Raw genomic sequence first — 72,089 nt, forward strand, 5'->3', positions numbered from 1 at the left:
ATGTAGTTGTGATGAAAGAATAACACTTTTTGCAGAAGAAATGCTCCATATTTATGATAAATATTCTCAGCAAAAATTGTCAGTAGAGCTACAAAAGGCCCTTTGGAAGGGGCACTTGAAAACTCGGCTCAGTAACTTTCTTTTCCACCTTGAAGCATCCCCTTCAAAAGAATTCCCAACCAGATGATGTTTGATGTTCCTGACCGAGCTCGCAGCATGATGAAAAAAAAGATCATGGGTTTTGAAGTAGGTTAGTGCAGACGCCTACTCTTCGGGTTATTTCTCAGCCTGAGCGCGTTTCCTGGCTTGTAAATTGCATGTAGGAATCCTTTCCTATATCCACATCCACAATAGTTTCCCTTATTATGGGTCTTGGTGCATCTTATACCTTTCATTATCATAGTTTCACTTTCCATTTAAGTATCTAATAACGTCAGCTTCCTATGGTGGATTGTAAGCTCCACGAGGCCAAGGACCACGAGAATTCACTGTACTCTTGTATCCCCAGGCTAAATCATCACTGTACACCCAAGAGTCTAGCACAGTGCTAGCACACAGTAGACAGCAAGTGAATGACAAAGGAGCAGTTGACAGTGGCCCGAGCTCCGTCGCTGGGGCGTGGAGAGAGTCGCCCCAGCCCGCAGTTCCCACCCTGGCACTGGGATAACTTCTCCCGCGGATGCCCAGCGCCGCCCTGGCCAGACCCTCTGTGCCCCAAAACCAGTCCGGCCAGGAGCCACAGCCGCACGCAGCGCCTCGCCCCTTGACGTCACTCGGGGCGGGACTTCCGGCCGCCGAAGTTTAACAGTCCAGGCGGGAGCCGGAAGCCCAGCGCCGAGCGGGCCGCGGCAGCCTGTTGTGTTGCTGCGGAGAGGTGAGGTTCCGGAGGCCCTGAGGTCAGCGGGGCCCCGCCCGCCGCGTCCGTGCACCCTATGTATCCTAAGACCCCCTCCGTCCCCCTCAGAGGGCGGGGCGGAGGTCCCTGGGCTTCGCGCGCCCGGAGCGGTTGCCGGGCAGGGGCGCGGCGGCGCGTTGGGCTGGGAAGTGTCTGGGGAGCCGCGGGCCGGGGTCGCACACCTCCCCGAGGGGCGGCCCAGGTCAACTAGGGTAGGTTGGTGGCGGCCCTGGTGGCTGTGCTGCCCCGGAAAAGTTTGCCTCGTCTCCACAAGTCTGTCTTCTTTTTTGTCAATCTCAAGTACTTCTCTTTTGCCAGGTACTCGGATGCATTTTACAGGGTAGCCTCAGTTGAGCGGTTGTCCTGCAAGTAAAGTGCAGTTTCGGTGATTGAAAGTTGGAGAACTTCATTTCAGCTGAGTAGTGTAGTTGAATTGGTTCCTGTAGCAGCTATCCCTGAACCCAGGCCGACGTTACCGCCTTCTGTCCTGACTGCTCGCTTTCGATGGGACCCTCTTTGTGGGACTGATGTAAAGTCTCTCCCTTAAATGTGCTCAGTTCTTAGAAGACCGGAGTAGGTGGGCAGATAGTCCTCTTCCCCGCCCCGCTTTAAGAGCGGGAAACAAACATTAAATCACTCGGCGAATTATGTCTCCTAAGTTGGAGCGGGTCTTTCGAACCCAGTTTTTCAGAGCCCTGGCCTCAGTGATCTACCCACTACACCCCGCAGCTCAATAGGCCTGGTGTAAGATGCAGGTAGACACAGCTTGCAGTTGTGTTTACAGGGCTTAGAGATCGCTTTTCCAGCAATTCGTTCGGGGCACGTGTTACACATGTTTAAGGCTCCAAATCCAAACACTGTGTTACATTTCGACAGGTGACATTAATGGCTTTTCGTAGCACTGTGTCAGATGAATGGAGCATAAGGAAGCACATGAGTGAATTACCTTAACTTTTTGTCTCGAGAATGAAACGTTTCTATAATTATGTCTTTAACTTGTCCTCTGAAATGGCTTATACTAGACGTAGGTGTGCTGTTGTATTGGTGACTCGGGGACCTGTCTGTGACATCACTAATGCTGTGTAGTAGTCTTGCACTTTCCATACTAGGAAGGTGTGGGAGGTATAATTCTGTGAACTCTCGCTTTCCTTTTCTGCCATGTACTTTTAAGCCTCCCTTTTCTCACCTATCAGTTCATTGCTACCTGTTGCTCTTTAAGGTGCCTACCTAGAGCAGCTTCCTTGCCTTCTGTTTTCTAGACTTCCTTGGTTTGTGAAATCACCTTGTTAGAATTACATGTTTCAACTGTATACTCTGAATAAATCATTGAAGGTGGCCGGGCGCGGTGGCTCAAGCCTGTAATCCCAGCACTTTGGGAGGCCGAGACGGGCGGATCACGAGGTCAGGAGATCGAGATCATCCTGGCTAACACGGTGAAACCCCGTCTCTACTAAAAAATACAAAAAACTAGCTGGGCGCAGTGGCGGGCGCCTGTAGTCCCAGCTACTCGGGAGGCTGAGGCAGGAGAATGGCGCGAACCCGGGAGGCGGAGCTTGCAGTGAGCTGAGATCCGGCCACTGCACTCCAGCCTGGGCGGCAGAGCGAGACTCCGTCTCAAAAAAAAAAAAAAAAAAAAAAAAAAATCATTGAAGGTATTGTAGTCCAAGAATTGGTATGGGGACTTAGTGGCATCTCATTTGACCATATTGCTGATTTTAGGGTTTTGGAAAATGGTGTGAATGGATTCTGACCTGCAGAAATGCTACTTTATCATATGTTTTTTTAAAAAATTAGGAAGTTACTTATTAATAGTTATTTGTTGAGAAACTGTTTTGTGCCAGGAATGTTTCAAGACTCTGGTGTGGGGAGACAGACATTATTATGAAAACAAATAAAAATTTCAGATAGTGGCTGGGCGCGGTGGCTCATGCCTGTGGTCCTAACACCTTGGGAGGCTGAGGCGGACAGATCACCTGAGGTCGGGAGTTCGAGACCAGCCCGACCAACATGGAGAAACCCCGCCTCTACTAAAAAATACAGAATTAGCCAGGCGTGGTGGTGCATGCCGGTAATCCCAGCTACGCAGGAGGCTGAGGCAGGAGAATCGCTTGGACCTGGGAGGTGGAGGTTGCAGTGAGCCGAGATCGCGCCCTGGCACTCCAGCCTGGGCAACAAGAGTGAAACTCCGTCTCAAAAAAAAAAAAAAATTCAGATAGTAGGAAGTGCTATGAAAAATATGAAATCAGGTATTGGGATATAGAGTAAACTGGTAAGTCCCTTACCAGGTAAGGAAGGGGCTGCATTAGCCAGGGTGGTCAGGAAAGGCCTTTCATAGGAGGAAACATTTGAGTTAAGACCTGAATGATGAGAAGGAGAGGACCATGGGAATCTGGGGATAGCATCTTAGGCACACGGAGCAGCAAATGAAGAGACACTGAGGTGAGAATAAACTTGCCTTTGCATGAGGCAGAGAGAAGACCAGTGAAAAGAAAGAGGAGAGTTACCTGGGGGCCAGGACATGTAAGGCAGGCTAAGGAAGCTCAATTTCATTATCATTACTGTGAGGAGCCATTGGAATGGTCAGCTGAGAGAATGTGATCTGGCTTTTGTTTTAGGAAGATCACTTCAACTACTTTGGTGAGTGCACTGTTTGGAACAAAAATGGATGAGTTAGAGCCACTTGTTTTAGATTAGATTTTGACCTTTTTTTGAGTATGTCTGTTCTTAAATGTTTTAAAAATATATTGTTTTAAACTATTTGTAGGCGCAGTCATGCAGGAAAACCTCAGATTTGCTTCATCAGGAGATGATATCAAAATATGGGATGCTTCATCTATGACATTGGTGGATAAATTCAACCCACACACATCACCACATGGAATCAGCTCAGTATGTTGGAGCAGCAATAGTATCCTTTAAAAAACACACACACACAAACCACTTATTAGGTTAAACAACCACTGTCAATGAAACTTTTGCATGTGACTCATACTGAGTAATGTATTTTGCATTGCTACCAAGGATAGATAACATAAAATAGTAATTTACAAAACAATGTATCATATGAATGCACTCTGATTTTATGTGTTGGGTTCATTTAAAAAAAATTTAGTTGCAACTCACTTCATTTGAAAACATTGCTATTAAAAAAAGTATATTCTGTCTACACCATAGAATTAGTTATGAAAAGTTTCTTAATGAACCAAATGGAATAAGGTTGGTAATTGTGGAAATAATTCCAAAAGGTTTTGGAATGAGTTTTTGCATCTACATTTGGGTATTTGTGGATCTGAACTGAAAATTAAAGACAGAACATGAAGGTGGAAGCAAGTTTGGGAGGAGATAAAAAATTCTCCAATATCTCCATCTTACTGATGTACTCTCCATATCTTCCTTCCTCTCTGTGTGTGATGAAAACTACCTTTTTCCTAAACAGACATAGTAAAGTTATCTAGATTGAATTTTTCTAAGCTTTTTATGTTTCTGATTGACACCTCCCCTGTCTTGGTGAGCTCCTAAATGTGGATAAAATAAAATGAGGGAGTGAAGACTGTAAACTAGGGTTTTTGAACCCTGCGCTATTGACTTTTTGGGGCAGAAAATTTGTTGTGGATCTTTCCTGTATGTTGTACCATGTGGAGAAGGTTTATTGGTCTTCTCCCCTTAGGTACTAATAGCTTCTAGTTGTCACAACCAAAAATGTTTCCAGAATCGCCCGAATCACTCCCAGTAGAGAACCACTGCTGTAACCACAGTTCTCCTATCACCTTTTATATGGAAATGTTTTATATAATTGGTCTGTTAGAGATTTTCTTTTGTGAAACTCATATGCAATTTCTTAACAAATTTTTAACATTTGTCTGATTTTTATCAACACCGAAGTATTAAATTCTGCTTTCTGGTGAAAGGAAAAAAATCAAAGCTTTAAAATATGACTGGTTCAGGAACAAAAATATTAAAAGTTTTATATGAGCCTTACTATTCTTGCTTGTCTATAACAAGAAGGACAAATTTTCTTACTGAATTAAATTTACCTCCTTATCATTCCTATATTTTGTATTAAAGCAGTACAACAAATTATTTTGGTACTCTGTTAATCAAACTCATGGTGAAATGACTACATTTTTGAAGGACTTTCCAGATATTTAGTAGGGAAAATATTTTAAAGAGAGCGACAAGTATATGAAGTTGCTGTTCTCTATTTTTAGATTTTCATTATGTTTAGAGCTTAATTTTCCCTCTTATTATATAAAAGTAGCAATTTGTAGTAAGATTTTTTTTGGTTGACTTTTGTTTTAAGGAGTTTTACTAGGAGTTGGCATTTACTAATGCGCTACTTAATAGTCTAACAACAAAACTGATGTAGCTATGAGATAGTGTTGTATGACTTTTGGAAATTGGTCTTATCGTTTTCTTGCGTGAGCAGATGTGCACTGAAAGCCTTCATACAGTCTTACTCTTAATAAGGCTTTGATCACTTCCATGGAGGTTAATTACTGAAGATCAAAGAGTTCCCAGCCTTAGCAACTTGGGGTCCACATAGCATAGATTCCAAGAATGGGGTTAATGTGAGACGCCAGAGAGATTAGTTTTTTGTTTTTTGTCGTTTAGCTTATGTTCCTCACTTTCTCATGATTTCTAAAACTACAAGAGAAATACAAAAGTAACTAGATTACCCACCCACATTATGTTTCAGTTCTTTTTTTTTTCTATATTCTAAGGAGAAAAGTAGTGGTAAACATAGGAAGAAGTCAAGGAAAGGGAAATGGTTTTTCTCACTATGGTAATATCTAGGTAGAAATGATTTGATTTGCATCATGTATCGTAATAAAATTACAGTCTATGCTCTGTTTACAAAATACCTGAAAGTTATGCAGAACATTCAAAAGTTAATGCAGTTAGGGATTCTGAGTGTCTAATTAACCTTTCTCCATTGTTTTTACTCACATTTTAATTGCTAAAAAGCACAGATTTAAACTTCTGATATTTTAATTTGTTATGACTCTCAAAATCAGACTCTTATTCTTAGTTATATTGTTGTATTTAATCATTTTAGTTTTAAAATACTTACTGTTTTGTGTTTACTGATTGTTCCACTTATGATTCATGTAAAAGAAGGTAAATAAAATTTTAAATTAAGATTCAATTAAATTTTATTTAAAAATTAAAACTCATGACACAAACAATTCCTATTTAACCATACATATTTGTAAAATGTTTGCAGGTTACTATAATATTCATTCTTAATTTAAAATTGGAACATTCTATCACAAAAATTCATGTTCTGGGAAAATATCAGGTCTTTTTTTTAAAAAATAGAAAAATAGGGGACTAGTGTGGATGTTTGCTTCCTAGTTTAGATTGGTACCAAGCACTAGGTTAATAAATATCTTGAACAGTTTCTGTAGATGAAAAGGTTGATTGATATTTGCTGATGCTGCTTTTATCGTGCTCTCATTCTTGAAGGATAAAATTAGCCCTTCTGGCCTACTCTTTGAAAACAGAGTAGTATTTCACATGGGTTAAATAGCTTTTGAGTGATAGCAGAGCCAGAAGGAAGGCTAGTTCTTCCCTGCAGTAGTAGCAAAGAGAATTAGTCTTAGTAATTATTAATAGTAATGTGAGCTATTTTTGAAAGCTACTCTATAAGCTTTACTCATTCATTGTCTTCTTAGTGTGTTTGCTTTTATAATTGGAATTCTTATAATAGTCTCTAGTGCTATAGATGTTCATGGATTGTTTGATGCTCCATAACTCTTCATTTAGATAACTTTTTAGTAACAGCATCTTCCAGTGGCGACAAAATAGTTGTCTCAAGTTGCAAATGTAAACCTGTTCCACTTTTAGAGCTTGCTGAAGGGGTAAGTGATTTTTTTTTTAAACTGTTAAAAATCTTAGTTTTGCTTGACTGGCAATTGCTTGTTTATTGTGGTGCTTGCAACTAAATATAAAGGTTTTTAAAAGCATCATTTTTAACTTAAGCTCAAAATAATACAGTAACACTTAAAAATGAGATATGTGTACTTACTGAGGTATTTTTAGGTAAAATAGTTTTGAATATTAGGGGAACAATTGAAGACTTGAATTTTGTTAACTAGGCCTTTCATTTCTTCATTTTCCTTCTGTGGGAGAGGATTCCTGTTGCTGCTATTTTAGGACAATGTCCCACACAGGTTACTAGGTTGACCTGAGCAGATGAACTCTAATGACACGGCACTAGTTTACTGATCTTGAGCTCAGGACCATCAGGAACAGATTCATAGCTGATGATAGCCCTCTGCTTCAGATTCTGTCCACCTGTACTGAGGGGCCTGTCTGAGCCTCCCCATGCGCTCCTTAAACAGGTTTTTTTTGTCAAAGTGGGCTTAGGTCCCAGGGCATTTAAATGAAGCTGTCACTGCATACTGTTGCCTTATCCTTTTGTTTTGTTTTGTTTTTTTTTTTTGAGATGGAATCTCACTCTGTTGCCCAGGCTGGAGTGCAATGGCTCAATCTTGGCTCACTGCAACCTCCGCCTCCTGAGTTCAAGCAGTTCTCCTGCCTCAGCCTCCCAAGTAGCAGGGATTATAGGTGCCCACCACCATACCTGGCTAATTTTTGTATTTTTAGTAGAAACGGGGTTTCACCATGTTGGCCAGGCCCGTCATGAACTCCTGACCTTGTGGTCCTCTCGCCTCTGCCTCCCAAAGTGCTGGGATTACAGGCGTGGCTGCCTATCCTTTTGTTTTATAAGTTAATCCCTCTGATTGAGGATAATACTGGCTTCTTCATTTCCAGTCACATTCCTTGAAAGCTATTTCTTTTTTAAATAGAATAAGATTTGAATAAAAAGGTATGAGTAGTTGATAGCTTGTTTTTTGTTTATTTGTTTCAAAGTTTTCATAGCAAATCTTAAATTATTATGGATTGTCATAATTTTACACACTGGGTTAGGTAAGGTAGCCCAATTAGAAAGAAAACAGCAGGACAATTGAATAAAAGCTCAACTAATTTAAAGAGGACTCATGATTTTTATCAATCCTCTCCTAAAGGTATCCAGTGGGATTGACCTGAACTTCAGTTCTAACCCACAGATGTTGGAGACTGGGACAGAGAGAACATCTGCTAACAGTAGAAATGGAGTTTGAGGCACTCTGTTTAACCTGACTTAAGCGAAATCAAGGCATAGAATGTCCCTGGTCGATAAAAGGCAGACTGAAGTCTTCAAGAGCAGGCAAAACATCTTAACCATCTTTGGATCTTTGTATCCTAAGATGTTCAAAAAACACTTGTTAATGTCAACGTCAAAACCACTTTAACTTCTACTCTACCACTATATATATGTACTACTGTTATGCATTATGCCTTAGAATCAGTGAATCGGTGTTTGGGAGCATTATTTTTTAAGTATAAAAATAACAGATGGTATTTACAAGTGTTACATAATTCTAAGAGTTTTGTGAATATTTCAAATTAGTTGCTATGATTCTTAGCCCTCTTTCCCATAGTTAACAAATCATATCATAATGCTGATAAATAAAAGTAAGATTAGTTGAGTTCAAATTTTCAGTCTGTTTTAATTTAGCTATAAAAATATTTGCAAACATTGGTTTTTTAGCTTTTACTAGTAATGTTTAAAGTAACATATTTATGTGCTAATAACCTTTTTGTAACTTCCAAATCCTCTTACTTGTGTATTGTTTGAGGCATTAGGCCTTTTCTACTTGAGAAAATAAATTATGATCCTACTCATTTAAAAATTTTAGAGTGGAACTTTAAGTTCATATTTATTTTCTTTGATTTTGTATTTCACCTCTTTAAAGTAGAATGTACCTTTGCCTTGCACCTTGAGCAGTACAGGATTCCTGTAATAACCACAGAATTTCCATTAATTATTTAAGTTCATTAGTTGCATTAATAATACACTATCATTTAAAAAGACCTATCATCAGGGTTAGCCAGCTCTAAATATAAGTTTTATTTTGAGCCCTTAAGAGTAATTGTAGTTGTTGTGATGATTGGAGTCCCAATACATTGATCTTCAGTGGACACCATCTTTTTCTATTTTATTTAAAGGCTGTTTTGATAGTTCTTAGCAAATTCTCCTGATTTGCAGTGACAACCAGATTTTAAATCTTCTTAGTTTCCCTCCACCAAAGTCAATTCCTAGAATGGTATTTGCAGGAGAATTACAGCAACTGTACTGAAACATTGATGTTGTGTGCATCTTGCTATTTTTATATGTTAGTTGATACTCTTGGTCAAAATTTCAGAGCTAGAAGGAACCCTGGAGTCCACAGAAGTGAACACAAATCTATTTGATTTCCTTGAAGCATTTTTGACCCCCTTAAAAGCTGCTGGATCCATGTGGAAGAAAGACAGTGAGAGAGTGGCTCTTTAGTACAAGATTAGCATGTTTATAGTACTTAAACATGCAATGGGGGAGAAGGGCTAGAGGAAGGGGACCATCTGCACCCTTTAAAGAATCTCTTTTGAGCAGAGGATATTTCTGAGAAGCATAGACTCTCAAAGTAAGAACAGTAGATCTCGTCTTCACCTTTCGTTTCTCAAATGCAGAAACACAGGCTCAGAAAGGTGAGATGATTTTGCCTAAACCTACATAGCTTGCCTTTTAACTTTTAGCGAAGTCATAAAATGTCCCCTTTGAATTTGAAGAATCCAAGGATGCACTGTGGAAGTTACAACTAATGTAGCTTGGTGTAGTGCATCTGAAGGTTACATAGGAAAAAAATGCACCATTGTGTTCTGTGTAGCATAGTTACTGATGGCACCACCAGATTGGTGACACTCAAAGATACTCATTGAGAAGAACTTGATAACATCTGTATTTTAGCCATTCTATAAAGATCGAGCATGGATATAGCTTTGTGCTAGTGAAACTGACATTCTGGCAAGGGACAGGCAGTAAACTAGTAAACAAAAAATACCCAGATATTGATAAGTTATCATGTGGATAACTAAAATAAGTTATTGCAGTAGCAAGTTACATTAAGTAGCCAGTGGAGTTCCCTTGAAGTGTGGTGGCACTTAAGTTGATCTGTTGACCAGAAGGTCTTCCAAACAAGGTTCAGAGAATTTAGCTTTCTAGGCAAGGAGAATAGCTGTGTAAAAGCCTTGAGGCAAATATAGGGTTGCATATTTAAGGAATGGAAGGTCAGTATGGCTGGAGAATTAGTGGATGAGGAAGAAAATTGTAACAGATGGGGTAGGGCCCAGATAATAGGACTTCGAAAGCCAGGTAAATGTTTGGAGTTTATTCGTGGTGTGATTGGAAGCCATTGAAGATTTTTAAATAGGAAGGAGACATGATCTGATTTACATTTGTAAAGTCCACCCTACTTATGAAGAACAGAATATAGGAAAGCAGGAGTGGAAACAGGGAAACCAGTTAGGAAGCTGCTGTTGTAGTTTGGCAAGGTTTGGGTTAGTGTTAGTAGTAGCTATAGATAAAGGGAGCCCATGTGGGATTCATTTTTGGGTTGGAGTTTAGAGAGCTTACTGATAAATTGGAGGGGAGGGAGAACAAGAAATCAAGGGTTATTCTGGGTTTTTGTCTTGAGAAACTGGATGGTGTCTTTACAGAGATGGGGAACAAGTGAGGTTGGACTTTGATGACCTGATGTCTGAGACTTGGTCTCCTTAACAGGGAGATTTGCTGGGAGACTTAGGGCAAGTATCTTGACTTCTTTTAAAAAACTGACCCCATCGGTAAAATGAGGACTCTACACTGGAAATTCTTTAAAGTCTCTTCTATTTTTAGCATTTCTGAGCTGGGGATTGATTTTAATGTAGGATATTCTGTGGAAATACAAGAGCAGGCTTTATCAAGGGGAGATAGGATGGGCAAACAAGCTGTGATGGGAGACCAGGACTGCCAATGTCTCCTAAGCTTCCTGTATTGTCACCGGTCCACAGAAGTGAACGCACATCTATTTGATTTCCTTGAAGCATTTTTGACCCCCTTAAAAGCTGTTGGATCCATGTGGAAGAAAGACAATGAGAGAGTGGCTCTTTAGTACAAGATTAGCATGTTTTTAGTATTTAACAAATATTTATCACATGCTTATTAAGTGTTGGATGAGACCTGAAAGTCAACTCTGAGCTCTGTTAAATTAAGGTAACTTTTATTTTTATTTTTTTTAAATAGCAAAAGCAGACATGTGTCAACTTAAATTCTACATCTATGTATTTGGTAAGCGGAGGCCTAAATAACATTGTTAATATTTGGGATTTAAAATCAAAAAGAATTCATCGATCTCTTAAGGTAAGCAATTTAAAAAAAACTTTACAAAAAAATGGATATCTTAATGCATTTAGAGTACTTACCAAGCTTTTATTTTTGAGCTTTTATGTTAAAAATAAGGGGCTTCAGAATTGTTAGGGAAAATAAAGGTGCTATTTAGCTGGAAACTTGTTTTTATGTCTTTTTTCTTCCATGTATAGAATTAATGCATATGATCAACATTTAAAACTTTTTTCTTGTTTTTTCATTTAGTTCTACTCTTATTTGAATGAACCATTTCACTCATTTTTTTCTAAGCTATGGTTTGTGGTCATCAGGGATCTTTCCTTAGGGCAAGCTGGAAAAAATGAGAGTTGTTTTGGGATGATAGTATTCAATATAGTAATCAGAGTTGGGGGGTCAGCTTTTTAGTTATGTAGTATATTTGGCTGCTCTTGTTTGTGTTATTTTTTTATCTGTTTGTATTTTTAACTTGGTAATATTTTGTAAACTAATTTACTATTTGCAATTAATGTTTCTTTAATAATTAGCTTTTGGTAGTTTCAGAAAATAAAAATATTTAGCACAACATAGTCTCTGGTTATATTTTTGGAATTCTACTTTTCATTATATTGTCTTTTTAATATTTAGAAGTTGACCTTAAATTTAATTTTTGCCTTTTAAAAAGGTTTTAATATGAAAAATATAAACATATATCTAGACACATACACAGAGGAAGAGCTTTCTTTAACCCATCACCCGTGTAAGCTTCGCTTACCCCATCCCTGCATGGCAAAATTTGATTCACTTTTCCGTTTTCAGCTTTCCCAGTTACTCTGGATGGTTTTCTGTCTTTTTGGTGTGAAATTCGTAATGTTTAGCTCCCTCATTCATTCTGTTAATGAATATTTTGACTAATTGTGATAGTGGGAAATCTAATGTTTTACCTTTGAATCTCTACAGTCCTCTCCCTGGTGATTAACACAATCTCTGGCACTTGGTAGGTTCTTAGTAAATGTTTGCTGAATGATGACTTACTTTCCACAGTTGAAATTAGGAAGACACTTGCCTCTTTATAAAGTCATATAAATTACATTGGACCACATGTTCTTAATTTCCCAAATGGGAATGATACCCAAAATGTCTGCTCTTCCTTTTTTCTTTTCATCAAACATTTTTTCCTCAAGATAGCAAGTGTTCCTTGGTTTTAGAAATGGAATAAAAGGTAAAGAAATCTCTGAAAATACTTGAAGGACCACTTGAAAAAGTTGTAAGTGGAATATCATAGCTATTATTCTTGCCATTACATAAATAATTATTAGATACAGGGCTTAGTTTGTTGGTATTATTGAGATATGGCATCTTCCTGTTAAAAACTCTTCTCCCAATTTTGATAACTTTTCTCTGCTCCTGCCAGACATCTCTAATTTGATGTTGGAAAACATAGTCCTTGTGAACTCAGTTTGTTTAAAACCTGAAAGTTTTATTTCCTCAAAGTGTATTCCTAATTGGATTTGAGAGGCAGCCTGGTATAGTGGAAGGAACAGAGGCTTTGGAGTTTGACATGGAGTTGAATCCTGGTCACTTAGCGGTTATGTGAGCTTGCATGGGTTTCTTAACCTCTCTGTGTCTCATGTACTTCGTTTATAAAATGGGCAAAATAACCTTGCCCCTCAGGCTTTTCTAAGCATTAAATAATGTATAAAGCTCCTAGCACTAGTAGGTTCTGAGCAAATGGAAGCAGCTGCTGTTATCTCACAGATGCCTCGCTCATTTGTTCTTCCCACTCCTCCGTTTTGCAATATCTGGTTTCTTTCCCCTTCCCATGATTTTTCTCTTTTCTTTAAGGTTGAACTCCAGCTTTATGTCTTCCATAAAGCTTCCTCTGCCAACTTCATTCACAGTAGCTCTTTCTCTTTCCTCTGACACTTTGCCTCCATCATTCATTTAGCATATTCTCTGCCATTTTGATGTTAAAGCAGGAAATCAAAGTAGTCAACTTGCAATACCTGTTATTTGTCAGAGGAAGTGAATTCTTTAAAGTAGACATAATGCCATGTAGAAAATTACCTTTCCATAATGTCTCTCTCTCTTTTGTAAAGTGCCTGGACCATTTTTATCATTATTGAAAATAATTCTCTGTGTATTTGAGGAAAATGTTAAAGCAAATATTAGATTGATAAGTACATAATATATGGTATTTACAGAAACATGAAAATGGGCTGTTTGAGGGTTATGGGGCAGCGTACTTACTTTCATTTCTCTCTTTCAGGATCATAAAGATGAAGTAACTTGTGTAACATACAATTGGAATGATTGCTACATTGCTTCTGGATCTCTTAGTGGTGAAATTATTTTGCACAGTGTAACCACTAATTTATCTAGTACTCCTTTTGGCCATGGTAGTAACCAGGTACAGTATGAGTTTATTCAGAGTAAAATGGTGAGATAGATTTTGAATTGTATCTTACATAAGGCTGTGAATTTAAGTTTTTGAATTGCTTGATGGAAAAACTTTAGCTATTTTTAAATGGTAGTGTTTTGAAATATTCAGATAGCAAGCTAATTCATACTAGATTATGGTGCTTATATAAATTTGATTATGTAATCAAATAGTCACATCCTTCTAGACTATAACTATATACAGAATAATAAAATACAAATAGTTGTTAATAGGTTAAATGTAAAAAATGGATATTAATCTTTCTGCAGCACTACTGTTATAGAAATGTGTCACATAGCTCAGACTTTGTCAGCTGCAAGACAGATACACTGAGAAATACTGTTCTGTGGACATGGAATGATTGAGTGTTTTAGGCAGAGGGTAATTTAAGTTTTATATTTTTGTTTTTGTAGGTATATGATAAAGTATCAAAGCTTATATAGTTCAGGTTTATATAAGAGTGTTTTGGGAAACTTTTAAAAGGAAAATAAGTCAATTTTTTCCCTTTATGAAAAAGTTTAGAAGAATAAATTCAGTTTTTCAAGGAACCTAACTCTTGGTTAACTTTCCATAAAATTTGCCTTAGAAATTTCCAGTGAGGTGCAAATTCTTTTAATTTTTACTTAATTATAATCTCTTTGGCCATAATTATTATCAGATAAAATATGGGAGATCTTCACTTTTGGCAAGTAGTTTTTAAAATTATTACTTGAATGTATTTAGTGCTTAAAAAATTTAGTGGATATGAAAAGTATACAGGAAAAAGTCTTTTTTAAGTTTTATATATATTGGGGGAATAATACAGATATATAAATGGTATTATGAGTAAGTGATATAAAAGTCTTATAGTGATACAGAACAGTTGAGAGAAGACTATTTCAGAATAAAATAGGGAAAATTGAAAGGGTTGGGAGTTGCAGCTAGGTCTAAGGCTTATTTATTTTGTTTTTACTATGACAATATAAATTGGCCTTTTTGCCGATTATTTGTTTCTAACTTGTAGTAGGGTTACTCTTTGTTTTGTTTGTTTGTTTTTTTGAGACGGAGTCTCGCTCAGCTGCCCAGGCTGGAGTGCAGTGGCGCAATCTCAGCTCACTGCAACCACCGTCTCCTAGTTTCAAGCAATTCTCCTGTCTCAGTCTCCCAAGTAGCTGGGATTACAGGCACCCACCATCATGCCCAGCTAATTTTTGTATTTTAGTAGAGATGAGATTTCACCATGTTGGCCACGCTGGTCTTGGACTCCTGACCTCAGGTGATCCACCCACCTCGGCCTCCCAAAGTGCTGGGATAACAGGCGTGAGTCACCGCATCCAGCCAGGGTTAGTCTTTTTCACATGTCCACATTATTGGTGGAACCATGGCCTGTTTCTTTGTCCTCAGTCTATTGTCTAGTTTCTTGCCTTACATGGAGAAGATGCATAATGAATATTTTAATATATGAGTATATTTAGAGATGACAAAGATTTTGTTAGGCAAATATAAAGCTTTAGAAGAGGGATTTTTTTTTTCTTTCTTTTTTTTTCTTTGAGACAGAGTCTTACTCTGTTGCCCACATTGGAGTGCAGGGGAATGATCATGGCTCACTGCAGTGGCAACTCCTGGGCTCAAGCAGGAGCCTGGCTAAGATTTTTCTTTTTTTTTTTTTTTAATATTAGAGACAGGGTCTCAGTATGTTGTCCAGGCAGGTCTTTAACTCCTGGCCTCAAGTGATCCTCCTGCCTCGACCTCCCAAAGTGCTGGGATTACAGGCATGAGCCACCACACCCAGCTGGGAGAGGGATGTTTTATATGGAGGACATCACATTAACAAAAATAAGGAGAAAGGAAATTGCATGGGCTTTACATAGGGCCAATGTGAGAAAAGATTGGAAAAGGGTAAATATGAATATAGTATTGATTTAAGACTGAATGTCACACAAAAGACTTCTGTTTTGGCAGGTATTTCGGGAAAGTAATCAGAGTTTTTAATTAGTTGAATGTCAGAATCATAGAATCCTTGAACATTAAAAATAGCCTTTAGAGGTAATCTCGCTTTCTGCACTTTATGGATGAAGATAAATGATTTGCCAAAGGGATGCTGTTTAGAATGTACTAAATTGTCATAGAAGCAGGAACTTATATTTTGTTTTGGTAATTTCTTTTTTATTTATATTTTGATAAAGGGGAGCCGTAAAGTCTAAACTTTGGAACTATTGTGAAAAAAATCATTAATGTTCAAGTACCTTTTTTAAGGACATAGAGTAACTTTCTTTTTTGTGTCTGTTAGAAACATGACAAATTTATAAATTTTATAAATTTTGGACTGACTTTTCAATACCATAAAAATTAGACCAGATACTACTATGTATATTCTTATACTTCAATTTTTATATTTATTATCTCTTGCTAGAGAGTTTTCTTATTAAAATCAGACATGAAGGAATATTCCTGAAAACATTAGGTTTGACTATACTTTTTGACCTAATTTGGTGTAAAAGATTTAAATTTTTAAAAACAATTGAGGTGTAACTTTATAATAAAGTGCAGTGCATATATTTTAAGTGTACAGCTTGTTGAATTATTAATATGTTAATACATTGGTGTAACTACTAACAAAATCAAGATATAGAACATTGCCAGCACACCAGAGGACTTGATTTTGCCTTTTCCAGTCACTACCTCGTATTTTATAAAAGGAATCATATGTGGGCCAGACGCGGTGGCTCATACCTGTAATCTCAGCACTTTGGGAGGCTGAGGCAGGCGGATCACTTGAGCCCAGGAGTTTAAGACCACCTTGGGCAATGTGGCGAAACCTCATCTCTATTAAAAATATAAAGAAATTCACCAGGCATGGTGGTGCATACCAATAGTCCCAGCTGCTTGGGAGGCTGAGGCAGGATGATCACTTGAGCCTGGGAGGTTGAGGCTGCAGTGAGTTCTGATTGTGCCACTGCACTCCAGCCTGAGTGACAGAGTGACACCTTGTCTCAAAAGAAAAGAAAAACAGGAAATGTCATGTGTCTGGTTTCTTTAGTAATCATTACGTTTGCTTTGTTGCATGGAATAGTAGTTCATACTGTATTAATACTGTGTAGTGTTTCCTTATATGAATGGGTCACCATTTATCCATTCTATTGTTGATGAGCAGTGAATTGTCTTGTTTTACCTGTTACAGGGTAGCTACTGTGAATATTTTTGTACAGGTCTTTTTTTAAGATTATGTTTTTATTTCTTTTGAGTAAATACTTAGGAGTGGAATTGCTGGATTGTAGCATAGGCATACAGTTTTACTTCATGAAAAATTGCCAAAACGTTTTCTAAAGTGAAATCCAACTGGATGTGAGATCGAGTTGCTCCACATTTTTGCTAATACTTGGCATTATCTGTCTTATTTTTGCCACTTTGATGGTTATCTAGTGCTGTCTCATGGTGGTTTTAATTTGCATTTGTCCATGTTGAATGATGTTAAGTAAATTTTTATATGTCTTCTTTTGTGAAGTGACTGTTCAAATCTGTTGCCTGTTTTTATGTTGGGTTATATGTGTTTTAAAAATTTATTTATGATTTCTTATGTATTGCAGGTAGATTCATTTTGGGGATATGCATGTTGCAAATGTCTTCCTTCAGCCACGGCTTGCCATTTTACTCCTTAATACCTGGTTTTGTGTGTGTGTGTGTGTGTGTGTGTGTGTGTGTGTGTGTGTGTGTTTTAATGAACAGAAGTTCTTAAATTTAATGAAGTCAAGTCTCATATGTCAGTCTTTTCTTTTATGTTTGCTGCTTTTTGTGTTCTCTTGAAGAATCTTGCCTGCCCCAAGGTTTTGAAGATACTGTTCTGTGTTTTCTTTTAGAAGCTTTGTTGTTTTATCTTTCTTATTTATGTTTGTTATGATCCATTTCAAATTAATTTTTGTGTATTGTGTGAGAGAGGGTCCTACATTCCATGTAGATATCTAATTGTACCGATGTTATTTATTACAAAGACCAACCTATCCCCACTAAATTACAGTAATGCCTTCTTACGAAACTGATAACTGTATTGGTTAGTTTGTAGTCGTTCTGTTTTGTTACGTTGGTCTAGTTTGTTACTAGTTTTGATTATTGTAGCTTTATGGTAAATCGTGATATTTTTAACTTCACTTTGACTACTCTGGGCCTTTTGCGTTTCTAGCTGAATTTTAGAATCAGCTTGCCCATTTCTAACAAAAAATCTGCTTCATTTTGATTGAGATATTGGATCTGTGGACCAATTTAGGAACAACTACTATCTTAACAATATTAATTCTTCCTTGAACATGGTATAACTATCTATTTAAGTCTTTAATTTTTCTTAGCAGTGTTTTGTTTTTACTGTAGAAGTCTTGCATATCTTTTAGTAGATTTATTACTATGCATTTGATTTTTTTGATGATATATTTTAATTGCATTTTTTGTTAAATTTTATTTTCCAATTCTTTGTGGCTTGTAGAGAAACACAGTTGATATTTGTCTTTTGTCATTTTATCCAAAAATTCTGCTGAATTCACTTAATAGCTTGGACAGTCTTGATTCTTTTGAAAGAATTTGTAGATTTTTTTTTTTGCATTTATAGTTTATACACTATCATGTCTGTCATCTGTGAATAATAAGTTTTTATTTCTTATTTCCTGATCTTTATGTATGTTATTACTTTTTCTTTATTGCATTGACTAGGCTCTCCAATCCAGTGTTGAATAGAAGTGATGATAGTGGACATCTTTATTTTGTCCCCAAATTCAGGAAGAAGCATTCACAGTTTACTACCAAGCATGATAGTAATTGTAAGGTTTGTGTTGTAGATATCCTTTGTCTTATTAGGGTGCTGTATATTGTGGGCAAATTTTACTACTTATGTTGGAAGTTTTACATCATTTAGCTCCTATAATTCATATTTATCCATCCTAGATGAAAGTAGCAATAAGCAAGTAAGTATACAGTTAACCAAATAAAATGTTAAGTGCTGTGGAAGCAATAAACTGCAGAGTTCCAAGGGAACATACAGGAGAGACACCTAAGCCATTTGGGAAGAATAGAAAAGCATTTTAAAGGAAATGATGTCTCAGTGGCAGCCTGAGGAAGGGTGCAAGTTATTCAGACCTGGGTTGTTGGTGAGGGACCAGAGAAGGTGGTGAGAGGATTTGGAGAGCGCTGTAAGCAGAGGTGATCACTGCATAGAATGCTTACCACCATATATTGTGTTTCAGCACTGTGATCATTGCATTATATTACCTTCTCTCATTTAATCTTTGCTACTAACTTGTGAGGTATATGTTCTCATTTTACAAATGAGAAAATAGATTCCAGGACTTTCAGATCATACAACTCTTAATTGACTATTTTACATATCAACTCCTCAGAATTGGTAGCATTTTCTTTTGTATATCTAGCTCAGGAGCAGCTGAATGTATAAGGATTTGAGGATGAAAAGCTTATGGAAACTTTACAGTATTTTCTTGTCTCTTTGTGCAGGAGTCCAATATGTACCTATACCTCTTCCTCACACAAATATCTTCTAAAATTCTAGGTGATAGGTTGCTGTATTACTGATTTTGAAAGGATTTTCATTGATAACTTTGCACAGGGAACTGAATTAAATATATCTTTTAGTTTAGGAAAACAGTAATGCTCAAAGCTTATCTCTTATCTAAGGTCAGATAAACTAGAACTTGAGATCTTCATGGGCCTGCTGCCTCCTGCTTGGGCATTCTGCATCTCTGTAGGATCTTTTGATGTAGCTTTACATGGTAAGTCCCACATTTATTTGGAGAGCACTAGGAGTAAAGCACCTTAGCTAGCTGAGTGAACTTGAACGAGTTACTTAACTCTCAAGCCTCCTTTTCCTTATCTGTCAAGTGAGAATAATATACTTTCAATGGGATTTTTTTTTTTTTTTTGATGGCTAAATGAGATGGTGAGTGTGTTTATCACATTGCTTACCATTTGGTAAGAGGTCAGTGAATGTTAGCTGTTATTGTGTGCTTTTAATGAATACCAATCTATTAAAATACCTTTTGTGATTTACTTCTCTAAAATGATTTGAACATCTTTAGATTTAATGTGTTCTCTCCAAACCCAGTTGCAAGTTGACCCCAGTAATCCTATTTTGTGTTTTAGACTGATTTAAAAATGAGAGCATGAAAGATGGTGAAAAATTTGACTAGAGTCTGTTGGTTTTTTTCCCCTTTCCCTGGAACAAATGGTTATATTTGTTGTGTATACCATTTTATTTCATTTTTCTTCAATAAGTTATACCATTAAAACAATACATGGGCTCAGAAATATAAGTTGGCTTCTGCTGGTAAGGATGCAGTCCCAGTTTTCTTAGTGAGGAAAGACAGTTTTCGTGATTTTACATACTTATGTTTCATTTTTATGGGCAACATAATTTAAACCTTTGGAATTTTTCTTTTCAAATTAGTTTTTTTTCCTACAAGTAGTACTGCCTGTTTTATCTGATTGTGGCCCAAAGCATCAAACTGCTACTTAATGAATGTTTATTCATTAAAAAAACTTTTATTAAAATTTCTCAAAATTCAGTTCAGTTTAAAAATATTGTGACCAGGCACAGTGGTTCACACCTAGAATTCCAGCACTTTAGGAGGCCAAGGCAGGTGGATTTCTTGAGCACAGGAGACCATCCTGGGCAACATGGTGAAATGCCATCTCTACAAAAAATACAAAAATTAGCTAGGTGTGGTGGTGCACGCCTGTAGTCCTAGCTACTGAGGAGGCTGAGGTGAGAGGAGTGATTGAGCCTGGGAGGTTGAGGCTGCAGTGAGCCATGACTGTGCCACTGCACGCCAGCCTGGGTGACAGAGTGAGACCCTATCTCAAAAAAAAAAAAAAAAAAAAAAAAAAGTGTGTGTGTGTATATGTCATGTTCATTCATGTTTAAATGTTCATAACAATTTCAAATCTGTCAAAAAGTTGACATAATTGAATTCAGTCTGTTACTTAAGCCCAATTTCTGTGTTAAGTTTTACTTACTGAGAAAAGTGGTAAATGGGGCACATCTGTGATTAAATTAAAAATTTTTCTGTTTTTGTCTCTGTCAACAATCATGAATTTGAAATCTTTAAAAATTAATTAGTGTCTTAGTGAAAGTGACAGGAATGTAGAATCTCACAGAATCTGCATCATACTGAATTTTATATTGGAAATAAGATTCCTTATATTTGGAATCCAACTTTGAAATGTCTGAGCTGAATTAAAGTTACTCGCTTTATGTGGATCACAGTGTCTTTCTGCAGGGGAAAAGAGCCTCGCTGCTTCTGCAGAACTGCTGGGCTGACAGACTGCTTAGGTTATAATTGCATGTCACTCTTTGGCAAGTTCAGCATCTTAGGCTCACAAATAGGTTAACCTGTGTTACCTTTCTCAAGCTGCAGCCTTTTGCAAAGCAATTACAAATGTCAATCTATTGTATTGATTCCTTAGATTAAAAAACGATCTTTAAATGTAGGTTTTCTGTGACATTTCAGTATATGTTATTCAGTATATGTTAAATCCATTTGCTTTTCCTAAATGAAATGTTTTATGTATAGATTTTGTAAGCATTAAGTGTCTGCTTGAGTATGGGGATCTGGTAAATGTAAATATTAATTACATTTTTAGAAATAACAGTTTTCTCAAGAATGAGTCTATTCTAAATTGGTTTATTTCATTGACTGGTTTTGTTTATACCAGAATTGCAGCACTCAAAAACTTGGACTACAAAGACTTTTTATCTAGAAGTGGTCTCTTTTATGTTACATAGGAGCATTGGTATAAAATGGTTTTATGATAACATTTCTTTGATTCTCTGTATATTTCTATAGTATTTGTATACGCTTGACAAGCCTATATAATATGTTCTTGAGCAGTTTTATAATTGACATTTAGGCATAAAATAAATGGATGATCTGTATTTTTCTTCTTAAAGCCTTTTTTCCTTCTATTTTTCTCTTCTAAATTTTCTTTAATGGAAAGCTACTTGAAAGATATTTTCTTACAGTGTTTCTATGTATATCTCTGTCTACCATCCATATAGTTATACTCATTCTGTTTGTCCAGTCATGTTTTCTGCCTGTTCTCATTAGTGATCTACCCTGGGTATCCTCATATTATTAGTCTTCATAACCATAATTTTTAATGACTGCATGTATTTCGTTATTCAGTGCCATCATTTACCTAAACAGTCCTCTATTGTTTTATTTTCCAAATTTTTATAATAAAAATGAGCATGTTAATATTGTTTTCATAAGTATGTATCTTCTGCTTTTTGACTTTTTTCTTTGAGAGTACAAGTTCTCTTTCAATGTAATTTAGTAGCAGGCTTATATTTTCTTTAAGAAGCTTAAGTGTTACTCTATTATCTTTGGTCTCAAATGTGTGATGTGATTTCATAGCTTTTGAAACCCTTTTACGTTACTGAATCACTAGTTTTTTATTCCTAGGTTATTTGAAGGAATTTTTTTTCTTTAAAGCCAAGTAATTTTTCTAGAATATATCTTGATGTTGGTCATTATATATTGCTACTGTTAGGTACATAGCTTGTGTTTCTTTTCTTTTTTTTTTTTCTTTTGAGACAGAGTCTCATTCTTTCGCCCAGGCTGGAGTACACTGGCGCGATCTCGGCTCACTGCAAGCTCTGCCTCCTGGGTTCACGCCATTCTCCTGCCTCAGCCTCCCGAGTAGCTGGGACTACAGGCGCCCGCCACCACTCCTGGCTAATTTTTTGTATTTATTTTAGTAGAGACAGGGTTTCACCGTGTTGGCCAGGATGGTCTCGATCTCCTGACCTCGTGATCTGCTTGCCTCGGCCTCCCAAAGTGTTGGGATTACAGGCGTGAGCCACTATGCCTGGCTCACAGTATGTTTCTTAATATGTAGTTTCAAATCTTTTATTTTTGGAAATTTTTTTTAAATTATAATTTTTTAGTATGCTTTTTCTCTCTTTGGATTTTTTGTTGTTGCATTTTCTTTTCTTATCTTCAGTGGTTTATCATTTTTTCTCAAGTGTTTTTAAACTTTTTTCTTATTTCTTTTTGATTTTTAAAAATTACTTCCTTTTTAACCTGTCTTTAAGGTATTGTCTGTTGTTTATTCATTTTTGAATTCCTTCTAAATTAGCCTTCATTTTTGAAGAGATTTTAAAAATTTCTAATTCTTTCCCAAGTTCTGACATCTCGTTTCTGAGTTTTAAATTTATGTTTTTTTCTTAATGTCTTGTTTTTTTTTTTTTTTCTTTCTGGTCATCTGTTGAGAACGTTTTTCTCCTTGTTCTCTTTGTTTTCATAAGTTTGTGTGGGATATATCTGTGAAATTAGTTTTAGTTTCCCTGAACTTCTAGACAGAAGGGGGTCAAGTGGCTTTTCTAACTTCACAGAGCTCCCCATTGTTTTCTTTTATATATATATATATATATGTATATGTATATGTATATATGTAAATAAATATATGTATATGTATATATGTTTATGTATATATGTGTGTGTATATATATTTGTAAAAGTATATGTATATTTTTTAATGGCTGCTTGCTTTCTGGGGTTCCCTGGCTCTGCTCTGCTTTTCCACCTATCTGAACCTTTGTTTCCTTCAGCTCTGTTGCCTCCATCCTGTTCAGGTTTGCTTCCACTCCTAGCAGATCTCCTCAGTGTGGGGCTGTGACCTGGGAGGGACACACTTTGGCTGGTCAGTTTTGGAATTCTCTGGCTGGACTGCTCTTGTCCTGACCTTCCTGCAAACCTGTAGCACAGACCCGTTAATGAAGTGGATGTTCTGGGTTTCGGCTGAGGTTGTAAAATTGGCCAACATGCTTTTTTGTGAATACCTTTTGACCGTTATGGGCTGCTTCTGTTCTCAGATCTCAGACTCCTTGTTATTTCCTTCTACTTCCTTCTGCAGAGACACCAATACCATGAAAGACTTATGGCTGTTAATTGTTTGACCTCTCAGCATGTATTTGGGGGTTCATGGGGATACCTGATCATCTAATTTGTTGTGAATGTTGTCCGTGGGATTTTAGTTTTTGGTCATCTAGTTTATTATCTGTTGTAAAACACACACACACACACACACACACACACACACGCTCACACTCACGCTGTGTTGGGGATTTCTAAGACCAAATTTGGTCATTCTCTAGGATTCACAGGATTCTGTGTATAGTCATACTCATGGCTATGATTTGTTTTATAGTGAAAGAATACAAAGTAGCAAAACCAGCAAAGAGAAAAGTGCGGGGGGATGAAGGCCACAGGAAACCAGATGTGAGCTTTCAAGAGTCTTCTCCTAGAGTGGATGTGCTTAACCCCTCCAGGATCAAATTGTGACAACATATATGAAATGTTGTCTACCAGGGAAGCTTGTTAGAGCCTCAGTGACCAGGGTTTTTACTGGCGGGCTGGTTATATCTAGGAGCCCATTGCCTAGCACATACCAAAATCCAAACTCCCAGAGGGAAATTAGGTATTCAGCTGTGGTTCAGCCTTAAACCATATCTGTCACAAATAAGTTTAGGCAGAGCGAGTGGGCCATTCTTATCAGTTAAGGCAGTGGGACCCCTTCCAAAACCCAAGTTCGCAGATGCTAGCCAAGGACCAACCCTGAGTGCAGGACTTTTTAAAGATAGGCAGTCTCAGGCCTGCTTTTCTGCATACACATGCACATACGCACACACATACGTACACGCACACACACTCGCGCATGCACTCACAGTATTGACAGCCATTCAGAAACTCTGCCACCACTGTAACCAGTAACTTCTCAGAGACCTCCCATTGAAAGGATTTTAAGCAAAAGACAAATATGTTGAGATTTTCGGGTTTGAAGATGTTAGTTATTGCAACAGAGTGGAGGATGGATAGTAAGCCACTGAGAATGGAAATAGGATAACTATGCAGTGGCTTAGGTGACAGTTGATTTGTGCTTGAAATAAGGCCCTGGGAATCAAGAAGCTAGTATGGAGTCAAAGGAACACTATGTATATTTGTGACCATATATATGTGTGTATGTACATATGTATATTAAGATGTTTATATTAATTTCTCCCTGCTTTATAGTGCCTAGTAAGAAAATGATGTGAATGTGTATTCTTATCTGTGCAAAGGGAAGGCTTTTATAAGCATAAATATAAAGAAGTATAGTCATAAGTCACTGGCAACAAGTTTGATACATTTAAATATATAAAAATTTAAAACTTCTGACAAAAAGCAAGATAAAAATTCCTAAAATTTAAATGAAATGGGGAAGGTATTTACAATCTATGAGAGCATTAATGTTCTTACTATATTAACAGCAAGTTGCAAATTAGTATTTTAAAAATCTTCATAGCCCGATAGAAAATAGGCAAAGTAGAATAATGAGCAATTTGCAAAAGAAGAAAGACAAATAGTCATTTCATATTTTCAACTGAGAACCTTTAAGGCATGAACAACAATGAATTACAATTTTTTTCATAAATTAATAATTTTTAAAAAGGGTAGTAATCAGAGTATTTGCAAATCAGAAGTAACCCAAATGTCTGACATGATTATTTAGATAAATTGGTGTACTCGTGCATTCATATCTTAAACAGCTATTAAAATCACGTAGAAAACATTAACATGACTGTTTATTATAAAGCGTGATTCCAGGTTTTCTGTTGATACTATACTGAATACACAGAAACATACATACACACAGAAAAATACTTAAAGGACATCCCCTCAAAATGTCAACCAGCTTTTCTCTGGGTTTATGGATGATTTTGGGTGGGATTATGGATGATTTTTCTTCTTTGTGATCAAAAAAAACCTTTTTTCTATTAAATAATTATCTTAGTAGAGACTGACAAACTATAACCAATGGTGTAGCCTACTTATTTTTGTAAAGTTTACTGGAACACAGCCATGCTTTTCATCTGTATATTATCTGTAACTACTTTTCAGTACAATAGCATAAAATATTTACTGTCTGGCCCTTTAAGAATAAGTTTTTGAAACCCTCCCCTCACCTGTAGTGAGTGGTGTGCTTTTTATATTTAGAAACAGTCTCCCTCCTCCATAAACACACAACATTCTTACCCAATAATGTGTTACAAGAAAAAATAGCATTGTTGCTTATGGTGCTGGGATTTTTTTTTCCCCCCATAAGCTTCTTGATTTAATTCTTTTCTTATAAATAGTTTAGTCTGGAACAAGATAGGGACTTAATGACTTAAGTGCTGCTGATACTAAAATAAGTTAATATTTATTTTAAATATAATTTGGAGGCCAGGTGTGGTGGCTCACACCTGTAATCCCAGCACTTTGGGAAGCTGAGGCAGGTGGGGTGCTTGAATCTGGGAGTTTGAGACCAGCCTAGGCAAAATGGCGAAATCCTGTCGCTTAAAAAAAAAAAAAAAAATATATATATATATATATACACACACACACACACACAAAAAAATATATATATAAATTATATATATATATAATTTAGTAAATCAGTGTTTTGTTTATCCAGGATTCTTAGCTAATATCTTAATGATATTCTAAAGAGAAGATTTAATAGATGTAGAAAGTTAAGAAATGAAATTCTGTTAGTATTATCACAGAAATAATTGGAGGCATTTAAAGAATTCAGTGTGGTTACTTAAGGGTCTTTAAAAATATATGTAAAAGATGTTTGAATGGTGGGTACATAAGCAGTGATGAGCAAGTAAGTTATGAACTTCTGAAAATGGTGGTGACAGCTGCTGTGTACCTGATTCTTTACAGAAATGCTATTTAATCCTTAAAATAATTGTGACAGGAAAACAAGAGTGTTTTCTGTTATGTAAATGACAACACTGAGTTTTGGAGAGTTTAAGTAATTCACTTAAATCATACAGAGGTTTGCTGAGCGTTCACTGAACTTAGGTTTATCTGAAAGGAACATTTATCATTATCTTTAGCCTTTTTTTTTTTTTTGTCTTGATCAAGAATATGTTTTTTAACTGGTTATCAAGTTGTATTATAGACAGTGGTAAACTTCTTGTTCCTTGCTACCTGCAAGCAGATTCTGGATGACCATGTTTTAAGGATGTTTTAGGAAAATTCCTGCTGTTGCTAAAAGGTTAAACTTTATGAACTTTGAGAATCTACCAGGTCTATGATTTTTATGGTGTTTTAAAAAATTCTACTTGTATATTTAGTCTAAATTTAGATCATGTGAAGGACCATAACTATATGAACTCCTAAAGTGCTGTAGAAATCTATTTAGAAATCATGTTTTGCCTTATATTTTGATATGTTGTGTATGACTCTGTAATCATTAACATAATGTACTAAGGAGCTCTGTGTCTTTTATATAGTTAATATTCATGTAGTTTATTTTTCTTGAATATAGACCAGAGAAAAGATTTGACTATTCAAGTTGGATATACTTTTTCCCAACAAAAATAAAAACTATGTAAACCAACATTTTCTCTTTGTACTTTAGCCATTGAAAATGAGCCATATTTAATGGGTTAACATATTAATTGTCTTAACTTAGGTGCCAGGTGACTAATACTCCTTTTTTTTTTCTTAGAAAAAAAAAGTCTGTATTTCCTAGACAATTTTTTTTTGTTATTGAGATCTAATATATATTATTTTAGACATTTTAGAGTTAAGTAGAATATAAATTTGTAGGAAAAAAATAGCTTAAATGTAAAGTACTTAATTCTCAGCCTAGTAAATGACAACATCAATACAAGTTTGAGAGTAACATTTTAATAAGAAAAGTAGATAAAATTCAGTTAGTTTTAATCTAAGATCAGTTTATTCAAACTAAATCTTTGTTTATTCTGGTCCATAGAAACTAAGAAGAGAGAATATCTCCACTCCCCGCAGGGATTTGTGTTTAGAGAAAGGCCAGCATTGCCCTCAGGCTGATGGTTTGGAAACAGTGGATATAGTCCATCCCCAGTCTAGAGTGTTGCCAGTTTTTCCTTTGTGGTTTAATTTTTTTTTTTAAATTATGCTTCAAGTGTTGAATTGTCAGTGCATCAGATGCTCAGATTCAAACGAATGCATCAAAATATCTAAGATATAAAAAACAAATACAAAATATTATTGCTTTTTTTTCTCCCAGTATTCCCTTTTACTTGTTCATGATTTGACTGTGACTAGGCCTTTTATATATGGTGAATGTTCTAACCCTGATGAATTCATGTAGATAATCTCAATGTATTATATTTTTCCTCTGAAAGGGGAAGATTGAGGTAGCTATACTCCAAGATAATAAAATGGCGAATATTAATAGACTATTGATTGGTATGTTTCAGTTATTGGTGTGTCATCTTATGGTCCACTAAATGACACTGTGGTTGTCATGATTGAAGTTTGTTACTCTTTTTTTCTTTTTTTTTTTAAGACAGAGTTGTTTGTTTGTTTGTTTTTGTTTTTTTTGTTTTGTTTTGTTTTTAAGACAGCGTCTCACTCTGTTGCCCAGACTGGAGTACAATGGCGTGATCTTGGCTCACTACAACCTCCGCCTCCTCTGCCTCAGCCTCCTGAGTAGCTGGGATTACAGGTGCCTGCCACTATGCCCAGCTAATTTTTGTATTTTTAGTAAAGATAGGGTTTCACTAGGTTGGCCAGGCTGGTCTTGAACTCCTGACCTCTGATGATCCACCGGCCTCAGCCTCCCGAAGTGCTGGAATTACAGGCGTGAGCCACCATGCCTGGCTGAAACCTGTCACTCTTACACATCAGAGAAATCCTAAACCCCATGTGAATAGTGTGGTTGGCCATAATTTATATGGCTTATATAAAACATCCTTGTGAATGCTTATAATTACATAAAATTTATTCTTTCATTTTTGTAGTCTGTTCGGCAGTTGAAGTACTCCTTGTTTAAGAAATCACTACTGGGCAGTGTTTCGGATAATGGAATAGTAACTCTCTGGGATGTAAATAGTCAGAATCCATACCATAACTTTGACAGTGTACACAAAGCTCCAGCTTCAGGCATCTGTTTTTCTCCTGTCAATGAATTGCTCTTTGTAACCATAGGCTTGGATAAAAGAATCATCCTCTATGACACTTCAAGTAAGAAGTAAGTGTGACATGCTTATTTTTAAATTTAGTAACAAATAGCTATTATTCCATTAACAGGCATATTTGTGATTTGTATAGACCTCTGACTAATGTCCAGGGGTCCTAAAGTTTGTACAGTTGATGAATCTAGTAAGAAAGAATTTTCTTTTCAAGCAGAAAAAAATAGATGGATTGCAGGTAGTATTTAGAGTACTTCTGAAACATGAACATAGAGAGATGACATCTTAATGACTTCACATTTTAATTTTAGCGTCTTTTTCAAAATATGATAAAATGCATATGTTTTTAACCCAAATGATTAATTTGCTTTAAAACTGATTAATTATCTAGAGGAAGGTTTGAAACCATTGACATTTTTGGCTGGGTAATTCTTTGTTGTGAGGGGCTGTCCTGGGTGTTGTAGGATATTCATCAGCATCCCTGGCCTCTGCTTACTAAATACCAATAGCCTAAATGGTGTCCAGACATTGCCAGATGTCCCCTGGTTGCTCCCAGTTAAGAAATACTGATTGTGTACTGGTGTACATAATCTTCTAAGCATTTGGGCCCACTGTACCCTCTTCTTGTTAAATTTAGGTATGCTTAGTTAGCTAAAAGAAACAAAAAAGAATGCAAGAGTGATACAGTTGTATTCAAGATGCTTAACACTGTCTGTAGATCATGTGGAGTATGAATGATACTACAAGGGAAGGTCCCACTGTCAGCCTTTATTATGATGCTAGAATTTTTACTGTTAGGACTTATTTGCTGTCTTCTTTTATGGAACAATTTACTGAGAGCCCAGTAAGCCATTATTCTCTTATACTAGACACACCAGTAAAGAGCTCAGCTTCAGCAGATCACCATCCATATTTCTTTATTAGTTTCCTAAGGATCAAGCATGTGAACTGTGTTCCTCTTAGCTTTTTGGTCAAAACTGCACAACTAAGAACAAAGTAACAGCTGCACCCCTGTGAAAGGTCATAGTCCTCATGAGGCCTAAGCAGGTCATTAATGGAAAGTGGATACTTAGGTCCTCCTCAACCCTGAGGGCAGAGCCCCTGTTTGTGGCGTAATAGACAGTTCTGCTACATTCACTCTCAGAATAATAATTAAAGAAGTAGGTGCTGCTTCTGTAAGATGCAGAATGTACTTATTGGAAGTGAATAGAAAAGTAAGATGGAATGTTTGGCAGTTCTCTACATGCCATTTTATTAGAAATGTCTCTAAGTCAAATTCTGAAATTATGCTTTAAACAAATATTTGGGAAATGTGTGCTCTTTGATCAGTTTGAAGTGTTAACTCTGGTTTTGGTATAGTTACTTATATAAGCTAATATACCCGTACACAATAACATACTACACATACTTTGTTCTCCTTCCCATAGGCTGGTGAAAACTTTAGTGGCTGACACTCCTCTAACTGCAGTAGATTTCATGCCTGATGGAGCCACTTTGGCTATTGGATCTTCCCGGGGGAAAATATATCAATATGATTTAAGAATGTTGAAATCACCAGTTAAGACCATCAGTGCTCACAAGACATCTGTGCAATGTATAGCATTTCAGTACTCCACTGTTCTTACTAAGGTGAGACATTTTCATTTCAGCATTTTTGATTTTATTAAATAAATCTAACTCAGAATATGGAAATTATATATTGTCAAACACAGTATAGTTTTGTTTCATAATTACATAATGATTTTACATGTAATATTATATAATTTAGTACAAAGCCATTTGATATTTAGTTTAAAACTTTTTTTTTTTATTCTTATATATTTCTCTCTTTAAAAGTATTTTAAATGACATTTTGATTTAGAGGGAAACTCAGATCTGCCAGCAAGCTTAAGATTTGCAAGGAAAAAAATTCATTTTTTAATCTAACAGGGAATTTATAAAATATTAATGTATAGTATGAAACATTAGTAATCTGAGCTTTTAAATATTCCATTACATTTCAGTCAAGTTTAAATAAAGGCTGTTCAAATAAGCCCACAACAGTGAACAAACGAAGTGTTAATGTGAACGCTGCTAGTGGAGGAGTTCAGAATTCCGGAATTGTCAGAGAAGCACCCGCCACGTCCATTGCCACAGTTCTACCACAGCCTATGACGTCAGCTGTGGGGAAAGGAACAGTTGCTGTTCAAGAAAAAGCAGGTAAATATTGCTTATATATTGTTGGAGGGTTTTTTGTTTTTGTTTTTTGTTTTTTGGCTTACATATAATTTGCACATTCTTCAAGAACCTAGAATTCAAATTTCTTTGAGTATTTAGGTAAAATTAGTAGAAGTGAAAATCATTGAAGAAGTGAAAATAGTAACTTTAGCTATTAATTTCAAAAATGTTAAAAGGCCCCTATTTAGCTAAACTTCTCTTGTGAGAAATATTATCTTAAAAATGGAAGAAGGCTAACTCAGAAATTATTCATCCTTAATCCTACTATATACTGAATGGCTTTTCATTGTGTCTTCAGATTAACCAGTAGAGAATATGAAACTTTGACACTGTCTTATGATTCGATCTCTTCATTAAAAAAAAAAAAAAAGCTATTAATGGCTCTTTTTATTTCACATTTTAGAATGAAAAGTAAGTCAAGTGATGAAACGAGTATTTTAAAGTACTAAATAGTGCCTGGCACATATTAAGCAGTATATTCGTAATTTGTTAAATAAAAATAAATGAGAATGTTGCAATTTTTAATGATTTCTTCTCTGATATAATTGATGAAACAGTTCTGAAACAGGATTCATTTAGACTTTATTGATGTGTTATATGTTATATGTGTTATCATATATGTGTTAAGCTTTCCCATATGATAAGCTTTCCCATACTTACTGTAGAAAATATTTCTTGCTCACAATAAAGAAAATATTCTCTAAATTCCTGAAAACCTTTTCATTTTTATTTTAAGAAGTTATGCTATACTGTCAATGTGCAGCAAATACTTTAAAAAGTCTACATGGTATACTAGTATGTTTCCAAAATACTGTGCTCAGTAGAAATGCATATATTGATGTCTTTTAAATTTTTCAGGATAAATACTTCGGCAAAAATATTTATTGGTGTTTTTGTAGTATGATTTTGCTATTTCCAAGTAGAAGTAAAACTTTATTTTGTTGATCTTGATAGTGTAGAGTAGTATTTTAAAGTAAGTATGTTCACTATAAATTTCCTGTGAATATCTATATCATCCTTATATAAGAGCCATTATATATTAGAAAAATACTTAGGTTCTTATTTAGGAACTCCTGGAGACAAAGATAATTCATATCTAGTTAAGGAAGAAATTATTTTTGAAATATAACTTTGAGTAATGTCTGCCAACATGTTGAATTAACTAATTATGAAAATTGCCATTATCTTACAAAATTAACTTTTTTCATAATTTTCAAAAATTAAAATAAAGATTCCGTCATTCACTATAAACTCTCTGAAGTCTCTCCATTATTCATTTAGTTTTATAATAAGAAGGCTCTTGTTTAACAAAGACAGCATTAATTTGGAAATCAAAGACTTGGATCTTTCAGGATCATGGATTAATGATAACTCTTGGTAGATTCGCAAAATTTCTGGCAAAGTGAGTGAGTGCTCTGCCCCCACAAAGTTAACAATGTTTGTGTATTGATTGTATTTTGAAATGATTGTCATCTTACAGAAAAGTTTTAAGAATAGTACAGACAACTCATGAGCATTACCCTTTGGCAGATGCACTTTATAAATTTTGCCACATTTGCTTCATCATTCTTTTTCTCTTCCTCTCTCTTTCTCTCTCTCTCATTCTCTCATTCTCTCTCTCACTCACACACACACATTTTTCTTTGCCTCTGAAACATTGAGAATAGTAGATTCAGTCTCTGATCTGTCACTTCCGGCCAGGATGCCTTTAGGCAATTTTCTTAACCTTTCTGAGTCTCATTTTTTTCCTGCACACATTTAAGATGATATTTAACTTTTAGGGTTATTATGAAAATCAGAGAAAATGTATTGGAAGTACTTGGCACATGGTAGGCGCTCAGTACATTATGGTGTTGATACTACCATTGTGGTCACCATGATCACCACTATTACTATTTTAAGCTTTGATGAAAATTAAAGTTTAGAAAAAATTTCTGTTGCTTCTGTTGAAGTTGTCCAGATTTAGTTATTCCAAAGAACTTCTCTAAACTTGCTATTGGTACTCAGTTTTAGAAGGAAATCATCATTTTAAAAGAAAAGAATAAGACTTTAGCACTGTTTTCAAATGATACCAAACTTCCGTTTCCTAAAGTTTCAGAGGCTGGAGTTAGGCATTCAAACATGTTAAGGACCTAGAAAAAAGGAGAGGAAATTTCTTCCTTATAACAACTGAACTGTTGCTATAGACACTCTTCAACAATAGTACAAATGATTTGGTAATATTTTAACTTTATAGCAGTTGTTACTAGAAAAGTTTGTTAGCCAGTCTTGGGCATTTTTGAATATGCAGTCTGTTTTTTGTTTTCATCTCAGACTTTTCAGTTTTTCATTTGGGCCTGAGATGCCAAATAAAGCATTTTTTAAAACGTAATGCAATAACGTGCTACCAATCCCGATGGCAGACTTTAATCAAAATTTTTGAAGCTCTAAAACTTTGTCCTTACTCCAGTAATGAAACAGAAGCTACTGAGCCTGCTGAACTCCTCTTAAAGGTCTCTACCCTAAAGCCATGCGTTTATATACTGCCAGAAAAAATACACTGCTGCCGTCTTCTTTATTGTTGTCTACCATACTATTCTTTATGAGTTTGGTGTTCTGGTTTGCTTCCTCTTTGAAACTACGGAGGTTAGTGAAGTCATTTGAGATCTGTAATGCTGAGGGCAATGTTAAACTCCCACTGTTAGTGAAAGAGAAGACGGAAAACCCCTTCATTGCAAGTCAGGGAAGAAAAGTAACATTAATTGAATCCCGCGGTATGTTAGACATCGCTCTATATGCCTTACAGACTGAAAAGAAAAAAATCACATTTGTAGATGATCATAAGAGTCAGTTAATAGCAAAAGTAAGTTGTGTTCAGTGTACTTTAAGAAAGCAGCAAAGGATATAAATTATTTTAGAAAAATTCCAACAAAATGGCTAAAATAAGGTATTGCTGTATGAACAAATAAGCTGTTTTCTATTAAGGAACCTTTTGTTCCATGAAAATCCTGGTTAACTTTAGCTCTTGTCGTATTCTGTTTTATTGTTCCATGAAAATCCTGGTTAACTTTAGCTCTTGTCATATTCTGTTTTATTCTCCTTATGCTCATAGTTGTAATATTACCAACAATATGAGTGATGCATTGATTTTTACAGTCTAGCTCCTGATGATAAAATTTATTTAGATGTAATAACATTGATTTTTATATCTAATTCCTATAAGGTTTGCCTCGAAGCATAAACACAGACGCTTTATCTAAGGAAACAGACAGTGGAAAAAATCAGGATTTCTCCAGCCTTGATGATACTGGGAAAAGTAGTTTAGGTGACATGTTCTCACCTATTAGAGATGGTAAGTCTGTTCAGAGGATCCTGTTCTCTTGCAGGTAGTCAGTATTTTTATTCTGGCTAAAAGATGTGAATAATAGCTTCAGTCCAACTCTATTCATGGATCAGTTTGCTCATTTTCTCCATCCCTGGGGTGGTATCTTTTTCTTTGTCCTGATATTTTAAATGTTATCATTCTAAAATATATGCTGGTAATTTTCACATGGGAGTTATGCAAATAGCTCTCAAGTTAGCATTTTAATATTCACAAAGTTCCTTGAAGGAAGTTTTTACCTTCATAGGCAATCTGTCCCTTGTATCTACTTCTAAATTAATGTTCCTAAAATTTTGGATGTTTTGATATGCAAAAAAGTCTTCTTAATTTAAAAAATTGTGTGTGTATAGGTATATACCTCCCCCCATCCCATAAAAAAAGTTGCCATAATAAAAAGCAAATTTTGCCAGCTGGATAAATAGAAGGATGATATATGTTATTCTTCATAGTGTCTGAACTAAGTACATTATTTAGGTGTGTCTTTTTGGTACTAACATCCATAATGTTTTTCTTAGTGGAATGGAATTATCTCATTGCTAACAGCAATATTATCAATAACATGGATGACAGAGTTAATATATTCATACTTTTTGACCTTGTAATTCCATTTCTACAAATTTATCTCAGAAAATACTGAGAAGCCCACAAAGATTGGTGTATTTATTATAAGTGTACCGTGTCAACAGCAGGATCTCGAAGTTGTTTCATCCACTCATTATCTTACACAATTTCATTTTTTACTTTAAAATTGTCTCTTTTCCAAATTTTCTACAATTTTATAGTCAGAAGGAATAAATACATACATGATGGTACAAAATTATTGAGGATCTTCTGCCTTACCCTGGCCTGCAAATTTCTATTTAAATTACTAAGTCAAACTGAAAGAGGAAGGATTCTTTTCTTTCATGATGAAGAGAAGTCAAACTACATAAAGAGTGAAGAGAAATGAAACTACATAGTAAAGGGTAAAGAGAGGACGGATGTGAGTGGAGAGAAAAGTGACTAGTGCTGGAGTTGAGAAAGGTTTCTGGGGTTAGTGCTGAGTTGGGAGTTTTGGCCAGTGGGACTCCTCTGGAGCAACTTTTGCATTGAAGAATGTACAAAGGGGCTTTTTGGAAGTGTTTTGAGTTATAAATTAAGTTCTCTTTAATAGTTTTTAAGACAAATGAATAAATTACTTTTTTCTTTAATTACTTTTGCTGTGTTTAAAAATGTTATTAGCATTTGAGTCATATGCCCTCCAGATTCATTATGGTTCCATAGTATTGATAAGAAAGCTAATAACTTCTAAAAGTGTGCGTGTACATGCTGTGCAATTACTGGGTACATATACACACATGCACATAGATGATATTTCTCCTGATATAATTGTGTGTTTATTGGCCATTTGAATTTCTGGTGAATTTGTTAATGACTTGTGCTCATTTTTTATTAACCTGTTAAAGTTGAATTTTACAATTTTTGTTATGGACTGGCAAATGAATATTACAGGATTAAAATAGTCTTATACATATTCTACCATTGAAATAAACACTAATAAAACTTTGTTTCTTATAACATTGTTCTGCTTTGCAAAATATTTTTGTATTATTTCAGTTGATCCTCAAAGCAATTTTCTGAGCTTACCAGGGTGTTATCCCCATTTTATAGATGCAGAAACTGAAACTTAATTGCATTTGAGACTTGTCCGAGGTCACAAAGCTATTAAGTGGTATAGGCAGAACTGGATTATAGCTCTCCATAACCTACCCCAGGGCTTGTTACACTATACCTTGCTACCTCATTAAATGACTGTACTATAGAATTACCTGTTCATATTTGCTGCTAAAGTATGAATGAAGCTAAAAGAATGTAAAAGAGAAATTTAAATCAGTACTCTCCTACCTTTAACCTCACTCATATTTAGCTTTTTAAGATTGTTAGTCTTTGAACTCTTTGGGGAATGAATAGGAAGCCTAAACTGATATGGTTTCTCTTTCACTAGTTTTAAATTTTGATTTTCTAATTTTGTTATAGATGCTGTAGTTAACAAGGGAGGTGATGAGTCCATAGGCAAAGGAGATGGTAAGAACTACTTAGATGTATTTTCGTGAAAATGAAAAGTGATATTGTATTATCTATGCTGTGTAACAAATCACTCGAACACTTTGAGGCTTAAAAAAACAAACATGTATTATCTCATAATTCCTGTGTTTTAAGAACAGAGCATAACTTGGCTGAGTACCTTTGCCTTCAAGTCTATCTTCCTGCTTCAGTCAGGATGTCAACCAGAGCTTCATTCAGCTTAAGGCTCAACTGGGCAGGGAACTGTTTCCATGCTCATTCCTATGGCTGTTGGCTGGAGATATCAGTTCCATGCCCATGAGTTTCTCTATATATGGGGCAGCCGACAACATGGCAGCTGGCTTACCTCAGAGCCGGTGAGCAGGAGAATTCGAGAAGGCATCCAAAATGGAAGCCCTTTCTTAAGAATATGTTAATAACCTTAATCTTGGAAGTGACATCTCACCACTTTTTCATATTACTTTCGTTAGAAGCAAGTTACTAGGTCCAAGCCATGGTCAAAGGGAGGAGATTACCGAACGATGGGGACGCCAAAGGCAGGGGTCATTAGAAGCCATCTCAGAAATTGCCTTCCAAGATACGTACCACAGATATATACCAAATTAACAATTTTCAGTTATCAAAAACTAATACTGACTAAAACATTGTGTTTTGCTGTTTTCAAAGTATTTCACAAATAATATCTTTGAAGCCTTACCACTCTGGGAGATGGATATCATCATTCACATTTGCAGATCGGGAAATAGTCACAGAAAGTTTAAGACTTTTGCCCAAGAATACACACCAATTATGGGGTATATCTGAGAAACAAACCACTCTTCAGAATGCAGATCTATATCTTCTCCCATGTTAATCTGCCTATCATATTAAATGCTTCTCTTCAGTGTCCAGTGTTGGAGGACACCATGTGCACATGCAGGTTTTTCCTCTTCTTTTCTAGGCTTTGACTTTCTACCACAGTTGAACTCAGTGTTTCCTCCAAGAAAGAATCCAGTAACTTCAAGTACTTCACTATTGCATTCTAGTCCTCTTAATGTCTTTATGGGATCTCCAGGGAAAGAGGAAAGTGAAAATCATGATCTGACAGCTGAGTCTAAGAAAATATATATGGGAAAACAGGAATCTAAAGACTCCTTCAAACAGGTATTTGCCTGAAAATGATACCGAACTCACTGTATATGTATACCAGTAGAAAGCGGGTGGCTGCCAGTCTGCTGTGCACTTATTCTTAAGTCTTGATGCCAGTTTTTAATAACTACAGAATACTTTGAAATCTCGCTTTGGATATGTTGAAAGTTACAGCAGATGGAAAGTTGCACTATTTTTCTAAGATGAGATACTTGATATAGCTTGATGAAGTGTGCAAGAACACTTTATCCCTGAATCCTTTTAAAGTGTATTTCATTGCAGTGTACAACATCAAGTTGGTGGTTAAATCATTAGAGCAAATTGATGGTGCTAAGAATGGAATTTATCATTGTTACTTTCTGCTAAAATATAGTGTATAATATAGAATTTAATTTCTTATGTAAGGGTTCAGAATGATCAAAAATTACCAGGAAGGCCAAGCCAGTTAGGTGTACAATATGTCTGTATTTTCATATTTATTGTTTAGAATGATACTGAAAAGATACCATGTAAGAAGTACAAAAACATCTTTTATTTTACAAATATTATTGACTAGTTACCACATGAATGGTTGTTTTTTTTGTTTTTGTTTTTGTTTTTTTTGCCAGTTATCTCTATTTTAAATGGTACTCAACAGCAGGTGTTTAGTAAATGAGCTTTTCCTCATCATGTTATTGTTGAGATTGTTTTTGATTAGTAAATGTTCCCTTATTTTGCCTCTAGTTCTCGTATTTTTTTTCTTATTCTATATCCCTTCCTATTTTCCTTCAATTCCCTGAACCTACATACTGGGATGAAAGAGAGAAGTAGGCAAAAATTATATGGGTAATATGAGTAAAACAAAAAATTGTATATTAAAGTCATTGTTTATTTTAAATATAAAGTTAGCAAAGTTGGTCACATCTGGTGCTGAAAGTGGAAACCTAAATACCTCTCCATCATCTAACCAAACAAGAAATTCTGAGAAATTTGAAAAGCCAGAGAATGAAATTGAAGCCCAGTTGATATGTGAACCCCCCATCAATAGATCCTCAACTCCAAGTACGTACATGAACCTTCTGATGTTTGAAAGTGTTTAATTGAAAAATCATCCCAATTGTTTAACTTGTAAAGGAGAAATAGAGTGCTCATAGACTAAAAATGTTCAAAGAGTTTAAAGTTTATGCACACTTTTATAGTGTGAGTCTTACTAAAGACAATGAAATGGATATGAATAGTTAAATTCAGGTACATTGATTTGATCTTTTGGTGTGAATTAGATTTTCAGTGTAACGTGTATTTATTTAATATGGTAGAGATAGAACTATTATGTAGGACCCTTTGAAAAGGGGTGGTTAACTACCTGAAAATGTCTTTTTCTCTTTCATATTCAAGTCTTATCCTTAGAGTTTGTGCTACAGACCCATACAGACTTGATCACATTTAAAGGAATATTTGGTTTAACTCGAAGAGTTATCTACACAAAGCAACTCTTTGTTTAGAATCAACTTTTATATAAATATCTATATTTTACTTGAAGGTTTCTGTGGATAGATATTGCGTTAGCTTAAACTCAAAGGCTTTTCCTGTAGCAGTACTTTACTCCTGTTTTCCTTCTGTTTGTTTTTAATAGTCTTGGTTTATCTAGTTTGTGGTGCAGCTTGTCACATTCATCTTTTATAAGAGGAAATGGTTCATAGATTCTTCAAGATTAATCCCTCTGTCATGTGGTATTACATTAGACAGCTGGCAGTTTATATATATAGATGAATGACTATTAGAAATAATGTTATAGAAAGTTTCTAAGATTTGTATTCCAGACAGTGAATTTTTCTAAATGTCATAGGAACACTCTTCTTTGCCAGTTTTTCAAGTTTTCACATGCCAAATCTTATTTAGAAATGTTTGATGTCTCTCAGTCCAAGTTGACTATTAATATTTTCTTCATTCTTTATTTTAGATCCAAAGATAGCATCCTCTGTCACTGCTGGAGTTGCCAGTTCACTCTCAGAAAAAATAGCCGATACCATTGGAAATAACCGGCAAAATGCACCATTGACTTCCATTCAAATTCGTTTCATTCAGAACATGATACAGGAAACGTTGGATGACTTTAGGTAGTAATTGAGAAACTACTCCTTCTATCTAGACCTTACTTATTTTTTTCTAGATGTAAAACCAGAACTATAGATAATGTTATTGGTTACTGTTGTCTGGGTTCTGGTAACCATAAGCCATAGAAAACATGATGAGTTTTGTTGATCTTTTCATACTGCATTTATTGATTATGAGCCAGGAAAATGCACATTTACCTAGGGCAATTATTAGATAACTCAGCAGGGCAGTCTAGTAGGCAGACTGCCATTGTGAACTTTTTTTATTATTAAAATGTGGACAAGTTCTGGTAAGCTTAAATTGGGTTCTTACCTGCAGTATGTTCATAGAGATCATCTATTAGGTATGCTGTGTGCAATAATGTAGTAGAAAAAGATATTTTAAAGAGCAATTCTGAATATTTTCCAATAGAATGCATTAGAATGTAATACTTAATCTAAAAAAAAATTCTTTCTCAGACTTGTCCTTGTCTTTCTCATCCTTCGAATTGTGAACATTGTAAGAATGTGTTCTGCAGTGCTGCTTTCTTTTATCATCTCGATATTTTTGGAAGCTGTCTTCAATTATTAAAATCATTGGTGCCTTTTTTCCTTTCTAACCGATAGTTAATGTTCTAGCTCAGATTTGCATTACTGTAAGCAAGAATGTTGGCGACAATGTGCAGTTTTTGTTGGTGCATGCTTCCTTTTAATGTTTAAAAATACTTGTAAAATATATTGTTAAATGTTGAAAAATACTTTTTAAAGAAAAATTATAACTTTAGCATTTACCCAGCCTAGTATATGTACCAGATACTAAGGATACAAAAATGAATGATCTGCCCACAAAGGCCTTATGATTTAGTTGGGCTCGGTGCAGTGTGTTCTGCTATGTGTGTTTCTCTTAATGTGAATTAATTCATTTGGGATCAGTAAAATAGAACAGTGTTGACAATATGATGAGGAAATTTTGTTTGTTCATGTAATAGCAGCCAAAATAAAGTACACATGAACACAGCTGTAACTGGATAGCCCCAATCCTTCTATTCTCTTCCATTAAGTGACCATCACTTCTTCACAGTAAGGGTTTATTCAATAATTATCTATTAGATTTTTACTATGTCTTTTTAACTATGTTAGTATTTTTATTAGGATTTAATTGTTTTTGTTGTGCTCTGGTTACAAAGTTGCATACATAGGTTTTTGAGTGCTTTGCCAATCCTTTTTCCCTAAGTTCTGTTATTTTTAATACACAGTGTTAGAGAATAATGTTTTTTTCAGGAATGCATAAATATTTATGGCACAATAGTAGAACTGTCTAGACACAACTGACTACAATACAGTGTGAGCAAAGTGATGTTGAAATCACAGAAAGGGGGCAGTTTTTCTGCGGGGGCAGATTTAGAAAGGTACACTGAAGAGATTTTATTTTATACTGACGTGTGGGAACAGCTTGAGCAGAGACATGATCGTACATTCTAGGAATGTTTGCAGAGAGAAGGCACCATGGTAAGAGACGAGGCCTAAAAAACAGTTGTCAAGGTCTTAACACACAGGTAATGGAGAGCCATCAGAGTTTTTAAGCACAGGAGTAATGGGTGCTGTCTATTTATTATCCATTTATTCAACAAGCATTTGGGTGTCAGTTCTCCACTGGCTTCAGATGATTTGAGGACAGTGGGCTCAGGGCCTTTCCTTCAGCAGACCCAGGGATCTGAGTGCTGGAGCAACTCTGAAATGGCTGTGCATTACTGCCCTACTGTCAGCTTTTGGGGTGGCCGGAGGTTGTTTTTCACTTTCTGGTCTGTTCCTGGCTTTCTGTGCCTCAGGAGAAGTGTGTCTGTCCTGCTTCCAGGCCTGCAGAGCTGCCGCAGCATGTTTGGTGAAGGTCTACAGTGCCTCTTGGTTCTGCTGCCCTGTGCTGCATGTCTGCACCTAGGGGTGGTGGGTAGGGACTTCTCTCAGCTCTTCTGCCCTATGACCATAGGCAGCCTCTGCCTGAGACTCACTGAGGACCTAGAGTGGCTCGGAGGATTTCTGTAAATTCACTTGTTTTGCTCTTCGCCTAGGTGTTCATCTACACCTATCACTGGCAGGACAGAGAGGGTATTGAGGGCCTCTTTCTCAGCCATCCTCCCTGAGCAGTATGGCGTGGTTGCCATCTTCTCCATAAGAGCCTGGAGAGCCTTAGAGGGATTACTCTCAGTTTTTCTCTACCGCCGTAAGGCTTCACCAGGCTCTATGCATCTGTATCTTAGGGAGTCCCTCGCCCCTCCTGTTACACCTGTCCCTACTTTTTTTACATGAGTGCTGAATGAAGGCTTGTGGGAAAAAGTTGGTGGGTAAATTCAGACTTTCTTTGTGTCTGGGACCCCTTGGAATTCTAAACTATCAAGCAGTGTTAACTTGGCTTTTAAAAATCTTACCAAAAATTCAGGTAGTTCTTTTTACTCTGTCGAGGGCGTGAAGCTGGGTCTCTTTTCTCCTAGTCATGGGTCTGTTTTCTCCTAGGAGGAACTCCTCATTTTCTGGATTTTAGTTCATTTAGATTTCTTTCCATTCTCAGCTCTCAGTTGAAATTAAAATAATATGATTTTATAGGTTATCAGGTTTGTTTTTGTTGTTAGAGTTGGGAAATTAAACTTTTGCACCAACCTAATACATCCTAAGTGGAAATCTCTGCGTCTGTTTCTGTTGTCTATTAAGAATATTTAAGTTTCTTTTGGCAAGCAGATCCCTTTGATCCTGTAGTTAGTAGGTTTCAGGTTTTCTTAGCACTGGTTTGTTTCCAGTTTGCCTTTATTCCTAGTGTGTAGTCTTCTCTTCTGGCATCAGCTGAACGTCTGGAGTATTCACTGTCTTTTTCACCTTGGTGGGTCCCAGACTTGAGCCTCTGTTTTGCCAGCATCACGAGGCTTCCAGATACTTTCTCTGCTCTTTAGTTGCTTGTTTTATGGTTGGTTTCCTGCCATCTAACCCAGTGCAAGCATTGCTTAGAAGTCAACAGATGTCGTAAGGGGAAATTGCAGTTTCAGGCTTACTTTTCTGCAGGTCTCCCCTCTTCAAGACCTTGGCTCTTACAGCATTGACTACCTTGGTAGGCCCAAACTCTTAATACTCCCCCACCCAGCGAGACTATCTCAACCTCCATGCCACTGCCTCAGCTCAGTTTCTTCTCCACACTGTGGAATCAGCACGTAATCTAGAAGGAAAAACAGAGGTAAATGTGTAGCTTACCTGGTAGTCTTTCCTTTGCAAGATCATGGCCCTTCAAGCCCTGGCCACCTTGGTGGTTCCCTGATAGTGTTTTTGTTTGTTTTTAATACAGTTTTTACTATAACTGAAAGTAGAAGAGGAAATTTTTAAAAATACCCTCGTAGTTACAACAGAAAAACAGTAAGTTACCTGGGAATAAATCTACCAATGGTAGTGAAGATTTTTATAGAAAAACATTTAAAATTTTTTTTTGTTCAGAAGCATTAATATTTAAATAAATGGAGAGATTTTATAGAGATATTAGTTCACCTAAATAAGGTCAGTAGATTGAATGCAGCAATTCCAATTAAAATCCCAACTGGGATTTGGAAGAAGAAGATGAAGTGATTCCAAAATATGTATGGAAGGAAAAAAAATCTAGGAATAACTAAGACACTTCAGAGAAGAATAAGGCTGAAGGGGACTTATTTGTCAGATGAATACACTTAATTATTAAAATATAATTAAGATATATAGCATGGCACAGGGAGGACATATGGGCCAAAGGAATGAAATAAGCTGGAAGGAAACCTATGCATATATGGAAATGATAGAGAGGTAGCATTGCAGATTTATGTGCAAAATATGGAATAATCAATAAGTTGTGTTGCGACATCTGTTTTTTCCTGTAAAAAATAAGTATAGATCCTTATTCCATGCTATTGAGAAAAATCAGTTCCATGTAAATTAAAAGTTGACATTATAAAAGTTTATAACTTCATGGTAGGAAATCATTAAAAATAAAATAATGCACTGCCTATAAAAATACATTGGTAAATTTGACTGCATTATTAAGTTAGTGTATTTGAGCACATTAATAAGAACTGTTTATCACACGATATCACAGAGTGAAGGGATAAGATATCTGCAGTTCTCATATAAATAACAAAGGATCAGATTATGTAAAGAACGCTTACAAATGAGTAAGAAAAAGATATGAAAAAGCATTTCAAGGAAGAGGAATGGTATATGAACACAGGAAAGATAATTCAACTTCATAATTAGAGAACTAAAAATACAATGAGATATCATGTCACACCCAGTAAATGGGAAAATGTAAAAAAATCTGGTAATAGTAAGTCTTGATGATGATATAGAGCAAGAAGAACTCTGTTATTCTGGTGACATCCATTGACACTACCTTTGGAAAACAATTTGCATGATTTTGTAAAACTGAGTATACATTTGAGTTACACTCGGTTATATCATCAATGGACATTGGCACATGTGGGTTGGGAGATAATATATGATTGTTTATAACAACATTGTAATAGTAAAACCTTGAAAACAATCAAAATATTAACAGGAAAATAGATACACCAGTACAAACCACTGATTTATGGATATATAAAACATGAATCTTCAAAACAATATTGAATTCTTTCTTAAATATAAGCTATATGGTACCCTTTTTTTGGAATGCTTACATGCTCAAAAACATGCATAATGAAAACACTGACTACAGATTATATGTTATACAAATGTATTAAAAAAGCAAAAGCATTTCTTTGTTCAACAAAATTCAGGAGAGTAATGACTTCTTGCTTGGGCTTTTCCCCAAGAGTTAAGTGACAGAATCAGACAGGAACACACAGGAAGCTTCTATGATTTGATAACGTTTAGTTCATAAGTTGTGTGGTGGGTGACTGAGTGTTTCTTTTGTTATTATACTTCATAATTTTTATATATTCTTTTGTAGATATGAATTAATTGCATTTTACTGAGTAAACCATGCTATAACCACCCAAATTGCCACTTTCTACTGAAAGTATTTTTTTTAATAGCTAAACTGATAATAATAAAATGATCTTTCTAACCTAGTGAATTTTCTGTATTTCATTGTAAGATAAGTTTGTGTCTTAATGACAATTTCTATATAAAAGAATATAGTATCGGAGAGTTCAGGAGGTAAACAGCCTGGGTTTACATCCTAGCTTCATCATTTACTGGTTGTGTGACTTTGAACAAGTTATAACTACTCTGTGGTTATTTCTTTTGTAAAATGGAGGTAATAATTGCACCTACTTGTGAAGATATTTTAAATGAGTCCTTACATTTAAAGTAAAAGAAACAGTGCCTAGCACATAGTAAATAAATGCTCAGTGCATTGGTATTTTTATTATTATAATAATTATTAACGTTCAGTAATTTGGCAAATGAAAAAGTTTAGTGAGTTTCTTGAATGACCTAGAATTGGTTAAACTATTGTAATTCTAAAAAGTATTTTCCATTCTTCCTAGAGAAGCATGCCATAGGGACATTGTGAATTTGCAAGTGGAGATGATTAAACAGTTTCATATGCAACTGGTATGTATGGCAAATTTTATTTTAATATTTTAAATGAAAGTAGAGTTGTGTGAATTTTTAAAAATTCATTAAAGGTAATATATTTTAGTTGTTTTATTTAGTTTCTAAGATAAGTAAATAGGTAGTTTTAGAAATTAAATAAGTAAAATAGATTTTAACTGGTCACCTCCTTTTTAACCTCTGAAGTACTTAAGGCTTCTTTTTTCCATGGCTTTCTTCTTGATAAGTAAGCAAAAAAGCATCTTAAATATGCAAATACAAATTTTCCAAATACATTAATTTCACCAGCGATCTTCCATTTATATTAACAAAGTAGTAAGTTGTTAAGTACAAGAAGTATCATTCACCTAGTTAATTGAACATGAGAGAAATGATAGCTGAAAGTATATTAAACATAGCCTGCCTAATAAATGTGAAATATCAGTAATTTAAAAAGCATTTTCCCCTTTTTCTAGAATGAAATGCATTCTTTGCTGGAAAGATACTCAGTGAATGAAGGTTTAGTGGCTGAAATTGAAAGACTACGAGAAGAAAACAAAAGACTACGGGCCCACTTTTGAAGTTTCAGTGAATACCTTAATGTTCTATAATTTGGGAAGTTTCAGGCAACACGGAACTACATAGAATCAGTATTGTTTTCATGGCTTCCAGGGAAAAAAATTTTTTCAAGTAAAAGTGTAATGGGATTTTATACCAACCACTGTTTCATCTTAAAAATATGTATATTTTTATATTAAAAATTGTACAGTATGTCATCTACCCAATAGGAAAGTCAACAGGATCTTTATTTTTTTGAAAGCTTTAGCCATCCACTAAGTGCCCTTTTTAAGAGAAGAAAATTGTGCATAAATATTGGTTGTGTTTATTTTTTAGTCATCTTTTTTTTAACATATATTTTTTATTGACAAATTGCCTTTCAAATTTTTGGGGCTAGTTGAGATTTAAAGACTTTGATATGCCTTCTATTTTTATGGAGAAAGTAATTTTAAAATGGCAATTGGTGTTTCTAAGCCACTGATTAATAAAGCATAGGGTTGGCTAGTAATTATTTCGTTAACTTGATGAAGTCAAGTATGACTATTATTTATTGTACATTTGATAAGACAATTTTTGGAATTTTGAATTGCACAAATTACGTGATATCTTTTGCATTTATGTTACTATATTGTACTTCTGACAAATCTTTATTCCTGGGTGGTATTTTTTAGATATCTTTACCTATAAAAAATGTTTAAGATTCATAGGACTCGACAAGAGCTGTCTATCTGCTGATTATCTCATTAGTAATATGCAACATTGTACTGTAAAATTTCAATCAATATGACAACTTATAATGAGTGGAGATTTCATATTAGACACTAAATATTATAGTATTATTGCTATTTTGTTTTTCCAAGTAAGAAGTATGGTTTATTTTATTTTGTGGTCTTTATCATTAACTTTAATTCTTTCTGTACTGTGTATAATATTTTTATATTACTGGCCTTACCATAAAATTATTTAGAAAGGTTGTCAGAATAATTTATACCTCTTTGGCAATAGACAGATGTATACATCTACCCACCGTGATCTACAATTTTAGATTAAGTGAAGCTTGGGAGGGCTACTGACTTGTTTACCTTCTTGTTGTCTCTTGTCCCAAAGATTTAAACTATGTATCTTTGTATAGCTCTCCTGCCCCATTTTGACTTCTGAGATGAAAGTATGTACTAAAATTTAAAAAAAAAGAAAAAACTTTAGGTTACTAACTTTATGGGTTTCTGAAGTGATGGAAATTTTCAAGGATATATTTAATAAGCATAAACTTACTAATAATCACTTCCAAAAATAAAAACAGGAATATTACTTTTACCCAGTGTGGTTTCTAGAATACATTTGTACTGAAGCATATAGGGATGTTAATGTGATCTTTTCCTGACAGATTATGAAAGCATTATGACTTGTAACAAGTTTACTTGTATATCACTATCTAACAGGTTTAGAAGACATAAATGTTAGTGTGTTTTGCCTACATGATGTATTTAAATCTATTAATATTTTCCTATTGCTTTTTTTGAAAAATGCACATAATGTCTATTAAAAGAGGTGGGATAAAATAATTTTAGTAATTATGTGTACAAATGAAACATGTTTGTCATGGAATTTAAAAGGTAAGTAAGTATAAAAAATAAAATTTTAGATGCAGAAAATAGGGAACATGAAATTGAAATTTCATTGTTGGCCAAAATGACATGAGAGATTTACCTTCCCACCTGAAATTAAAAAAGAAAATATGTGAAACAATTGTCAGATATTAATCCTTGAGAGAAACTCAACGAACCCCAAACACAAGAAATAAGAAAACGATGCCAAGGCATATCATTATCAATTCCTTAAAACCAGCAACAAGGGAGAATTTTTTTTTAAGTAGCTAAAGAAAAAAGACATAGGACAGAGAGAAGAATGTCAGACACTGGAGCAACATCTTTACTGAAAGAAAAGCTCAATTTAGAATTCTATACCTAGTGAAAATATTTTTCAAAAACAAAAATGAAATAACTTTTTCAGACTTAGAAAAGCTAAAAGAGTTTGTCACAAGCAGACTCCCACCACAGGAAATGATAAAAAAAATGCCTTTAGAAGGAAATTATACCAAATAGAAATCTGCAACAATACAAAGGAATGAAGAACACCAAAAGTGGTAAATATGTGAGTAAATATAAAAGTTATTTTTCTATTTTAAATTTATTTAAAAGACAATAAATTATTTAAAGCAAAATAATAATAATACGATATTGTGTGGTTAACATACATAAAGTGAAATGTATGACAGTACCAAGATTGAGATGATGGTAACGAAAGTATACTGCTCTAAAGTTCTTATACTGACCGTGAAGCAGTATAACATTCCCTGAGAGTAAACTGATAAGAACGTGTATTATAAGACCTAAAGCAACCACAAAAAGAAAATCAGTGAGTAAATAACTAGTAAGCCAGTAAAGGTGATAAAATGAAGTCATAAACAAATCCGAAAGAGGAACAAAGAGTCAATGGGACAGATAGAAAATAAACACTAAGATAGTAGATTTAAATAGCTATATCAATAATTAAATGTAAATTGTCGGTTATCCTTTATAATCAGTTGAGTCTTGGCTTTTTTCAAATCCAACTGTTCTGAATATAAGAAACCCACTTTATAGTGAACAGAATGCAAATGAAAACAGAAAATATAAAAATTTGTAGGAATCAGCTAGAACAGTACTTATAGGGAATTTATAGCATTAAATGTATATATTAAAAAAGGAAAGATCTCAGGTCAGTGATGTCAGCTTCCACCTTTTTCTCTCTTTTTTTTTTCTTTTTTCTTTTAAGGAGACAGGAATTTTACTCTATTGCCTAGGTTGAAGTGATCATATCATAGCTACCTTTAGCCTTGAACTCCTGGATTCAAGTGATCCTTCCACCTCAGCCTCCCAAGAAGCTGTGACGATGGGCACATGACACTATGCCCAACACTGCATCCACCTTAAGAAGTTACAAAAATAATAGCAGATGAACCTCAAAATTAAAAAAAGAGAATAAAGAGATCAATGGAAGAGAAAACAAAATCAGTTGAGGAAATCAGTGCAATTAAAAACTTTTTTTTTTTTTTTTAATTTTTATAGAGGCAGCATTTCACTATGTTGCCCAGGCTGGTCTCATACCTGGCCTCAAGTGATCCTCCCACCTCAACCTCCCAAAGTGCTGATATTATATGTGTGAGCCACCCTGCTTCGCCTTTGTTTCCTTAAGATCAACAAAAATGATAAACCTTTTACTAGACTAAAGAGAAAGAGACAAAATTACCCACATCAGGGATGAGAGAAGTGACATCACCACAATTTCTGTAGACATTTCTGGTAAGATGCCCAACCTAAATGGCTATACTGGTGAATTCTTTCAAAGATTAAAAGAAGACAATATCCCAATTTTTGACAAAAGCTTCCAGGAAACAGGAGGGGATAATTTCCAACTCAGTGTTCGAGACCAACATTACCCTCATACCAAAATAAGGCAGCATCATGACAAGAAAACTAGAGAAGAGTATTTGTCATGAAGACAGATGTAAACATTCTAAACAAGTTTTAGCAGTTTGAATCCAGTGATGGGTAAAAGAATACATATGACCAAGTGAGGTTTATCTCAAGAATGCAAATTTGGGCTAACATTAAAAATCAATTGTAATTCATCATATTAAACAGACTAACAGGAAAATTATGTGATCACCTCAAGAGATGCAGAAAGAGCATTTGATAAAACCCAACATTCATTCTTGATAAAAACTCAGCAAAGTAGGAATAAAAGAGAACTTCCTCAACCAGAAAAGGGCATCCAAAAACCCCCAGCAGCTAACAATAAACTTAATGCTGGAAAACAATGTTTTTTTCCCTAAGATCAGAGGCAAAGCGAATGTATATTTGTCTTCTATTAAACATTCTATTAGAATTTCTAGCCGAGGCAATTCAGCAAGAAAGAGAAAGAAACATCCAGATTACAAAGGAATAAGTTTTAAAAAGCCTCCACTCACAGGTAACATTTGACTATAGAAAATCCAATGGAATACATGAAAATATCTAATTAAAGTTTAATAACGTTACAGGATATGTGTATTTACAGAAGTCGATTGCATTTCTGTATACTTGCAACAATCAGAAAATGAAGCTAAAAATATAGTAGCATAAAAATATGAGATCATTAAGTGTAAATTTGATAAAATACATGCAAGACCTGTACACTGATTTCTACGAAACAGTGCTGCGAAAGTAAACTTGAGAGAGACCATGTTCACAGATTAGAAGGCTCAATATTGTTAAGTGTCAGTTTCCCCCACATTGATTTGCAGATTCAGCAAAATCCCAGTAAGAATTTCAGTAGGCTTTTTTTGGTAGAACTTGTTAAGCTGATACTAAAATTTGGAAATATATAAAGGACCTAGAATAACCAAAGCAACTTTGGGAAAATAAAACTGACAGTAGAGGTCTAGAAATTACAGCGCTGTAATTTCTAGACTCGTTGCATAGCTATTAAGATAACGCAAAAGTGCATGAACATAGTCACATAGATCAGTGTAGCACAATAAAGTTCAGAAATACACCCACACATATATACTGATTTTGACAAACGTGTAAAGGTAATTCAAAACTTAAAACGTGAAAGGTAATCCTTTCCAGAAAAAGGATAAATTTTTCAAAAAACTGTGCTGGAACACACATGCAAAAACAAAAACCCTGATGCATACTTCACACCATCTACAAAAATAAACTCAAAAGTGGATCATAGATAGACCTAAATGTAAAACCTAAAACTAATTCTGGAAGATAAGACAAAGATCTTTGTATGCTTGGGGTAGATTTCGTGTATGCGACACCAAATGAATAATTTCCAAAAGTAAAAATTGATATAAACTGGATTTTCAAAGACCAATTAAAGTATGGTCTTAGGCACCATTAAGATAAACGACAAATCACAGACTGTGAGAAAATATTTGCCAATCATACATCTAATAAAGATCTTGAATTCAGAATATATAGAGGCATTTCAAGAGAGAAGAAAAACCCAATTTTTTACATAGACAATGATTGAGATAGACACTTCACCAAAGAAGTTATGAAACTGGGTGTGGTGGCGTGGTTTCAATTACAGGAGGCTGAGGCAGGAGGATTACTTGAGCCCAGGGGTTTAAGGCTGCAGTGAGCTATAATCATGCCACTGCATTCTAGCCTGGGTAGCAGAGTGAGACTATCTCTAAAACTTAAAAAAAAGACATGAAGATGGCAAATGCAAATGAAAAGATGCTTGTAATCATTGTCATTTAGGGAAATGCAGGCTAAACCATATGGAGATACTCCTGAATATTTATTAAAATAGCTAAAACTAAAAAGCCTGATCATACCGTGTGTTGGCTATGATGTGGAACAACTGGAATTTTCATACTCTGGGAATATAAAATGGTCAAACATTTTGGGAAATGTTTTGACAGTTTCTTCAACCATTGAGCATATACCTACCATTCACACTAGGCATTCTACTCCATCAATATTTATCTACAAGAAGTAAAAGCACATACCCACACAAAGACTAGTACATGAATGGTCATAGCAGATATATTTGTAATAGCCCAAATCTGGAAATAATCCAGTATCTGTCAGCAGATGAATGGATAAACAAATTGTAGTACATACAGTGTAATGCCACCCGGCTATGTGAAAGGAATAAACTATATTAATGTAAACAACATGAATGAATTGCAAAATAATTGTATTGACTAATAGAAGCCAGACAATAAAGAGTATATACCATATGATTCTAGTTTTCTAGAAAATGCAAACTTAGCTACAGAGACGGCCATCAGTTTGCCTGGAAACAGTTGAGGAAGGGCAGGAAAAAAGTTGTACAAAGTCACAGGGAAACTTGTGGGTGATTACTGTTTATTATCTTGATTGTGATGACAGTTTCATGAGAGTATACATGTCAATTTTCCAAATTGTATGCCTTAAATATGTGTAGTTTATTTTATGTCATCTGTCTTTCTATAAAAGAGGGACCACTTCTAATATTATATGACATTATTGGTTTGTTGGAACCATTTTCTCCCTATGTCTCATATACTTCATATTTTTCAAAATATGAAATAGATAATTTGGGTTCAATGTAGCACTGTACATGTTTCATTTATAGCTGCTAAGGTGTAAGAGGGTCATCAGTACTGAACTTGTAAGGATTACATTCAGATAATGTCTACTCTTACTCATTTTTCATTAATACTTATACAAATACAGAATATGTAAACAACTTCAACATTCCTGAATCTTTGGTTTTAAAGAAATGTGAAACGCAATGGGATCATCTGGAAATATGAAACTGAACTATGATGAAAACCTTTTTTCTGGTTTCTAAAAGTTTGAATAGCACTTTATATTAGGGGCCTCTATTCACTTAAAATTTTATTTTGGAACATTTTACCTAGTTTAATAATTTCTATAGTTAATCGATTTTTAGTTTCCTTAAGTTCTTTTTAGAGCTAACCTGGTATATATTTATAAGTAAACAATAATGAGTTGAATATTTTGAATAGAGAAAATTACAAAGTTCTATATGAAGTTGATATATTTTCCTATGAAACTCAGATGCTTGATATTTATAAATAAGCAAATTTCTTTGATCACATAATTATTAAAGAGGAAAAGCAATCAAATATAGTTTTACATGTCTAAAGGCAGTATTTTCTCAAAAGGTAAAATCTAGGTATGGTCTAAAGACACTGTCAGAGAAATAAAGGCAAGAAACTATGGTAGTGCTCTTACTAAAGTTTATTTTTCATATTTATTGAATGCCTGGCACTGTAGATAATGACATTTGTTAGGAAGATAGGAGTATTATTTAGTGGAGATCATTAAGTTTTGTTATCCAGTAAATTGTGGAGTTTTACCATTCAAAACATATTTCAAGCAAAAAAAAAAAAAAAAAAAAAGAATTACTTTGGAACAGACCGTCCTTTGAGATTGAAGAACAGTTTCAATAACTTAAAAATGACTAAAAAGCTTAAGCACCTATGATATTATTTATTATATTTTGATCATTTATTGAAATAAATTGTTTACATGTTTGTAAATATTATTTCCATTTCTAACAGATATGCTGAGGAAGGTATCTGAAATTATCTAGACCAATGAAACATGAAATTTTGAACATGAAAATTCACATATTTGTTATTCGTAAAATTTACAAGATCTAATTTCAGAAATAAAAAACTAGATTTTTTTAGAAGGAAAGCTCCTTTGCAAATAATAGGGCTGTAGCACTCTCACTAACAACTACCTAATTTACTTTACATTTCGTAGTGCAAAAACTTTCCAAGCATTTATAAATTGGGCATTTGGTGGTAGGGTGGGGGAAGAGTGGTGGTAACATTAGGGAAGCGTGGGTTTATCTGTTAGTTACTGTCCATCACTGTCATTACAGACTTCAATGATGCATGAAATGAGAATACTTCAAAAAGTTATACAAATTCAAGCATTATTGTCTATTTTATCTCCTGATGTCATCTGAATGATACCTGCATATACTTCTCCCAGTAGTCTATCAAACTATATTTTATTCTGTTTGATGAAGTTACCAAACAAATTCAGATGTAATTTTTTTAATTGAAAGTACTAATCAATACATTAGGCAGATTGTTTTTAATTTGACCTTGGAATCATAAAAGTCATAAAATGTCTGATTCTTGAAACAAAGTTTGATAAAAAGGTAAAGATAGGCCAAAATTGATTGCTTGTGTAAATGTGTTGATAAATTTAATGCTGTATTTACCCTGCCGCTTTTCCATAAATTTTACATTTATGTGAAGAATTAATGTAAATTGAAATCTACGCCTCCTTATGATCTAAAAACAAGTACAAATATACAGCCAAGTTAACAAGAATAATTCACCATTCTCTTTTTGGAGACTTTCTGCAGTAGTAATTCACATGTAATTTAGTACTTAATGAGGGTTATGCAACATATTGATTAAACTTTTGAAGGTAGAAATGCTCTATCTTAATATTAAGGTGCCAGAATAATGTCCTCTAGGCTAGAGAAAGTAATTAATAGCATTTCTATTCAGGAAACAAGCCTCTTCCTTTTCACAAATGTGTTACCTTGGTTTAGGACCTATTATATTGCTTCAGTCTCCTATTGTTTTCTCTGTTTTAATATTGCCAGAATAATGTGATTTGCCAGATATGCTGGAATTATCTGGTATTATTCTCTACTTAATGTCTTATTTTTTGTCTTTCTTCATGAGGAGTGCCTCAACTCCCTCCTCCCAAGTTACTGATTTCTTAACATGGTCTCTTTCTTACTTTTAAACATCAGAAATTGCAGTATCTTATAGAATCAGATTGCTTGAATATCCTTAAAGCTAGTGGCCTTAAACATTTTATATCTAGCTTTTTAATAAAATGTAAAAGTCAAAGACCACCAGAAACATGCCTGTAGTCAAAATTCTAGAGAACACACACCAAGAGTGACCATGGGGCATCTCAGTGAGATGAACTTCGGAGAGGCTTGTTATAAGATTTTGGCTTGTGTTTGTGATTTTTGGAGGGTTTAAGAAAGCAAGAGTTGGAGTGATGTTAGCCAGATGGCAGAATAGGAAGCACCAAATTCTCCTTTCCATACACACATGGATTTAGCAATAGTAAAGAGGCCAAATGCCTCTGTGAAAAATCCAAGAACCAGTTAAAATGTTCCTGCAACCCAGGAGAGCATGAAGCCAAGCACGTCAAAGTCCAGTAGAAAAATAAATTGATGACACTGTCACCAGAGCCCTTTCTTCCAGCATGGTACTGTGTGATGGAGAGGAAGCCCTCAACTCCCATCTTCTCCCTGGGAGGGAAATTAGTAGCATATATGTCCAGTATTCTGACCTTTAGGGTGGCTGCCCAAGGACTAGTTTCTGTCTTGCCCAAATCCAAGTACTGACAAGAACCAGGCCTCATACTGAAGCTCTGAAAACAGACTATCAAAATGTACAGGAGGATGCATTACCAAAGAGATACTCTAGATGAAGCTCCAGTGTCATGGCTCACTGTGGCATTCAAGAAGCTGCAGTAGACAGATCCAGAGTGAACTTTGAAGAAGAAACAAGCAACCCTCTTCAACTAGGAGATAACATACACAAACCCAGAGAGGACCAATACCCAGAAAGGCTTGGGAGATCTTCAGAATCCCTACATGGAATGAGTGGAGAAAGCCTATCCTGTGTGAAAGCAGTCTGGGAAAGTTGACTGATTCTTCAGATGCCAAAAATCCCAACAAAAAATAATGACACAAAGAAATGGAAACATGGCACATTTAAAAGACCAAATTAAATCTTCAGGCATTGACTCCTTAAAACAGTGATATTAATTGCCAGGAAAAGATTTCAAAATTATAATCATAAGGATGCTCGATGAATTAGAACATGGTTAAACAACTAAACAGAATTAGGAAAACAATGCATAAGGAAGATGAGAATAGCAATACAGAAAAATGATGAAGAAAAACCAAACACATTGTGTAAATGGAGAATACAATAACCAAATTGAAAAATTCACTCCTGGGATTCGACAGCAGACTTAATCAAGCGGAAGAAAGGATCAGTAAACTTGAAGGCAAACTTTTGAAATTACTGAGGCAGAGGAGCAGAAAAAAAAAGAATGAAGAAAAATGAAGAGAGCTTAAGGTACATATGGGATATCATAAAGTGAAAAAAAAAAAAAAAAAAGAAATGCATTATGGAAGTCCCAGGAGAGAGCACAAGTGGCAGAGAAGCTATTTGAAGAAATACTGGTTGAAAATTTCCCAAATCTGAGGAGAGAAATGAACATACAAATTCAAGAAGCTCAAAGAACTCCAACTAGGATAAATCTAAAGAGACTTACACAAAGGCACATTATAATCAGATTTTCAAAAGTCACAATCTTGAAAGCAGAAGGAGAAAAGTAACTCTTTACATGTAAGTGAGCTCCTATTAGATTATCAGTGGATTTCTCAGCAGAAACCTTGCAGGCTAGAAGGGAGTGGGATGATATATTAAAAGTACTGGAGGAAAAAACAAAACAAAAAAACCCTGCCATGAAGAATACTACATTTGGAAAAACTGTCCCTCAAAAACAAAGGAGAAACTAAGACTTCCCCAGATAAAAAGTTAATCAATACTGAGGGAGTTCATCATCACTAGACCTTCCCAAAAAGTAATGCTGAAGAGAGTCTGACAAGTTGAAGCAAAGGACGATAAACAGCAACACAAAACCATATGAGAATTAAAACTTCCTGGTATAGGTAAATACATAGGCATATATAGAATTCTGTAGTGTAGTAATGTGGGTATGTAAATCACTTAAATCTGGCATAGCATCTTTTTTAAAAAGCATAAAAATTGTTATAAAGTTTTAGTTAAGCAGGATGATAAGCTCTAGAGCTCTGCTACACAACATTGTACCTATAGTAAACAATAGTGTATTATATACTTAAAAATCTGTTAATAGGGTAGATCACATGTTAAATGTTTTATCACAATAAAATTAAATTTAAAAAGAAAAGTAATCATAAATTAATGTTATCAAATTTGCAATATAAAACAGGAAATTTGTGTCATCAATAACATAAAAGGGGACGCAGAGATATAGAGTTTTTATATATGATTGAAGTTATCAGGTTAAAATAAATTTTTATAACTTTAAGATGTTTTATGTAACAATTGTAATAATAATTAACAAAATAGCAATTGTAAGTCTTCTGTTAATAATTACTTTAAATGTAAATGGATCAAATGTATCAGTTAAAAGAAATAGTTTGCAACTACTTGGGAGGCTGAGGCAGGAGGATCACTTGAGCCCAAGAGTTCAAGGCTACAGTGTGCCATGATCTTGCCTATGAATAACCACTACGCTCCAGCCTGGGTGACATAGGGAGACTCCCCTCTCTCAAGAAAAAGCACCCCCAAACAAACAAAAAACCCCAAAACCATAGTTTGGTTGAATGCATGAACAAGATCTCTTTATACTGTCTATAAGGGGCTCCTTTTAGATCTAAGAACACGCAGACCAAAAGTGAAAGAGTGAAAAGATATTCCATGCAAATGGGAATCTAAAGGAGAGCAGGGACAGCCATACTTATATCAGACAAAACAGACTTTAAGGCAAAAACTGTAAGAGATAAAAAGGACATTACATAATAATAAAAGGTTAAATTCACCCAAATGATATAACAATTATAAATATATATGCACCTAACATTGGAACACCCAAATATATGAAGCAAACATTGATAGAACTGAAGGGGAAATTAGACAAAAACAAAACAAAACAAAATGAAAAAACCAAAACAACAAAAATAACAAAAAACGAGACCAGGGAACTTTAATACTTCACTTTTAGTTATGAATAGAACAATCAGACAAAAGATCAATAAAGGAACAGGACTTTAACACACTATAGACCAATTGGACACGACAGACATATACAGGACACTCCACCTAACAACAGAAGAATACATACTTTTTTCTAGTGCACATGAAACACTCTCCAAGATAGATCACATAATAAGTCTTAATACACTTAAGAAGACTGAAATCATACAAAGTATCTTCTCTGACCACAGTGAAATAAAACCAGAAATCCATAGCAGAAGGAAAAAAATATATATATGTATATAAAAACTGAACAACGTATTTTTAAACAATCAATGGGTCAAAGAAAAAATGACAAGGGAATGTAAAAAGAAATATCTGGAGACAAATAAAAATGAAAACACAGCATACCAAAACTTACGGGATGCAGCAAAGCAGTTCTAAGAGGGAAATTTATAGTGGTAGATGCTTATGTTAAAAAAAAATCTCAAATCAATAACCTAATCTTATAACCCAAGGAACTAGAAAAACAAGAGCACACCAAACCCAGGTTTAGCTGAAGAAAAGAAAGACTAGGTCAGAGATAAATGTAATATCAAATAGAAAAAATCAATGAAACCAAGAGTTGGTTTTATTCACCAATAAATTGAATAACCTAGAAAAAATGAATTCCTAGAAACATAAAATCTACCAAGACTGACTCATAAAGAAACAGAAAATTTGAATAGATGTGTAAAACTAGTGAGAAGATTAAAGCAGTCATCAAAAACCTTTCCACAAAGGAAAATCCAAGACCAGATGAATTCAATGGATAATTCTTCCAAACATTTAAAGAAGAATTAGCATTGCTTCTACTAAAACTCTTCTAAAAGAATAAAAAATAGAGAATACTTCTAAACTTATTCAATGAAGCTAGAATTAAACTGATATCCCAATCAAAGACAAGAAAACTAGAGACCAACCTCCCTGATTAATGTTGATGCAAAAATACTAAACAAAATAATAGCAAGCCAAATTTTAAAAGATAGTAGCAAGCCAAATTCAACAGTGCATTAAAAGTGTCACATATCATGATCAAGTGTAATTTATATGTGACACAAGGATGGTTCAACATACAAAAATCAATGTGTAATATGCCACATAAAATGAAGAACAAAATTGTGTTCACCTCAACTGATACAGAAGACACTTTAGACAAAATCCAACATCTTCATAATAGAAATACCCTACAAACTAGGAATAGATGGAGATTACCTCAACATAATGAAAGCCATCCATGAAAAGTGCATAACTAACATTATACTCATTGATGAAAGACGGAAAGATTTTTCTTTAAATCAGAAACAAGGCAAGCATACCCACTCTCACCATTACTGTTCAACATAGTACTGAAAGTTCTAGCCAGGGCAATTAGACAAGAAAAAGACACAAAAGGCATCCAAATGGAAAAAGAAGTAAAATTATCTTCTTTAGATGACATGGTCTTATATGTAGAAAACCCTAAGGATCTCACACAAAAAATTATTACGAATAAACAATTCCAGCAAAACTGTAGGATATAAAGTCACCATGCATATATCAGTTGCTTTTCTACACACCAACAACAACCAATCGACAAAGGAAATTAAGAAAACAATTGCATTTATGTAGCATGAAAAAGGATAAAATACTTAGGAATAAATTAACCAAGGAGGCAAAAGAGTTGTATACTGAAAGCTACAAAACATTGCTAAAGAAATCAAAGAGTATAGAAATAAGTGGAAAGACATACAGTGCTCACAGATTTAAGACTTAGTAAATGTTAAAATGTCCATATTACCCAAAGAAATGTACAGATTTGACACAATTCCTATGAAAATCCCAATGGAACTTTTTGCAGAAATAGAAAAAAGTACCCTAAAATTCATATAGAATCTCAAGGGTTTGAATAGAAAAAAAAATAAAATCTTAAAAAAAAGAACAAAGTTGGAGGTATTACACTTCTTGGTTTCAAACATACTACAATGCAACAGTATTTAGTGTTTCTGGCATAAAAATATATAAACCAGTAGAACAGAGCAGAGAGCCAATAAATAAACTCTTGCATATATGGAAAAATGTAGTCCCAAGACTACAAAATGGGAAGACAACAGTTTATTCAACAAATGGTGTTGGGAAAACTGAATATTCACATGCAAAACAATGAAGCTGGACCTTTACCTTACACCATATACAAAAATTAAAATGGATTAAAGGCCAAAATGTAAGACAGAAAACTATTAAATTCCCAGGATAAAATATTGAGGATAACCTTGGGCCACTGGATTTGACAATGATTCCTTAGATATGACATCAAAAGCACAGGCAATAAAATTAAAAATATTTTAATAATAAAAAAAGATATAGGGGCCAGGCATGTGGCTCACACCTATAATCCCAGCACTTTGGAAGGCTGAGGCAGAAGATCATGAGGTAAGGACATCGAGACCATCCTGGTCAACATGCTGAAACCCTGTTTCTGCTAAAAGTACAAAAAAAGTAGCTGGGCGTGGTGGCGCTTGCCTGTAATCCCAGCTACTAGGGAGGCTGAAGTAGGAGAATTGCTTGAATTTGGGAGGTAAGAGATTGCAGTGAGCCGAGATCGCGCCATTGCACTCCAGCTTGGGCAACAAGAACAAAACTCCGTCTCAAAAAACAAAACAAAACAAAATAATAGGTTGTATAAACAGGAAAAAGTGGTAAGATACTTTACTTAAATCTAGTACATTAGTAATCACATTACATGTAAATAAAATGCACTCCAGTTAAAAGAGAAGGATGAAGGGCGGGCACAGTGGCTCACGCCTGTAATCTCAGCACTTTGGGAGGCCGAGGTGGGTGGATCACCTGAGGTCAGGAGTTTGAGACCAGCCTGGCCAACACGGGGAAACCCCATCTCTACTAAAAATACAAAAATAAGCCGGGTGTGGTGACGTGTGCCTGTAATCCCAGCTACTACGGAGGCTGAGGCAGGAGAATCACTTGAACCCAGGAGGCAGAGCTTGCAGTGAGCCGAGATAGCGCCACTGCACTCCAGCCTGGGCAACAGAGCGAGACTCAGTCTCAAAAAATAAATAAATAAAAAAAAAATAAAAGAGAAAGGTCATCAGACTAGATAAAAAACAAAACCAAGCTAAGCGCTAACTATGAGACATATTTTCAAATATTAGGCTACAGAAAGAAGTAATTAAAATAATGGGAAAAGGCATACCATGCAAAAACTAGCAAAAAGCTGGCACTAATAGAAAACTAAATTTTAAGGCAAGCAGCATTACTGGAGATAAAGAAGATATTTCATAATGCTGTAAGGTTAAATTCACCTGGAAGACACAAAAATTCTAATGTTTCATGCACTTAATAACAGCCTTGAAATACATAAAGCAGATTTTATAGCCATGAAAAAGAGACAAATTTCACAACAATTTTTGTGGAAAATTTTAATACATCTAAGTAATTGATAGAAGAAAGACACAGAATATTCAGTTTTCTTGTATTTTTAGTTCACTAAGAGGTTTTTGGTGTTTTTTTTTTTTTAAATCATGAGTGGGTGCTGAGTTTTATCAAATGCTTTTACAGCATCTATTGAGATATATTAAATTTATTAACGTGACTTATATCAATTTTTGAATGTTATATCATCCTTACACTCTTTGGATAATCCTCATTATCTTGGATTTGCTTTGCTGTTTTTCAGATTATGTCGTCTATGTTTATGAAAGAGATTAATCTTTTTTTAAGAATATCCTTATCAAGTATGGTATCAAGGTTATGTTATTAGAAACAAAGATGCAATACTCATAATAAACTTAGAGGCTGGAGATGATTTATCCTTCTCAAGAGTGGATTTTCCCTTTGTTCTAGGTGAGCCAAGGCTGAATTTTGGTTTTGGTGGGGCTCCTTCTACCTCTAGTTCACCCTGTTTCTATATAACCCTCCAAGGATGTCAACTAAAAACTCAATTTTTTCTCTGGGATCCCTCTACTAGTGGGTCTTAAACTCTAATGTTCATCTTCTCAACATCATTAACTGCAGAAAATTTTATTACTTTGAAAAATATTATTCCATCCAGGCTTTAGCTTCAAAATTCAGGAACTGTCTTGAGGAAAAACCAGCCATGTGTATGAGGTTCCTCAAGTCTTCAATTTTGTCTCTGTTCCTGAGAAATGCTAAAAGCTTTGCATCTCTGTTATTTAGGCAAAACTAGGATTCTCAGCTTCTGGTCCATGTCCAGAATTAGAAAATTTCGCAGGGTAAAAGTAGCTGTAGATCATTATTAGTTCTTCATGATTTTCTCAAGAATCATATCTCCTTTAATCCTTGCTGGTTATGGATCAATCTAATGCCTTTAAACAGATGGTTTTTTGAAAAATCAACTTCTCTAGTTCTCCATAGCATTGGTCTGCTGCAAGCAACTTCATTCTTCTTAGTAGCAAAAATTCTTATGCTACCTATTGTTGTTCTCTTTTCTTTTCCTTTTTTAAAAAAATTATTTTTATTATTTTCTGTTCCCTACTGTTGAGAATATATATATTCTATATGTATGTTTGCATAAGAAGTTTATAGTTTTTTATATATATAGTTTATACTATATATATTATTTAAAAATACAAACTTTTTAAGGTTTAGATATAAACTTCTCTATTAATTGTGTATCTAACTTTTAAAGTCTAATATAAATGGTATATTTCTTTTATTGGGCAATTCAAGGACTTTTAAAAACTTTAACATTAACCATATGTCTCTGACTTATATTAATGTTGTCAAGTACTTTAATTCTATATATCGTACCCTGCTACCCATTATTTTTGTTGTATACAGTCAATATTCATTTAGATTTGAACACAGATTTACCCTTTGTGGAGGTTGTTATTTCTTCATAGATGCCTGAGCCTCCATCAGGACATTTTTCTTTTGCTTTTAATATAGATTTATTGATGGTAAATGCACTGCTTTTATCTGAAAGTGTCTTTATTTTAAATTAATTTTAAAATAATGATTTCACTGGATATAGATTCATAGATCATTTATTTTCATTACTTTGAAAAATATTCCATTGTTTTGTGTCTTGTATGAGTCCATTCTCATGCTGCTATAAAGAACTGCCAGCAATCATTCTCATTAAGATGAGAGACCTCTGGACCTAACGAAGATTATAGACCAGAAGATCCTAAATTCGGAGCCTCCTGCTGTGACTAGGTGTGACTTTTGAGAATTGATGGATGGGAGTGGGCATATATTGCATTTGGGAGGAACAGGAATAGTCATTGCCTATGGGGCAGACTGTGTTATGTCACATTTTTATCTCCAATCCTTCATTCCTACTGTATTCCTGTCCTTTGCCATTTGACTTTATTGTTTCTACTACTAAAGAGGTGGAATATATTTTCTCCACTCTGTGACTTTGAGTTTGGTCATGTGGCTTTCTTTGGCCAATAAAGGAAAAATGATGGTGTGCCAGTTCCAAGCCTAGAACTGAAGAGGTCTTGTATGTTTCACCTGCTCTCTTGTACTTCTGACATGGACATTAAAAGATCACACATATACACACAAAGCTCCCTTGGCTAGCTGCTAGTCCCACAAAGAAGATGAGAAACATGTGAAGCAGAGATGCCTTGGCTAAGGTGCTAAGCCAAACCCAGCCAGTGCAGTCCAGCTAAGAATAAACATACCATTATATGCCACTGAGATTTTTTTTAGCCTTTTTATTATGCAGAAAGAGGTAAACTTCTTGACTTATCTCTATCTCAGCTGTTGTGGTTTAGAGCTTCTCATACCTTACTGAGATTTTTCCAAGAGCCTCCTAACTAGATTTTCCATTTTCCCCTTTACCTTCGTGTCTGTTGTGTACACTCTACTAGAGTTGTCTTCTTCAAATGCAAATGTGATTGTCTACAAGAAAGATCCATGGTCCTTGGCATGGCCTCCTGATCCTTCCTTGAAAATGTGTCTCTTACTATTCCACATACGCTGCACTCTCATATTCCAGTCTCAGGTTCCAGAGAATGTCATCCTTGTTCGTGTCTCCGAACCATCACCTTCACTATTTTCTCTGCCTGAAAAACTCTACAAATCCTTCAGGGCACTTCTTACATGTCACCTCTTCTGTGATATTTTTCCTTGACCTAAAGGCCATCATGTTCTCTTCTTTGCACCCAAACATTTATTTTCTACCATTATTACAGTTCTTATAGGATCAGGGTGATTTGTCTCACTGGACAGGGGCTGTCTCTGAATTCTCTCTCTATGTACAATGTCTAGTATGATGCTTTGACCTCTGCTGAGGTGCAATATTATCTCATATAGATCTAATGTTATCAATTATTGAATAGTGTTAAACACATGTAAAGATTGTTGTAAATTATTGATTTCTGTGTGGTGTATAGGGTATTCCTGATAAACCTGAAATTTGATTAATCATAATCCTTCCTTCTTTATGCACCAAATAATAGCATTTAGAGTAGTAGAATAAATTATGAACATAGAAAAATGACAATATTTGAAGATAGTTGACATGCCCTTGATGTGTAGATATTGTGATGTGTAGATATATTCAAGTGAAATCTGACAACCAGCACACTTAAAATTAAAATGTCAAAAATCAATTATGCTTCACTTTGCATTCAGACAAATTGAACTTTTCAAAATTTATTTGAAGTACATCTTATGTCAAAAGACACCTACTCTATTTTTTGAATACTAGTAAAATGAGAAAACATTTTATTTCTCATTTTAAAAATGATCATCACACTAAATCTTTACCTGCCAAAATGAGACTGAAGAATATCAGAATGTCTAAATATTGCTGTAGTGATTGAACTCTCTTTTACAAAGTTGACAAAGAACAAAGTTGTCTAAATTTAATAGTAGAAAATTGCTGGAACATCTGCCACACAAAGGACCCTGTGAAAAAGAAGACTGGGGATATAGGTGTGAGCAGATCAGAACGAGTTTTGTACGACATGGGTAAGTTTAGACTTTATCTACTAAGCAGAGGCACATTTGCTTGTACATTACAGCATGAGGTGAGCAGCTATCTCTATCCTCACTCTTCTTGTTAGAAGATAATGTAGATTCTTAGCTAGGACCACCATCTTCAGCTTTGTTAGGTAAATGTAGATGACATTCATTTTGTATTTTAAGTTTGAAAGGAGAATAGCATATCCTCTGATAAAATGATTTTGGTAGGTGAGTAGTATATCTGAGATTTGTAAGGTTGGCTTTTTTGGAGTTTCTCTCAAGATTATTGGTTGGTAATATTCAAAAGCATTTTCCCCTGGTTTGGGCAATGCCTGCGGGAGATTCTGTTTCAACCTATGCTTCAGTAGACGTGTTTCAGTTGACAGGGTTCTCTTTTGTTCCCTCACCTTCATTTTTCATCATTCATTTATTCATTTTGTGAACAGTAGTCACCGCCTATGTGCTAAACACAGGATCATACCAAAAAGCATGCTCATTGAGTACAGAAGACAGATATATCAATACAATAGAAACGTGCTAGGAGCAGGGAATGAATATACACACAGGGTATCATGCAGGCAGCAGAGAGGGATATTACATGCAACCTGCAAAGGCAGAGTGATATCTGAGAAGGCTTTATAGAGGTAGCAGGAGGTAAAACAGAAGGTAAAAGAGCTGAGCCGGGGATTAGAGATGAGTAGAGACAGGCCTGGTGAAGAGGGAGAGGAAGGAGGCTGCTATTTCCAGAGAGGAGGCTGGAGATGTCACACACAGGATCTGCAAGAGCCAGGAGGGCAGGATATGGGTTGCAGAGATGAACCAGGTCAGATCACCAGCAGTCTTTGGTGCAGGCCAAGGCACTAGGGTTCCTTTCTGAGGACAAACAGGAACCAATCTAAGGTTAAGCAGATTGTAACATGATCAAATTTAGAAAAATAATTCTGACCACAGTGAGGAGAATGGATTTGAAAGGAATTAAACCAAGGGCAGGGAGGAGACAGTTTGATAGCCCAGGTAAGAAATGGGCCTGAACCAGCAAAAGAATGGAGCAAATGTTTAGAAGGTAAAATAAGCAGACCTTGATTAAATATAGTGGATAAATATAGTAAATAAACTGAAATGCCTCTAAAGGCTATCTGTTAAACATCAGGTGGTATATTGGTTTGAGAAGTCACTTTTGTGCTTAATAACTTTCCCACTAGCTCTAGTTTTCAGAGTTTTAAGCATTAAAGATATGTACAGGAATAACAGCTTCCAAAATCTATCGAACTATCCTCTCCCTTATGAACCAATGGATGTGAGTTTCTATGACTTATTTTTGTCTACTGACTCATCTTTTAGTTTGGGGGTTAAACTATAACATGGTTGGAGAGGATTAGCCCTCTTTTCTACTGTTGCATCTTTTTCTCTGGTACTTTATTTCAGAGTTCCAATACTATTTTTCATAAACAATCTAGGTTACAAATTGCCCTTGCCAGGTTTTTGTACAGGGAGTATAAGCTTCTTAACAAAATTATCTTAAACAATAAATGTTTATCAAGTCTAGAGTATTAGTTGAAAAGAATGTTACGTTATGAAAGATGAAAAGAATGTCATAAAGTTATAAGGAATGTTACAAACTTATAATGTTATAAAATAAACATATGTAGACATATGTGTTTATTATCTACTTGTGAGTTTATTTTGTAATCAAGATGAGCAATATAACCTGAAACATAATATTTTCATTTAAAATTATCATAGAGGTTCTGAATCCCTTCTTTGCTCTTATTATATATAAATTAATCATATCAGTCATAGCAATGATTTCTTTGATACTGGGTCATCAACTCCCTATTATAAAATTATTCATATGGGAAGATGCTGACTCAAATTGTAAAGGCAAGGACCACACTGAGATAAAAACAGGCTGTTGACTATTTTATGTGCTATCATGTGTTGTGCAGTAAATGTGCTCTCCTATTTGTGTAGTTATGGCTGTGTTTTGATCCCTAAAGCTGCTATGTTTCTTTGTTTTTTTCTTTATCTGAGAGCAACTGGTTCATTAAAATCCAACAACAACAAAAAGAAAAAATCCCGCTAAGAATGAGTCTGAACAACAATAACCAAAAGTTACACATCCTAATGTAAAGTAAAGCACATCAAGGTGAAGTATTATATTGTCACTTTACATTATCTGGGAGTTGGCTAGAAACACGTTTAAATTTTGTTCTAACTAGTGTATTCTGTCAGTTAAATATCTAAAGGGTTAGTTATTTAAGCCATTTTGACAAAATGTAAAAAACACATGACAACACAACAGTAAAAACATCTTATCTAACTTAGAGTCTGTATTCATGTTTTATTTTTGCATAATGAATCAGGCAAAACTTAGAATCTTCAAACAACTCACATAGATTATCACACAGTTTCTCTAGATCAAGAGTCTGGGATGGCTCAGCGATCTATTCAGGGTCTCACAGGGCCACAATTAAGGTGTTGGCCAGGGCTGCATTCTCATCTGGATGCTTGACTGGGGAGAAATTAATTTCTGAGGTCATTCAGGTTGTTGGCAGAATTCATTTCCTTGTGGCTGCATGACTGAGGGTCCTGGAGTTTTGCTGGCTGTCAGCTGGAGGCTGGCTGAAGTTTTTGACATTTGAGCTTCTCCAACATGGCTGGCTACATTATCAACCTTGTAAGGTTGTTTGGTGTCTTGTATGAGTTCATTCTCATGCTGCTATAAAGAAACCGGACCCTCCCATAGCAGCATTATTCACAATAGTTTAAAGGTAAAAGCAATCCAAATGTCCATCAACAGATGAATGAATGAACAAAATGATATATCTATACAATGGAATATTGTCCAGTCATACAAAGGATGAAGTGATGATACCTGCTACAACATGATGAACCTTGAAAACATTCTACTAAGTGAAGAAGTAAGACACAAATGGCTATATATTGTATTATTCCATTTACATTGTATTTGGAATACCCAGAATAGTCAGTTCTACAGAGACAGAAAGGAGATTAGTGGTTAGCAGGGTGGGGGAATAGGGAGTGACTGCTTAATGGATACAGGGTTTCTATTTGGGATGATGACAAAATTTTGGAACTATGTATTGATGATGGTCCCACAACACTATGAATTTACTCAATGATGGTGAATAGTTCACTTTCAAATGGTAAATTTTGTGTGTATTTTACCATAATTTAAAAAATACATAATGAGATTCAGTGGCATCTAGATGTTGATGAAGGCCTTGTAATGAGGTCACCTAGGGAGACAGAATAGAATAAGAAGAGGAGCTATGACCAGGGTTTAAGGGATTCTAACAATTTAAGGACAGGTAGAGGAGAGTGCTTCAGTACTGGACATTGGAAAGGGGCAGCTGGGGAGGTAAGAGAAAACAAGAAAATGTGGAGGTCATGGGCAGCTACTGGACATTTTGAAACAAAGTGGTGGGATCAAAGCTTTTTCTTAGAAAAATCAATTTAACAATTATGTGCAAGGAAGATTGGAGGAAAAACTTTTTCTTAGGAAAATCAGTTTAGCAATCATGTACAAGGAAGATTGGAGGAAAAAATTATATGCAAGGCAGATTGGAAGATTGGAAGCCTGGAGTAGGGTGTGGCCCTTAAGGCCTATTCCATGGAAAAGAGAGGTTGGATTGGAGCAATGTCATGGAGGTAGAAAAATTTGGCAGGGTGCTGAGGATGGCTAGAGAGAGAGGAGGTCTTAAAGCTGGATGGGCTCTTATAACTTGGTGGTTTGTCACTGGAAGTTTCATGAACAGGAAGATAAGGATTCAGTGTTTCTCAGACTACTGTGTGGGCCATTTTGAGCCAGACAAATTATCAGGTTTGTACCATTTCTTTGTAGTAAGATACTAAGTGCAAGAAATTTTTTCTTAAATATATAAATATATATGGATAGATAAGATAGATATCTATCATATGTGTGTGTGTGTCTGTATGTCTGTGTGTGTGTGTGCATTTCTCTTTCAAATTTCAAGAGTCTTTTCCAAATTTAGGGATGACGCCATACTGTATTAGTCAGTGTTTTAAGTAAGTCACATAGACTTCCAGCTGTACCCTTTTAGATTTTAATGCAAAAAATTATGTGATTGTAGGGTTAGAAGGCATCTTAGGGATCATTGATCTAAACTTTTTTTTTTTTTTCTACAACGATGGGAGGCCAAGAAGGATCTTTCCATGTTAGCAGAGTCACCAACCCTGAGAATCTTTTTCCTTCTTTAGTTTTTTTACTCCCTCTATCAGTTGTCCCATTGACAATTTCTCCATGTTGTCAGATGGCAAAGGTATCAGAATGTAGCATTTATTTCATTTATTAATAAAGGACATATGAAATACACACTATGTACTAGCTACTGTTTTAGGTGCTGAGTAACACATGAGTTATGACTCTAATGTTTAATTAATTTCCAGGACTCTTTTTGATATTACTTAGTATGATAGTTTTCTTGGCTGCACACACAAATAAAAAGTAAATAACATTTTTTATACTTATGAGATCTCAGGAGGACTTAGAATAAATCCCACGTGGACATGGAATATGTATTTCAAGGTTTAGTTAATGTCATAAGCACATTCACTCAGCATCATCATTCTTTTTTTTTTTTTTTTTTTTTTGAGACGGAGTCTCACTCTGTCGCCCAGGATAGAGTGCAATGCACAGTCTCAGCTCACTTCAACCTTTGCCTCCCCGGGTTCAAGCAATTCTCTTGTCTCAACGTCCTGAGTAGCTTGGATTACAAGCATCCACGATCATGCCCGGTTAGTTTTTTTGTATTTTTAGTTAGAGACGGGTTTTCACCATGTTGACCAGGCTGGTCTCAGACTCCTGACCTCAGGTGATCCACCCACCTCGGCCTCCTAAAATGCTGGGATTACAGGTGTGAACCACCATGCCAGGCCCATAATTCTTTTCTATTTTAGATTTAGTGATAGTAGAGCATGGTATAACTTGGTGTGGAGTCAGGCAATGGGCTCTCTTCTTTTTTCAGATTATCTGTTCTCAAAGCTCTTCCTTGATACTATTCTTTGAGACATTTGATTCCTTTTGCTTTTGTCCTGAACTTAAGGATTTTCACTTTGTCCTGGTATTTATCAAGCTGATGTTTGGTTTGATGTATATCTGCTGGCATGCAAGCATAATTTGACTTTCAATATGATTTTGGTATCAAGGGTGCCTTCATCTTGTGGTTCACAATAATGTCATTAGCTAACTCAGGTTTCATCCTATTTAGAGATTAGGTGCTTATTTATTAGATTAATTCATTCAATTTATAATGTGGCTAGAAGTTCACAGTCTTAAGTCTGTGCAGCCTCAGATTTATAATTTTGGGGGATGTATTAAAGATAAGAGTTTATATACCTTGTATAGCATGACACTTTTTAAATAATTTTATTTTTTTTTGAAACAGGATCTCCCTGTGTGGCCCAGGCTGGAGTGCCATGGTCCAAACACAGTTCACTGCAGCCTCGACCTTTTGGGCTGAAGTAATCCTCCCACCTCAGCCTCCCAAGTCGCTGGGATCACAGACAAGTGCTACTATGCCCGGCTAATTTCTTAATTTTTTGCAGAAACAGGGTCTCACCATTTTGCTAAGGCTGGTCTCGAACTCCTGGGCTCAGGCAATCCTCCTGCCTCAGCATCCCAAAGTGCAGGATTCCAGGTGTGAACCACCGTGCTCAGCCAGCACCATGACACTTTTGATAGGGTCTGTGCAGCATCCTGTAATCAGAAACATTAATTGTTCAGCAACAAAACAGAGGAATAGTGACATTAAGTGGGATAAAGATTCCTCATTATTTATACTTGTCATGTCTGGTTTGTCATCAAATGAGTTGCAAGAAAATTTTTGGTTTTCACAAGATTATGGATTTTGGAATCTCAGATAAGGACAGGTTTGCTGGCTTGTGAACAAGGTGAACAAGACGTAGGGTCTGCCTTGCTTCATATTGTGTCCATTCGGCCTTCCTTTATTTGTTGTAAATCAGCTCAAATGTGTTCAGATTTAAATTTTAAAAAGTGGATGTGACTGTCTCAATAATGTAAAAGTCTAGCAGGCAGATTTTGGACATGGTTGTGTTTAGGGCTCCAATGATGCCTTTGGCTGGGGTTTTCTTAATCTTTCGCATGCCTTGTGTTCCCAAGGTTTCAATCTCTCCGTCGAATGGCCTCTGTCTGTATGCTTTAGGTCACCCCTTGTGGTGGCAAAGATGGCTAAAGCGGCTCATTTTGCATTTTAATTTTTTTTCTTTTTTTCTTAGGCTAGTCAAGTGAAGCAGTGGGAGTGGAGAAGAAACAAGGCAATCTGTAACTGGTTGTGATTAACTAGTTGTAAATAGCACTGCACTGGGACCTGCCTCAATTTAATTCTTGTTTTAACATTCTCAGCAAAAACCTTGTGGCATTTTATTGGCTGTGATTGGGTCACATGACCACGTTTGAACCAATCACTGAGGTCAGGGGTATGTGATGTCCTGATTGGGTTAGGCTTGGGCCACCTGATTCATTCTGGGCCCAGGCAGGTCAAGCAGGTGGACTGAGCAGGTGGAGCTTTCTCAGACAAACCAGGAGCTGTGGCGAGAGGAAATAGGAAACACTGGGTGGCAAAAAAACGGAAAAGACTGACCCTGGATTTTCTTTGTAATTAAAATTCTTCTGGTGGAATACAATGGGATTACGTTCAATATATTTTAGGCTGTTTCTAGCTTTCCCGCTTATGGTAGCAAACTATTTTTACTCTTTTATATAACAAAATATGGAAGAGCCTGCGAGTCTAAAACCAAATTGAACCTAAACTGTACTCATCATCAAACCGTCATTCGTTAGGAACCCATCGTATCTTCAGCTACCATGTGGCATGCCTTAAGGTTTTGGGCAATAGCTTCAGAGATGCCATACTTCAAGCCCATGCCCAGACTGTCTTTTTAGTCCAGAACTGATAAGCAAAGCCCTCTCTCTGGATATGTTGTTAGTATTATTTTACTTTTTTCATGAGAAGCAATTGTGCACGATGGTGAAGCACACAGGCTCTGGAACTGGAATGCCTTGGTGTGACTCTTGTTTCCACTGCTTACGTTGATGAGTTACTGACCCTCTCTGTGCCTCAGTTTCCTCATGGGTAAAAATAATACAACAATAGCACATACCTCATCAGTTTATTATGAAGAGAACACAAATTAATACACGTCAATTACCTAGGAGCCTGACGCAGTAAATGTGCTGTCATTGTCAGCTATAATTATTATTCTTTACTGTAACACTAACCCTAAAATTCCCCTTAGTAAAGTGAGAATTTCTACAGCATGAACATTAACATTTCTGTGTTCGGTTGCCCCGTGTATATTACTACGGATAATACCATTTGTTTTATTGCCAAGTTAAAGTTTAAAAAAACACAACTAACCATATTTTTTTGAAAAGGCCTTTATTTAGGCACAAGAGATTCCTGTCAGCCTTACAAACTTAGAAAGTGGAAATCCTTCTCAAACTGATGGAAAGTGAGTCCAATTTCAAATCCCAAACCAGACTCCTGTTTTTGTTGCTATTCTTTTCCTAAAAGACAAAACCTAGTGTTTTCTTAGTGTATATAAAACAAATTTTAAAATCTACATATAGCACAGTGTTTACCACCCACCTCTGTCCGTGGTATGAATATAACAAATTCTCTAAATTTCCCGAACATGAGATAAATGTCAGACCATTCTATAAATTGACTTTATGAAGCATTTCTGAGCTGAGCCTTCTGACATTCACACCAATGTTTCCATAGTAACTAATGTGTTCAGAAGGGGAAGAGCAGGAGGAGATGAAAAACAAAGGAGACAATCCAAATAACAGAAATGCATAAGTAAGGGAGAGTAGAAGGTTCGAGAAACTTTGAACCATTGCCGCTTGCAGGAGAAAAGCATTCTTGTTCACGTGGGAGGCTTCCCTGCTGACTGACTGACTCAGGGGGTGCTTACTGAAACAGCTCCCAAAGCGTGGCCAGCTGGTGCTCGAATACACTTGGACAATGACTCATGAATGCCAATTTGGACTATCCTTTCCTCCTTTTATTGTAATCTTATTTTGTTCCCTCTGTTTTGAGGTGCCTTTGTTACCATGGTAACAGTGAACTAATTTGTGCCTGTCGCTGAACTGTCAAAAAAAATGTAATATCAAGTCAACTTACAGAATAGTTAGAAAGCAGGGTGGGGAAACATAGGTGCTAGCAATGATCACACTTGTTTGCAAACATTGGAGTGAAGAAAGCTAGAGTGCTGTTAAAATAC

The 72,089-nt window shown here is 35.3% G+C and overlaps 1 protein-coding gene across 2 annotated transcripts; it reads left to right on the forward strand.

The window, feature by feature from the left end:
- The first annotated feature begins 802 nt into the window (after positions 1–802).
- NEDD1 (neural precursor cell expressed, developmentally down-regulated 1) lies at positions 803–47,116 on the forward strand. Of its 2 annotated transcripts, none has more exons than XM_025403713.1 (15): positions 803–874; positions 3,660–3,803; positions 6,662–6,756; positions 11,043–11,159; positions 13,390–13,530; positions 28,358–28,587; positions 29,956–30,157; positions 30,532–30,727; positions 33,948–34,076; positions 36,123–36,170; positions 37,111–37,313; positions 38,183–38,339; positions 39,238–39,394; positions 44,866–44,932; positions 45,388–47,116. In XM_025403713.1, exons 2-15 carry the CDS (start codon positions 3,668–3,670, stop codon positions 45,490–45,492), a joined length of 1,983 nt encoding a protein of 660 aa, XP_025259498.1. In that variant the 5' UTR covers positions 803–874; positions 3,660–3,667; the 3' UTR covers positions 45,493–47,116. The 2 variants fall into 2 exon arrangements, 1 of the variants encoding a protein (XP_025259498.1); XR_003121931.1 differs by having other exon boundaries at positions 804–874; positions 44,871–44,932; positions 45,388–45,483.
- The last annotated feature ends 24,973 nt before the right edge of the window (positions 47,117–72,089 follow it).

Source organism: Theropithecus gelada, chromosome 11 (assembly GCF_003255815.1).
Source record: "Theropithecus gelada isolate Dixy chromosome 11, Tgel_1.0, whole genome shotgun sequence".
NCBI lineage: Eukaryota > Metazoa > Chordata > Mammalia > Primates > Cercopithecidae > Theropithecus > Theropithecus gelada.

Bases quoted from the DNA above. Each gene is read 5' to 3' on its own strand.
- NEDD1 (XM_025403713.1), top strand. From the start codon at position 3,668: ATGCAGGAAAACCTCAGATTTGCTTCATCAGGAGATGATATCAAAATA. The intron at 13,531-28,357 runs GTACAGTATGAG...TCATTTTTGTAG, and splicing joins TTGGCCATGGTAGTAACCAG to TCTGTTCGGCAGTTGAAGTA. The intron at 30,728-33,947 runs GTAAATATTGCT...AATTCCTATAAG, and splicing joins TGCTGTTCAAGAAAAAGCAG to GTTTGCCTCGAAGCATAAAC.